We start from the raw sequence: 68,628 nt of genomic DNA on the forward strand, positions 1-68,628 counted from the left end.
TTAATTTGATGTTTTAGCATATTTTATTCATTGACTTAGGTTTTATAAGGTACTCGCTCACATCAAATACTCATGCTTACGTTGTAGCATGTGCCATGATTTCTCTATCCCAAGATAAATATATATGTATATATGATATGATGATGTGTGTATATATATCAAAAAAAAAAAAAAAAAGTCACGCCACATGGAGTACTGTAAGAAAGACATGAATAACATGACTTTCTTCCAGCAAATAAGAAATAACAGAGGGATAAGACAAATCAAATTTTTTTTTTCCCAAGTGCCAAATCACCTTATGTGAACTCGACATTATATCATGCAAGCACAAAATTAATTGTTTAATCACTTTTATCTCACTAGGTCAACTAATATCAGAAAGTTAAAGTGAGAGCAATACCAAATTGTATCCAGCACCCGGTCTAATCACTAAAGAATGCACGTTTGCTTGCTTTGCTGCACCTAGGGGCGCATAAGCCGAGGACATCTGACGCCTTTGACGGCCCATGAAAGGGAGCTCAAGCTAAAGACGTTCAACGTCATTAATCGTCGATGGACAAAGACCACGTACGCCTCAAGTATGCACCTATCCTGACTTGGCAGTTCTAAGACAACGATCGTCTGAGATCATTATCGAACCTGATCCCGACAAATCGAATAGCCTAGCATGCCATGTCAGAAGACCTGCAACCATTATCCAGCACTGAGCCGCCTGACCTTTGTGCCATCCCGTCCTGGACCAACCAAAATAAGCCACGTACCCTGACACTCGACACCACCTTCGCATAACCACCTGTGGCATGCCCCTTGTACCTCCAATGTCAGTTTTGGTCGACAAGTTACCCCACTATAAAAAGCCCTCTCCTCCTCGGGAGTAGGGACACGCGAACTTGGATAGACAGTACAACCATAGCTCTCACTTTCTTCAACCTTCAATTCTCTTGCATCCTACATCTCCCCCCATTCCATAATTTCTCATATTAGCATCCATATTTGATAATCCTTATATAGTTGCTTTGACCAACCTTTTTACGATAAACTGACTTGATCATCAGAGGTTCTTTGGCAGATACCTCACCGGTGCCCAAGTGATTCATTCTCAATCTCGTTTTATTCCACAAGATCCCACTGTAGAAGGCCCAAGATAAATTACGTTGATTATTCAATGATTATAGATTTTGACATCTACAGTCTCTGCACACACATGTATACCATTTCGGCCACTTAAGTAGTTAAATTGAGAATACGAATTAGATTTAAATCCAATCATTATAGATTACCAAAAATAGGTCCACACTTTGTAAGAGAGTCATATGATTGCAACATATCATGCGCATGCGCAACCCATGTGACTCCAAACCGTTAGAGTAAAGAGTAAAAGACCACCAAGGCACCAACTGTTCAGTCCGTTCTTCTCTTCTTGATCCACGCGCCCGCAACACCCTCGTCGGTGACTCCACTGCCACGCATCGACGGGCCATATCGTGGTCTGGCCATTGTTTGTTGTTGGGGGGCATAACTGTCATTATACAATGCGTCAAGGTGGAGACTGGTTCCCGAAGTGACTGCACCTTGTCCTCCCCAGACGCAGCCCTAGACACAATCAACTACACACGAGCTCATTATAAGCTCTAATAGATCACATTTAAAGTCGACCAAGAACTGAAATTATCCTAAAAGTTCACTTAATCAGACTGCACAGAATGCGAAGCTCCAGGGTCTAACGTGGACACGCATGTACCATAGAATACACTCCAATTTTATCCTGATTTTTCAATTTTACGTTTTCTTTTGTGCGTTTAGCAGTAGAGAGTAGAGACAGACTATTGAGTGCAGAAAGTGAGACAGAGAGAGAATAACGAGTAGGCAGTGAAGGAAAACTGATGCAGCTGTAGATCGCAATTTTCTTCAGTTGCAAGGTCGCTATAGGGTGCATTTTCTTTCTCTTTCCCTCTCTCATTTGTATAATGTTTTTGGTTTTTTTTTTCCCACTCCTTCACCTACCTGAGATTCCAATTTCTTTTTAATTTTAGTTTCATTGTTTCTGGTGCTGCTGTACTTATATGGCTTTTGATTGTAAACAGGAACTGTAGATTTGAGGTGTACAAGTTCCACATTTGGTAGGTAAGATTCAGATCTGGTGCAAATCCAACTCGTATGCTTTTGTTCTTAATGTTTTCTCTCTTCAGAGCTTTGAATCATTGGTCGGTATGCATTTTTAGTTTTCTAATTTCTTCAGATCTCAGCTTCTTGTGGTTTTTTTTTTTCCATCTCTGTTTGTAGGTTGAGTCCTTGATTTTTTTTTTTTTTTTGCTTTTAGTCTATTTCCTCTTTTGCTTTGAGGCTATGAGCTCTTTGGAATAGTGTTTTTTTGAGTGGGCTTTCTATGTGTTGTTATGCTGCATCTGTTGATCATTCAACTCTTAATTGGAAGGTCAAAATGTTTCTGCCAGTTGAACTAAATTGCTTCATTAAATAATTTTTTTTCCCTTTTTTTGGAATGTACAATGAGCCAAATCTAATGTAGATGATGAGAATTGCCTGGGTTGGGGTACGAGTTAGGTTGTATTTGCCTGACTTGATTCTTCACTGCTTAGTATAACAATTATTTGTTAGTGGTACCCGTAACTGTTGAGTAATGTTAGAAATCCTTTACTGAAAGAAGACGGGCACATATGAGTTGTATCCCGGTATAAAAAATGCTATATATAGCAACCAGCCGGCAGTTGTTCTTGTTTCTTTAGTACCTTTAGTGGTTTCTATACCTGTCGTGTTCCATGGATTATTTACAAGCGGTATTCAAGCTCTTATTTTTGCCCATAAAAAAAATACTGAGATCAACAAGGATGAATGCAAGTTCGTTTTACTGGTCCTTGTCTTTGGCCTGAGCTGAAATGAGATCCACAGCTTGATGTTAAATGGCCCATATTTAATTGTATTGAAATTTTGCATTAAAAGAAAGAGTAGCACCGAGAAAATATCTGATTCTGGCATTTCGCCACCAAAATGGAATTCCTTGTATCATGTTATATTTCCAGTTTGCATATTATGTGTTTTATAAACTTGTATCGCGTGGTTTGATACTGGAGTTGTGCTTTAGGTAGCTGTTGTTGGTACTGGCCTCTTCCTGCCATGGGGAAATCACCAGCAAAATGGATTAAGACTGTGCTCTTTGGAAAGAAGTCATCCAAAAGTAGTACTTCAAAAGGAAGGGAGGTAATCTGAAGCTAATTGTCGCACATCCCCTCTCATACATTGTTATAATTCTAAGGTCCTGAATGCCCCTCTAATCTACTTGTGTGGGGATTTTATTTAGTTCACATGTGGGATTTTGTTACGTGGAATATTAAGTACCTTTAAGCATTTCAAACCTAAGCTCCTTTTTTTACCCTGATTGTTAAATGGCAACTGCACTTTTCACTTACAGAGATCGCCCGTGATAATTTATGGAATTTTCCCTTTAAAACAAAATGCAATGCACAGATAAATTTGTGCAACTGTCATTTTGATTTGTAAAATCCATTTTTTCTTTGGGGGAATTTCTTCAATAGAGAGACAATTTGATTGTTGCCCCTTTCTCTTTTGTCTCTGTCACTCCACTTGTATCATAATATGTCTTCTTAGATACTGGTGGAGGTCTTAAAGTTATACCTGCTTCAATTTGCTCTTTGTGTGTAGAAAATTGGAAATGAGAAAGAAACATTGGTTGGTTCCAAGGCTTCGGAAGATAACATGCCTCTAAATCCCTCTGGCGCCTCGCCATTCGTCCATGATGCCAGTGGCAAAGAGGAAAATTTGATAAAAACAGAAAGTATGAATGCTGGCGATTCATCAAATGGAAGAACATCATTGCCAGTAAATCAAGCGGCAGATTTGCAAGCTTTCACACCCCGACATGCACCATCCGACCCTGAACAACTGAGGCTAGAGCAAGCTGCGACAATGACACAAGCTGCTTTTAGGGGTTACCTGGTAATAATTTATTGTTAGTTGTATTGTTGAGGTGTGGTAAAATGATTGATAATTATGGTTCCTTTTCCTGACTGCAATTTTGCTTGTGAGGCTCACCTTCTTTGGGACTCAACTAGGATAGTGGGCAGTGGGCTGCACTTTGAACGTTTGACATTCCTTTCTGGGACAAAGTCATGAATCCTGATACCTTAACTGGACACCTCCTTAAAAGTTGCTAGCATTTCTAATTTTCTATGTTTTTTAGTCATTGTGCATCTAAAATTTTTTCTTCTACTTTAGTTGCCTGATGTTATATTCCATTTTAGAGCTAATGAAACTGAATGGTGCTAGATCCCTTATTGTGAAGATCCGCTCTAACATTGCAGCCTTGTTATTAGCCTAATTGCTGAACTTCCTTCGTAGTGGGTCTCCCTAGCACACCCCAAGAATGTGATTTGTATTTGTAGTTTGGTTTTGTTTAATTTGCTTCATATTCAAACAAGTAATTTTGAAGGTTGTAGCTTTCCGAATGACTATTTTTATGTGAAGGCACGGCGTGCATTTCGGGCTCTGAAAGGCATAATAAGGCTACAAGCACTTATCCGTGGCCATTTGGTTAGGAGACAAGCAGTTGCTACTTTTTCCTGTATGCTAGGACTTGTCAAGATGCAGGCACATATTCGTGGGAGAAAGGTCAGGTGTTCAGATGCTGGATTAGAAGTGCGCGACAAGTGTATTCTAGAGAAGCCTCTGGTAATTATTTTGTTAACTGTGTTCTCTAAAAGTGGTCAAATATATAATCACAACTTGTCTTATTCTACAACTTGGCTGCTTTCTTGGAACTAATTAAGAGGCAAAGTATTTTGTATCATGTTCCGTGAGTTCCATTCAAAAAAGATTTTCATGGTCCATGAGTTGCTTGGCAAGGCTTGACTTTTCGGGGTTCGCATAGGGATACTGTCTATACTGAATTATTTGGCTATTAACAGATGATGTAATTGAGAAAGTTTCATAACACAAAGCATGCATAGTTCATTATGTGGTGGTTTTTGTTCATACTTCCTCATATATTGACGGTGTTTGTTAAAGCTCGAGTGTTTCTTCTCTTGATCACACTCTTTAAAGAAGCCTTCAACTTGCTCAATTCTTTTGGGTTTTCCTATCACAAACCCAGGAGAAAGGAGGGGTTTACAACAGGCAGATGACTATAATCTTTATATCAAATTCTTGTGTTTTCTTGCTGAAATTCACACAATTGCTGATCCGCAGATGTGCGCATGCATTCTGAATACAGACTACTTTGACTTTTCATGCCATTTACTAATTTTCAATTTTTTTTTTGACAGGAGGGAGAGATTAGAAATTCCGTTGGAATTTATATGCCTATGCTGACTGGGAAACTGTCAACAAATGCTTTTATACGAAAGGTACAGTTTTTGTCATGTCTTGCCTTCTAGAATGGTCATCGTATTTTTTTGTCCCTAATTAATAGGATATAGAGATCAGTCATTGATAGCATGAAATATATTCAAGGTGACCTAAATGTATTGACTGGCTTAATTCTTCTATTACGATCACAGATCTCAGGAGGAGACCCTTTTAAGAAAAAATGGATCCTGGCCCCAAGATATGTCTTGAATGTATTAGTGAATTTACACTGATGCTAAGCAAATAAAGATCGGATGAAATGTCATTCAAATCTTAATGTATTTGATATTGTTGGAGACCTGGTGATTCTTTGATAATTTGTTGAGATGATCTTAATATGAATTTCAGCTTGAGGTTTGTCTTTGTTATACATGGTATTTTGTCAGTGGAAGGATGTAAAAAGCTATCAAGAGGAGGTTACATAACACGAGTGAGGAACGTACTGTGGCTTATATGTGGTAGTTGAACCGTATGACACGTGGATGTGAAACTGGCACATTTGTGCAATATTTAGGCGTTTCATTCTGTTACTAGATGGTATGACGTCAAATTCATCTGCTAGGACTGCTTTCATATGTATTAGTCAATCATTGGCTGAAAATTTTGATGAACACATATTCTGATATGAGTTCTTCATATGCCACTCACATTAATGGTTCTGGCAGTTTAATTTTTTTTTTCAATTAGCCTGCACACAGATTAAGATTGTAATTTTTGCCTTCTCATTTATGCTAGTTTGTGTTTCAGCTCCTTGCATCATTGCCTACTCCGATACCCTTGCACCTCCATTATGATTCCAGTGAACCAAATTCCGTCTTAAACTGGTTGGATCGATGGTCAAAGTCTCAATTTTGGAAACCACTTCCGCAGCCGAAGATACATCCAAATGCAAACCTTCAGGTTAAGCAGGGAGAAAGTCAGACTGTAGGAGCTGAAATAGGAAGGCCAAAGCGCAGTGTTAGGAGGATCCCTGCTGCAAATAATGTTTACAACAGTTCAGTGCATGCAACCACTGAGATCGAAAAACCAAAGCGTAACGTCAGAAAAGTTTCAAGCCGTCCATCAGAACCAGCACAAGAAAATCCACAAATTGAGCTTGAAAAGGTGAAGCGTAACTTGAGAAAGGTTCATAACCCCATGGCTGAAAATTCTATTCAGGCTGAGTTTGGAAGTGAGAAGCCAAAGCTGATTCCGGTAAATGAAGCAAGCAAGTTAAGGGAAAATATTTGGGAACAGAATGGAAGTGCTTCAGGGGAGAAGAAGAAAGAGACGATTCCAGCGTCGAACAAACTTTCAGATGATATGAACGAGGAGACAACCTTGACATCTACCCGGATTGATGTGAGAAAGAAAGAGATAATAGGGACATCAGAACTGCCTGATGTGATGAAAATAGAGACAAACATCCCAGCATCCAAACGAGACGATGACGAAACAAATCAAGAGCCATTAGAAACGAATGAGGCATTAGATTTACCCCATGATGATCAAGTTGTGGTTGACTCAAATACTTACACGATGCACAATGGTCAGGATGAGAGTCTCCTAATAACAAATGGGGAATCAGGTCGTAAAGGTGATTCAACAAACAATGGGAATCAGAAATCAAGTAGGAAAGCACCCACTCCAGCTAAGCAAGATCACGCAGAGAATGTTCTACAGAGCAGTCCTACATTGCCAAGCTATATGGCAGCCACTGAATCTGCTAAGGCGAAATTGAGATTACAAGGCTCCCCCAAATTTGGCCAAGATGAGGTGGAGAAAAATGTCATCCGGCGTCATTCTTTGCCATCTACTAATAGCAAAATCAACTCTCAGTCACCCAGGACTCAGAGAATGGTTCATTCCATTGGTAAAGGAGGGAATAGAAGCGACAGATCTGTGTTATCTTCAAGAGATGGAAATGGTATGTGTCAATTGACTTCTTAGACTGTCATGAATTGCACGTTTTATAGTGATAGATAGGAAAGGAAGCCCCTTGCGTATACAATGGCACTCAGAATTCCTTCTGGTAGTTATTTGTGTAGGCGTGCTAGTAATCTGTTGAGTGATTTTCTTCGCCGGTTACAGGATATTGTTTTTGCCTTCTGTTTTTTTTACTGTTTCTGTACTCTTAGGGACCTCATTTTCTTCATGGCTAACCAACTTGGCTATTGTTCTAGCCTTTTGTTCATATCTACATGTTTAGAGAGGGTAGCTCTTCATTTGGAAGGTGACGAGACTTAGAAAGGAGTTTTTCATCTAAAGTAGAAAGAAGTTAGAAAGGGGTTATGGATATCCTTTTTTTCCCTTTCTCCTGATACAAGTATCTAACCTCAATTGTTCGTTGTTATTCTTTTCCTCAAATCTTTTTGATAAGCATTCTGGGTTGTGTTCGGTTTTGCAGCAAAGGTGACCCAGGCAGAGTGGCGAAGGTGAGAAACCCAACGTTTGTACTGGTGGAGTCTGTTTGGATTACTCGAGTTTGCATGAGTTACCGAGTTCGTCTGCCATCCTTGTTTGGTGCATTGTGGTGTAAAATTATGTTGGACTAAATGGTGTCTGTAGTTGGGAGGTTCATATTGACTCTGAGTGTATATCTTAGGTTTTGGTGCTATAATTGCTTCAATCATACATTAAAACTCTCTGTTTGGTCTTTGCGTGATTTGTTGCTGGTGGTAGCATAAATGGTACAGTACCACCAATATCATGTACATTTGATGTTCTGATGGTGCTTTATTCATCTTGTTTTGATGCTTGATGGTTGCTTTTTTACAACTGTGAAAACAATCATGAGTGTTGAACCAACGGTTGTGTTGTGGGATTAATGATGTACATTTGATGTTCTGATGGTGGTTACTCTTGATTTATTGGTTTTGATGCTTGATGAGGCTCTTGCCCTCTTATCCCAATCTTTCCCCAGAAAGCTAAGGCATTGAGAATCATGTTCTAGGCTGTACCAAATGTGCAAATTCATATTTTTCAGTAATGGTCTTTTGTTTGGTAGGTTGGGTCCTGATTTGATATCTATTTAACTTGTTATTAAAAAATAACCATAATTATTTTAGTACAGGTCATGATAAACTTTCAGCATTCGCCACGGAGAGTGGTCCGAGTGTTAAGAATTGACGCTCTTAATTAGCAGATGGTAGAAAGATTTGTGTTAGGAATTACCCTCTTAATTGGCAGATGGTAGAAATGTTAAAGAACAAAGACAACAAAAACACAAGAATTCCTTTACTTATGCCCTGTTGTAACTATTTCATTTTTACGGGATGATATTGTGGGGGTATCTCACCTATTTTTACGGAATGATATTGTAGGTCACCTATTTTTACGGAATGATATTGTAGGGGTATCTCACCTTAGATTTTGTCCAGTTTAATAATATTCTCTTTCTATTAAAAAAAACCACAAGAATTACAAATGGTCCACCCAATAAGAGTACGTCAACGATGCTATAATACCAGAACTGCTACTCTACAGGCTTAAGGAAACCCAAAATTTTGTCCCATTTAGTCCATGATCAGACTCCACAAAACACCCAAAACTTTGTCCCAATTAGTCCATGATCAGACTCCACAAAACCTATCGAATGTGCTGATTTTACGATTTGAGTGCCTAATCGCCTGTTAGAGAAATAAGCTTAGGAATGCAGGAACAGTTTCCCAAAACCCATGGAGGCACTTAACGGAAAGCTCAAAACATAGACCAATGATTTACACTAACGACATATCACATAGCAAAGGATAAAATTTATTCTCTTATTAAAAAATAACCATAATTATTTTTTCTTTTGCTTTAAATGTGGGCCATGTGGCTTAAAACAATATGATGGTGAAAGAACTTATAAAAGAAATATATCAAGAGGTATTACCAGTACTAATCTGACTTGGGTCTATCACTACTCCACGAACTGGTCCTGTCCGACCTAAGAAACTTCTGTGAGATGGTGCTGCTGAAGAAGCCATAGTTTGAACATTAGGAGGTACTGGTATTTCAGGAGAATGACCAGAAATGCAGAGGGCACCACTATCATCTTGCACCCAGTATACTTCAACCATGACGCCTCTAGGATTTTCTGTTGTTTCTGTTCCTGGAATCCCCACAAATCTTGACCCCACAGGTATCTGCAGTGCCAATGTAGAAATGCAACTATAAAAATATAGACTGGCTTCTATTATTATCATTTTTTTTTTGCCTGCGATAAAACTTGCCATACGAATGTAAATGTCAAACATACTATCGTACCTCGACAGAGGCTCCAGATGTCAAGTTCAAACAGACCAGTCTCCCCTCGGCTGTAGCACTTTCCAGCTCTGCCTTCTTTGCAATATTTAAGAATACTTCTTCCAGCGTTGTAAGACTGAGTTGAATGTCTGCTATACTGAATTCAACTTCTCTGTCTTGAAGCTCAGTGAAAAATTCCTGTTCAAAATTGCAAATTCCATAAGCAAGCAAAAGACACAGAAAGGACTCAGTAAACCATGACTTGATAGTACATCTAATGCATTTGTTGTATTGAGAGGAAAAAGAAACGACTATCTATTATCCTTTTTTTCGACAGGGTGCACTTGTATGGCATTGGGAAACAGTTGACGAAACATCATTCTCTAAGTTATAATTGTGATGTCAACAGTTCCGGGTCCAATTACAAGGGGCCAAGTAACTTGAGACTCCAAACATTTGGTTGATGTCATTTTTAGCTATATATGCATATTCAAATTGCAAGCATAGGACAATTCTATCCATTTTCAAAAGGAATTTATTGGGGCACCATTTTACAGATACAACATAGGAAGATTACAATCAAGCACTAGCTAAAATCTGATGGGGTAAAATCTCAAAAGTTGTGTTTCCCATTCAATAGGCCTCTTACGATGCATTTCCAAAGTTTCTAGCGTATGCTGCTCTATTTATAAATGCTTAGAACTAGTAAATCATTTCATTCTCTTAAATGAGTGTTTGAAAATAAGGCTGAAAATAATGAAAAATCACAAAAGATCTTACAGTTAAAAGTCTCTCCTTGTCATGTGGAATGACGAAAGTCAGGAAAGCTTTGTTCTCCTCTTTCGGAACAACATCTAGGCGCTGTCAAAATATTTCCACGAGTTTAGAAATCAGAGTATTGTCAGGCAATAAGAGTGAAAACTCAAAACCTATTTAAATATGTGACATACATGCTTAAAAAACTGCTTGACAGCCTCGTGATTGGTTGCGGCAACAGCATCGCCATTGGCAGGACTTCGTCCAACATCGCTCCCAATGAAGCTAACATTAGCAATAAAACCAGTACCAAACCGTGATTTTAACCTGATTGAAGTTCCAATGCAGCGGAGTCTACCCTTTGCCATAATTCCTATGCGGTCGCTCAAAATGTCAGCTTCTTCCATGGAGTGGGTTGTTAGGATAATGGCACGGCCCTTTTTAGCATCCTCTATTATGTCCCACACATGCCTTCTTGTTATTGGATCCATGCCAGTAGTCTACAAATAAAATAAATTCAAAATACTAATTTTTTGAAAACTGCACACGTTGATCGACTACACATGTATACGCAGTTCTCTAGTTTACATACCGGTTCATCAAGAATCACTAATTTCGGATCACCAATAAGGGCTATGGCAACACTGAGACGGCGTTTCATTCCTCCACTGTAACTCCCAGCTCTCATCTTTGCTGCTTCACTCAGCCTTACCTCGGCCAATGACTTCTCAGCAACCTGCATTCAGCAACCACTTATCTTAACAAAAAGAAAATAGAAATAGATAATAAAGGTAGAGATCATTTCCGCTGCAATAAGTTCAATAAGTGTAGAAATAGAAACCCTGGAATAGGTTAAAATCTTCAAAATTAACTGAATATTAAAACAAAATAATCAGGAAACCTTTCTACGTACCGATTTGATTGAGGCTCTGGGTAGGCCTTTAATACTAGCAAAGAGGTGGAGGTGGTCTTGACCAGACAACGCATCCCAAAGGATATCAAACTAAAAATAAAAGTTTATGTTTTTATTGTAATAATATATAACGGATTTATTCTAGTTTATAAGCTGGAAATAAGCATAGAGAGACTGAGAGAAAGACTGACCTGAGGACAAACTCCTATTATTCTTCGAATATTTGACATGCTAACAGAGCTTCGTACAGAATATCCATAAATCAGTGCTGTAGACAAGCCAATCAGATTGTTAAAAAAATGTCTTAAGAACTGATTTCAAACCCCAAAAAAAGTACAATTACAATTAGATTGTTAAAAAACATTTCTTAAGAACTGATGCCAAACCCCAAAAAAAAGTACAACTCATGGCTCAAGTAAATTAAATGAGAGCTGAATATTACCATCACCAGCAGTCACTGGTGTTATGCCAGTCAAGCAATTGATTGCTGTGGTTTTCCCAGCACCATTGGGTCCAAGAAGACAAAATAACTGATCTTTTGCAACATTTACCCACAGGCCCTGCAGATGATTTACAGATTAGCAGCAGCAATGAGTTAAATCCGTCCTCACTCCTAAAAATATTGGTCATTTTGCTTTACAAAGCCAAAATGACAGCTCAGAACAAAGGATGAAAATTGAACTAAAGAAAAGATCCAAGAAACAAATCCGGTGGCCAAAAAATACATCTTTGTGCATCAAATGTGTACCTGTCCAAATTAAGACTTAATACAAAACCCCAATGGACCAACTATCAATCAAGTGGGATGGTTTTCATTATCCAGATTTACGGCCAACCATGAACCACCACTTTGACATTTCTGTTTATAAAACTGAAAATAATTTTCAAAAAATCAAAGACTACACACTGGACCAACATCCTCTCATTTTTAATTAGGCAAGCTTACAAAAAATTTCATTGCAGCAACAAAATCTTTGGTCGGTACCGTTTCTAAAGACTACAATACTGGAAAACTGTAGTTTGAAAAGCTTCTTTACCTTAAGGGCATGGTAAGGTGAAGTCCTTTTGCATTTGCAGCAACCAATCTTCCTGGACCCAGGATAGGTCTTTGCAAGCCCACATACCTGAACAGCAACATTTGAATCAACCACACCTTCCCTTGTTTGCTGTCTAACAATATTTTCCTCTTCAAGGACATCTTCATCATCTGGAGTAACATGCTCAAGTGGCGGGACTGAACCTATACAACTACAAATGCCACCCTCTGTAAAGAAAAAGGATACAAAAATACGAGTCAGTCAAGCCTTTAGTAAAAAAGAAGAGTAAAAACATAGATTGAGTATAAAGCTCAGGTACCTCGGACATTGTCTCCCCCTTTCCCTGTCCAATATCCAGGCTTTAAAAAGTAAAGTGTCGATTGCCTTACACCAGATGCATTTGGAATTACATTATCAAAGTAGAGAGCCAAAACAAACCACACAAAGAACAGAGACACGAGCCATATGTAGATATCATTCTGTCAAGGAAAAGTAAGAGTAAAAAAACTGCAAAGACAGAGTTCAGGTTGACAGGAAAAAAGAGAAAATTAAGGAAGACACATGCATGCACGCCTCCCCCAAATCCCATGAAACGGTGAAAAGAAAATGGAGAGAAATGCTCCCCTTTTTGTTCCTAAGAATCATATTGGAAGCAAGAAGACGAGAATAATGGCCAAGGGGTGCCGTAAATAGCATCCAAAAAAGTACTTTATCTTAACATAAAGGGTTGAGCTAGAAGCTATTGCATACAATTGTTATCAAACATTCGGTATCATTTGGTGCACAGTATGCCCGCCTACTCCAGCTAATCCCAATATCTTCAGGGGTAGAGGTTGAATCAGAAAGCAGTTGTAAGGCTTGAGCAAGAAGATTTGGTGGAAACAATGACCAAACAATTCGATAAGTATTAGAGAAATTGTTACTGTATGGAAATCCAAATCCTGTAACAAGCTGCAATAATAGAAACAGAGAAAAAAAAAGAAGATCAATCATTACAATTTAACAGGGAATGTGATACACGAGATACTAGGCAGAATCTTACCTGAGTCAGAAAGCTAACAATAAATATGAAAAAGCCCACTGTTGTGGCTGACGATGACTTGCTGATGAAGGCTGAAATCATGAAGCCGAAACCAATCTAGGAAAATTGAAGCAGAAATTGACAAATGGGCTAGGTAAAAATCGGATAATGAAAACCATCATTCATAGGAGAACGACCACCAGAGGGTTAATGCAATATTACCATATTAAGTTCGAAAAGGAAGAACAGGAGGAATAGCACCACAAAACTGTTGTTCAAGAAGAAATCAAACTGGAACATCATTCCAAAGAGAACTATGAAAAGTGAGGAAAGAAGTGTAATGATTCCCTCCCATGCAAACCACGATGACCAGTAGGCAGATCCATAAAGACCCATCATAGTCATTGCCTGAGAGATTTTTAAACACAGTCATACATACAAACAAAATTGTTAGTGTTTTGCAAATGCCCAGAAATTTAAACCTGTATAACTTCAGACAGAAGAAAGTCAAAACCTGCCGAAGTTTAAGCTCCTTTTCTGTGACCAAAGAACTGATTTGGAACACAAAAGCGAACATGGCAATTGCAAGGAAAAAGGTGGGTCCAACTACTTTAATTGCAGAGAAATTACTATCTGCGGGGTGAGCATATTCCTTAAATCCGACAACCCAGCTAAAGTTTGGATCTGAGCATAAACAGATTCATAAAATAAGTACCATAGTGCATTAAACGGAAAGAAAAGGTGATGCATCCAAAGAGAGAAAAAAAGAGGAAAAAAGGTTGCCTCATGCAAGTATCACAGAAACCCAATGAACCATGTATAATACCTCCAAGTAAAGACCTCGCAATTTCACGCTCTGCAGCAATCTGAAGTGGAATTTGAAATTTAAAAGTTGGATCTTCAAAATGCCCTCGCACTGCAGTTGCAGTGGAATTGGTTTGTACACCGTAACTGATTACAGTAGCATTTCTTTCAGTAAAATGAAGAGCTCCTGGACAATGCATGGGATTGCTAAAAAGCCAAGCATCTACTTCGGCTGGTGTTCCAAATGATTTAACCTGTACAATCAAAGGCGCATAGAAAATGATGTCAGCATCTACTTCGGCTGGTGTTCCATTAGCTACATGAACGCTGCTTTTCAATCTCTACTAAACCTCCATGGCTCATTTAACTATGAATAATACAGGAGTAGTCCATAATTTCATTTCCTCCCTCTAATTTTACTTCAAACAGTAACCAAGATTATAAATCTTAAGAATGCTATTTTATTGAAACCAAGTAAACAAGAAAACATTCTCTTATTTTCTTTTCCTTTTCAAAGTTTCTTTCCAGCACCGATATATGGACAAAATGAAAAATCTGAAATATTCTCTACTAGCACGAGAAATTTAACTAATTCATCAATCAAATAAATAAGTATCTACAGATTTATAGTCCTTTCCCTGTCGCTTCATGACTTGTAAAGAAAATCCAGGGTTTATAGGAATACAAAAAGTTATACATTCTGTAAAATCACGATTCCCTTTTTTTTTCGCAGCAACTAAACAGAAATTAATTCAAAAACAAAAATCGAATTACAAACAAACCTTATCGGACGGAATCGGCCGGCCAGGGTTGTTATCCATGATGGCTCTGACGATACCTTGGACTTTGGCGTTGTCATTTCCGCTCCAGACGAAGTCAAAGCAAGGGAGCTTGACGTAGTACTTGTCCTCGCAGGGCGGAATTGGCGAAGCCACCAAAAGTCTCGGATCGGGGACGCTCTTGTAGGCGGTAGTGGTGGCGTATCTCGCTTTTATGGCCTCCTGGATGCAGAAGATGAGTAAGATGAAAAACAGCGACGAGAAGAGCTGGAGGAACGTCGCCGGCTTGTTCCGCCATGAGAGCAGGAAGTTCTTCTTGAACAAAGCAGTGAATTGCTGAATCAACAGAGGCAATCCAATCAACAGAGGCAATCCACTCTGTAAACTCGTCATCTCGAGATATGATCCTCTGTGTTGCGATGTATCATTAGTGCTTGTCACAACATCGGGCGGTCTTTCCAGTACTGAATGAACGCTCTCTCTGTTCTGGTTCGTTGGCTTCAAAAAGCGCGGCATCGTATTTCTTTTTCCGATATACAAATGGGCTTGATCTTTTATAATATAACGGAAATGCCATTCTTTCGTTTAATAGTATAATTTCTATGATTAACTAATTCAAAATTAGGGTTACCTTCTTCGGAGAAATTTGATGTGACCATAAGAGTTGTGGAGGATAATGCCTTATCTTAGAATTTTTTTTTTGCATTTCCTACTTCTTGAGTATCATACGTGCCAAATAAGAGATATCAAATTATATTGCCAGTTAAGCACCTATAAATTTTATGTACAAACGAAAAAAGAATTGAACTCATTACGTTTAAAGAAGGAAGACTCGCCTATTGATCTTGTTGAAATGAGTTGTTTTATTTAATAATGATATAAATGACAAATATTGAATTTATAATATCCTTTATTATTTTTATAACAAAATATTTCAGATGTTTTTGGTTCTAATGTAACCCTCCCATTATTTGGATATGATAATCTCACTTTCTGCAAATATGAGGGTATCAATATGGTGATTCAAATATACTTTTACACCATATGGACAATTCCTACTTATTTAGTTATTTATCATCATCTTTATTATATTCATTAGTTATCAATAATACAATAGTGCCCGTTTGGTAGGGCGTATGCCTAGCTTCTCTAGCTCCGCTAGCGAGAAACACTGGAGTCTAGACAACGCTCATCTGCCAAGCAACCACTAAACGACATATATGCCACCGTTTACGCCAAGAAAAATGCTCCTATCACGATAGTATTTCTCATACGCCATGCGTAGTCCTTCGCTATCCCTTTGCCATTCACGATGAATTTATCAACACCCAAAAAAGTAACCACAAAGAAATACCAAATTGGGATATAGAGCAAGCAAAAATCATTGACGGTTGCTTGTGCAAGAGAGATGGGTCTACCTCCAATATAGCCTCTCCAGTTTTCATGTTTCCTAACTTCACTTGTTAGGAATCCCACATATAAAAGATGTGAGGATCCCAGAGCAAACCCACCTCCTTACAATCATCTAGGCCTTTTCCTTTGGTCTCAAGTACCATTAAGTGAGAGAGCCCAAGGAGAGATAAATTCGTGTGTGGCCAATGTATTTATGGGTATCGATAAACCCAAAGCGAACAATATAGTTGATTGTATAAGAGGTGTGGAATTATGACATGGTATTGAAGCAATTCGGTCTAGTTAGACATAGTCTCTATTCCACTTATTGGGTTTGGCATAACCCAGTTTACAAGTGCGGAGAAATGTTAGGAATCCCAAATCTAAAAGATGTGAGGATCCCAGAGCAAACCCACCTCCTTACAATCATCTAGGCCTTTTCCTTTGGTCTCAAGTACCATTAAGTGAGAGAGCCCAAGGAGAGATAAATTCGTGTGTGGCCAATGTATTTATGGGTATCGATAAACCCAAAGCGAACAATATAGTTGGTTGTATAAGAGGTGTGGAATTATGACATGGTATTGAAGCAATTCGGTCTAGTTAGACATAGTCTCTATTCCACTTATTGGGTTTGGCATAACCCAGTTTACAAGTGCGGAGAAATGTTAGGAATCCCAAATCTAAAAGATGTGAGGATCCCATTGGATTTATAAGAGCAACTGAGCAAGCCCACCTCCTTACAATCATCTAGGCCTTTTCCTTTGGGCTCAAGTACCATTAAGTGAGATGGCCCAGGGAGAAACAAAGTCGTTCAGACTCGATATATCCACGGAAACCTAAAGTAGACAATATAGTTGTTGTATGAGGGGTGTGGAATTATGACAGCACTGCACTGAAGAGCCCCTCGTTCACTCCACAACTCATCTCCTAACCCAGTGTGATATGAACCCCATTCATACCTTAACCTAGCAAGGAGTATGACTATGATGGTGAAAGAATGTTTACAGAGAAGACAAAGAACAAACGTGAGATCACTTCATTTCATTATCAAAAACTAACTTTTTTTAAAAGAATAACATCAACCCTTATACTAATACCAACACCGACTTATCTAACGAGTAGTTAACAGACGTTTGCCAAGCTAACAACTTAACAGAATATGTAACAGAAGTAACGCTAGTACAAAGGTTCCTAACACAATGACCCATCTTCACAACTTCACCCCGCGGTTTTGTTAGAGGCACTCGGCCTCTATTTACCCAAATCTATGGTCTTGTTCAGTTTGTGGGTGAATAGATTTGGGTGCCCTGAGTTTTTGGGTTGTAGATTGCTTTTTGTTAAACAGACAGTGAACGAGTAAATTCAAAAGATGGGGATGAGGATACTATACGATGCATTGAGGGCAATAGCAAATGCGGAAAGAATGAGTAAATAAATTTTAGATGATAAAAAGATTGAGTGTTCTTCTAAAAAGATAATTAGAGGAACCATTTTCTGTATTTTTATTCACCTTGAGGAAAAAAAATTTATAGAGTTATAATTAAAATTTTTACTTTGTCTAATTGTTAATGCTTTAGTATCCTTATTGGTAGATTGTCAGTTTATATTCTATCTCTAAATTAGTTTCACCAAGCATTTGCATAGCATATTTCAATGACGTATATTCTAGCTTATATGAACGACGTATATTCCATCAGTCATATCTTCTACCAAACAGAGCCTTAATTAAAGTCTGACTTTTCTAATTCTCATAACTTCTTCAATGTAGATATCAGCTAGCTACTCATATTTTATTAGAGCATTCCCAACAGTCTCTTTATCCAACTCTCAATCCTAATATTTGAAGACATGTCAAAAAATAATGATGCAACAGTGTCTCCATCCTTATTTAACTCTCTATTTTATTTTCTATATCTGACTTCCTTCCTCGGGGTAAAGGAGTGAAAAAAGCGTTCCCTGTTGTGTCAAATTATATTTTATACCTTACTAAAATTGACACGTCAGCGCTTAGTAGGGGTAGAGAATGAGAACGAGTGAAATCATTTGAGAGATACGAGAATTCTTCTTCTCCAGAGCTTTCGTCTACTTTCCATGGGTGCCGAATCAAAGAAATCAACACTTGCAGCTCTCATCCACTAGTTTTTTACCTTCGTCTCATATCTAAGACTCTTGAAATCATCTGATTTGAAAGTATTTTGTCGGAACATAAAATCTTGAGTTCAAAGTTCTTGTTTTAGTTTTTTATTTTGGTTGAATTTTTTCAATCTTACAGAGAGACAATTTTTCGATTTTGACAAATGTTCAATCTTTGTCTTCTACACATTCTAGCTTTGCCTTTCGATTTATTAGTGGCAATTTGTGAGTACATTATTGGCTGAAACATAGGCCTTTACTGGTATGTTGTCTTCTTCTATTTAGGTAGTTTTTGGGTCCTAAAATTTTTGATCACTTGGACTTGCAAAACATTTTCTGAATTTAATATATATGCGTGTACATTTGGATTCACATGTTTATTGACAGAAAAGATCTTGATAAATTGTGGACCCATTTAGAATTTGTAGCAAACTCCATAGAGTTTTCTATTTAACATTTTCTATTTAGTTTTCTTTATGCATTTGTTCATCACTACCACTAATTGATTTGCGAATAGATGTGGCTTTATCTATATAAATATTCATTTTTTTGAGTTAATATCTCGACTTTAACAACACATATGTCTATTTTCAATAATTTTATAAACAATTACAACTCCTGACACCTTAGCTTCATCAATTACAGCTTCTGCAATTTGTGTGGGTTATTCCATGCGTGAAGAAAAGAACTTTCCCTTACGTACATAACACATATCTTTCACACCAGCCAAGGCTATTCTAATCATTTGAGTCAAAAAATGAGAAAAGGGCAAATAGGTAATTTGGAAATTATAGCAAATTATCATGTGTTTTTTTCATGAGAAATGCCTTAATTATTGTTAATGTTGTTGGTCAGCATGGTTTTGTTTCTCATCAATCAATTGTAGAGAATTTGATCGAGGAGGCTCGTAACAAATTGAATGGGCTCAGAAGCTAGATTATATTGAAAATAAATGCATCGAAATACATGGGCCGTTGCCTCGAGATTTTCAAGCATCATTCCCAAACATTTGCTTTCAAATTTATTGGTTCGTTAGATATCATTCATGATCTTTCATATCATTATTTCAATCTTTCGTGGTGTGGTTTGTAGTCTTCAATTTTACGTGCCAAAAAAAAGCACTACATATAAGTTATATGTATAGTTCAATGTCACTAAAAATTATCATAATTTTGTTTTGCACATAAAATCGTACATGATTTGATTAATTTTTTTATAGAACCCTTACTGAGATTTGGAAATTAATTTTTGTGACGAAAAACTACTATATTTTTGCAAATTTGACTTGACCATATATACACTATAATAGTATTTGGAAAACCAATCTCGAATTACTCAAAATTTAGAATAGTTGAATGATCTCCCACAGATTTTTTGAATATTGTTCAATGCACTTTTTTTATACGTAAACGGGTTAGGGGAAGGATAAATATTCACTCAAGACATATCGTGTCAAATTGACGTGAGTGAGGCTTAGGGATATAATATGCCATTTCTTTTTTAAAATTGATTGGTTTATAAGTAACGCAAAACCTCATATAAACCACACGAGCGAATATTGTTTTGGTACAATATGTTCTTGCATGAGATAAATTTAATTAATTAGACTTATTTATTTAAAAAATGTGAATGCATAAGCACCAAAAGCATAAAATAATTTTAAAAATGCAGTAAAATTCATTTTTCAACAAATACCATTTTCCATAATAGTGGAAGGACATAAGGGCAAATAAGTCATTTAGTCGCCTTCTCTGTCCAATGAAGACGCATAATAAAATGACGAAGCTGGGAGAGACAGGAGACGATTGCCAAACAAAAAAACATCTGAGATTTAATTCTTGGCGGTGAGAGTCTCAACGGTCGAATTTCTGGTTGCCTTTATATAGGAGTCGAATCATGTCGGATCCATCTCATGGTCACTCCAGCTTCTGGACTCGGGCCAACGCTCTCCTCAGGAAGAACTTAACCTTCCAGGTTTTATTTCCGATCATTGCTGGTTGAGTCGCAGGTTTTTTTGGTGTAAACAAAATGCAAGTTTTTATGAATATTTGAATATGATAAGAACGGGGATTCTGTGTGTACTAAGCTAGGGTTTGATTCTTGCTTGTTCTGCTAGAGTCTGCATTTTGGGAATGAATTATTTGGTAATTTTGATGGTGCATATTGTTAGGCGATTATTGAGGGTTTATTCAAAAATATTAGTTGAATTATATGGTCAGTAGCTCTTAATATGCTCTTTACTCCATCACTAGAGGATGATTACAACAACTGTTGATAGGTAAAAGTTCCAATTGACTCCGATTTAATACTTCTTTTGTTCTCCTTTATCATATTGCACAGAAAAAATTACTCTTCTTCTTTAGTATCTGAAAACAGAACCTGACATGGATAAAGACAAATTTCTGCATGCTTACCACTGGTCAGGAAAATATAGGTTTGAATTGAATAATTTGATTGTCTGTAGGAAGTTAATTTTGACATCTGAAATCAATGGTTGTTCTTATTTTTGGCTTAATTCTTAGTAATTTGATGGCTTTGAAGCTTGATTTCCTGTTTATTATGAGTTTTTCCTTTCCGTTGTCACCTTATTTGATTAAATCTTCATATGCACTCCCTCACTCATTATTTTTCTTTGTTTCTTTTTTATCAGAAACGCAATATCTCTGCAAATGTCCGGCTCATCAGCTTTCCATTTCTTCTCTCTTTACTTCTTGTTCTCATTCAAAGTTTAGTCAATAATGAACTTGACAAGCCTAGTAATAACTGTGGCTGTGCTTGTATCGATACGAATGGGGATGGTCAGTGTGAGAAAGTTTGTGGGTTACAATACTCGGACTTGGATCAGGCACTAACTTGCCCCATTCCTAATCCTCCAGAATGGCCTCCACTCTTACAAATGCCTGCTCCTGAATATCGTGCCGTGAGAACTGATTTTGTTTCATTCACAGACTTGCCAGATGACTCATGCAGGACTACAGGGTCCTGTCCTGCAACTCTACTATACACTGGCAATAATCAGTCTCTTGCAGAAAGTATCTCTTTATACTTCTCTTCCCTTATGTTTTTTCTTGCTTTTCTTTAAAATAAAAGAATACGCTTTTTTTAAAAAAAAATAAAATATTTTGCCTATCTTGATGGTACAATAGAAGGTAACATATCCTTTTGTTATAACCTTAAGTCTGCATTTTAATAGTTTTGGCTGGGAGCATGTTCACGTCTTCGTTCACTATAAATTCCTCTAATGTTGTGGATACTTTAGCTGAAAATGTTGTGGTAAGTCTTTCCAATCCTTTGCTAGTTTGCTTTCTTATACATCTATGAATTCATATCTACTGTTTCACCTTCATTATCAGTGATTATTTTGCATCGAGTATAACCTGTATTGCTAATATGTATCTTGATGGATGCGTAAGTCGCTAATGTGGTTTCTGTCCTAAATATTTCAGGGTTCGGAAACAAAGCCTCAAACACAAAATTTTCTTGAACCTGCTTTCGTTTCGGGAGATCCCATTTATCATGCACAACGTCAGTGCTTGGAAAACTCAACCTTCACTGTTCCTGTGAAGCTGTTATCCACTGAATTATCACAAGGTATAAATTAATTACTTTCTGAACAATATTCCTCTAGAAATATTCCTTAATTGCTTTTGGGGAAACATAAGGCTTGCACTGTTCTGCATGGACAACGTTTGACTTGTATTGATTTTCCAACTGACAAAGTTTTTAGATGAACATATTCAAGAACAAGAATGTTGTTATGTTTGTTTGAGCCTTGCCATAACAAACAAGTTTTTATTTTTAATGAATGCGCTAACAAGTTACAAGAACAAGGCCATCAATATAAGATACATAGATTATTTGCATTTAACTAATTCATTATCAAACAAGAAAGAATTTGCATCAACTGCAAGTGAAAAGATTTTGGAAAGAAAAAGAAAAATGATGAACTTGGAGCTTTGTGAAATTTGAATCTTGCCACCTGGCAAAGAATTCCTTTTGCATCATACACTCAGCATAAGGCCCAAAGGATCTCTCCATGTACCTACCCGTTTGCTAACTTATTTTTACAATGAACCCACAAGTTTGATTGTCAGATTTTAGAGGGGGAACTCTTCTTATGTACTTTGATTTTTTCATATGGTTGATAAGACTGGTGTTTTTTTCTGATCTTTTACTACATAAATTTCTTGCATTGAACATGCTAAATTTTATTGATTTACGATGGTGTTTTGCATATAGAGGTAACATGTGTTCGAGGTTTGCATCTGTGGCGCAATAGTTCTCTTGAGGTAAACGATCAGCTTTATAAAGGTTACCGAAAAGGAAACCCGGAGAGTAAGATTAACGAGATACTTGCAGGTCTGTCTATAACTATCTTCGAAATGATTTCTTCTTATATGATACTCTTAAGTCAGCTGGCCTTAAACTCTACGGTTTAACATTAGTGTTTTGATTTTTCCACAGTGTATGACTTCTTAAATTCCAATGGGAATAATTTTAATGTGAGCATCTGGTACAATGCCACCTATATAAAGGACATAGGCACTCTTCCTATGAGATTGGTGCGCGTTCCGCGCTCAGTGAATCTGGTGTGTTTAACCTACTATTAGGCTCAGTGAATATGACATTTGTACTGACACTTTTTAAAGATTTTTGTTAATCAACAAGCTCTTCGAAGATATTAAAGAATTAACTCTAAGGTGGTTTTTGGCATTTTTTTTGGGAAGTAGGAAATCAAATTTACATAAGCAAAAAATATAGAAAACTCTGCCATCTTGAGATGACAGGGTGATTAATATAGAACATAAAGTCATATTAAGAGATGACCGGGTGAAGAAACCATAAGAAATCTGATTATTCATTTTGGATGCTATATTTTTAGATATGCCTTGAGATATTCTGAATAAAACCATTTTTTCAGTTTATTTGGAGGAAATTCTTTATGGTGATCTGTCATAACTTCTTAACTCGTCTGTTAAGAAGTTATCTTTGTTGTCCTCACCAACCGATGTGTTTTATGGCACTCTGGTTTTGAGGTAGCATAAAGGGTTCTCAACTTCTCATTCTGAAGGCAAGTGCTGGTAAATCATTTATCTGAGACAGATGGTTTCACATAGCAATTGTAAAAAGTAGGAGCAATATCAAGTTAAAAAGTGGAATCTTGCATGGACTAATTATGGCTTCGCATATGCTCGTTTGACCAATAGACGAACTTTGAACTATTTGATTCGCTTGCTTTGGTGATCCAGCATGGTGTGGACCATGTGGTTAGAAGCAGAAAATCGAACACAAAGATGTAATGCAACTCTTTCACAAGCCTAGATCAACAACTAGGGTTATGAGAAAATAAAGGCTTTCGCTCAAAGCAGTGGCCATCTATTAATTTTAAAATCAATCAAAAAAATCCCGAAACCCTAAATAAGAAAACCAGATGTTTACGCAAGAAACCCTCAAAATAATAACTAAAAGACTAACCATGTCGCAAGTCCAATGTATGCTTTTGCCAAGGCTCTTGCCTCTTGGTGATGCTGCAGGTGCAACAAACTGTGTTGCACGTGCAAGAACTTCTTCTGCCAAGTCTCATAATATTTGCATTTCTTTCTTCTTGGATTTGCATCATTTGGCATCTTAAGTGCTACATACAGGATGACCTTTAAATTTTGGTCGCATATGCAAACTGCTACTGAAATAATTGTTAAATTTGAACAATATAAATAATAGAATAAGACCATTTAACATAATGGAATTAGATAATCTGCATTCTTACATGCTTTTAGTTTTGTTAAGATAAAAGTTATTTTCCAGCTTTCTTCTAACTTAGAATTATTGTTGACGCTTTTGCAGGCATCAAATGCCTACCTTCAGTTTCTGCAAGGGGCTGCTGGTACAAGAATGCTATTTGAGTTTATCAAAGAAATGCCCAAACCTCAAACCAAACTTAGGCTGGATTTGGCATCTCTTCTCGGACCCCTTTTCTCTACATGGGTTGTTTTACAGCTGTTCCCAGTAAGCATGTGGATTGTTTTTAATATGCCTTTGGATTTGATTGTAGAGTTCATAGCATTTGTTTGATTGAAGCGAGGTTTTCTTCTGCATTTTTTCTAGAATCTCGAATGCTGTCACATAATCGGATATATTACTCTTGGCACGAATTCAAAATTTCAATAAGCTAAAACCTGTCTTCCTAGTCAAAATTTCTTTAAGTGTATTGTATTATAATTCCTTCAGATAATTTTTCCTTTTATGTTTTGAGTGGCTACTGCATCATTCCATTCTGCTGTTATGGTGGTGGCTAAAGTGTAGAATACCTACATTTTATTTTTCTTTTACCTAAAAAAGAATCATTTAAATTTTAAATCAAAAAACATTCTTTGTTTACATCCCTGTGTCTCTCCTGCCAAATACAAAGGTTTACAGCCATCTTATCTCTAATCAATATGTTCAAGGATTTTTTAGTATCACAAACTCTTTTGATTCCTCAGCATTCATACTATTTATTGAAGGAATTAATGTGACAGTTCTTCTCCTTTCGTTGATCTAGTCAGTTCCCAAGTATTAAAACCATTTCAAATAGATTCGCCTTCCATATTTTCTTGCCCAACTTCAGGGAGGAGATAATGATGTAAAATCTTCATGTCTGTCTAGAAGGAAATATCTATTAACCAAGGTTTGTTTTCCTTTTCTGAATACTGTTGGCAGTTAGAATTTTTCTGCACCTTCCAGATGAGGGGAACTTTATTTGTTGGAGCAATCAGCCAAGTACATATCTTTAATTTCTACAGGCCATAGTCTTTATAAAACTAAATTTACGATAACATTTTACAAGTTCCATTCAAATTTTATTATTGAAGTATGGCCCAATTTGTTGCATCCTCTTCTAATTGTTATTCTAAGTCTGTTCGTTGACTGGCATTACTAGCTCATTTCACATGAAAATTTGAGAAGAGTGACTTATCTTGTGGAGATTGGTTCATATGCTATTTTCTTTCCAGAGGGCCTAGCAATTAGGGGACTACTCTAACATTAAGATGGGGTCAATACAAGTCTTTTTATTGAAACTCTATTTCCATACTATTGACACATTTTGCTATTTGATGTAGGTGGTATTGACGTCGCTAGTTTATGAGAAGCATCAGAAACTGAGAATCATGATGAAAATGCATGGGCTTGGAGATGGGCCATATTGGCTGATTTCTTATGCTTATTTTCTTTCTGTATCACTGTTGTACATGCTATGCTTTGTGATATTTGGCTCAGTCATCGGTAATAAGCTGGCTTTGTTGCTTTCTCTTTTTATCATTTAATTTAAATAGATTTGATGCCATTGGTTTCTTTTGCAGGTTTGAAATTCTTCACACTGAATGACTACAGCATCCAATTTGTGTTTTATTTTATTTATGTAAACCTACAAATTTCTCTGGCCTTTCTGATTGCTGCAATGTTTTCAAACGTTAAGACTGCTTCAGGTTTGATGTCCTCCTTTGTTTGTTTTTTCTCTTCATATATATACATATATGGTGGTGTCTATATTCCACTTTCGAGTTTTAGTTATTGGCTCATGACGTATTATTGCATTTACTGATTACAGTGATAGGCTACATTATCGTCTTTGGAACTGGACTCCTAGGCGGCTTCCTTTTCCAGTTTTTTGTAGAAGATGCATCATTCCCACGTAAGTTGAATGATACGTGAAACTAAAACTAATATTATGTTCTAATTGCCTTTCCGATTAATTCTTTTCATGTTCTTATTGAATTCTGAACATCTTTACTTTCAGCTTTGCTTTCATTCATAAGTTAATTGATGAGAGCCTAGCCCTATAAATTTCCTATCCTATATTGTCCATCGCAATGGCCGAAGAAGGAGTTTTTCATGATTAGTCTCATTGCACGTGATGCGAGTTGATCAATATCATCAGCTCATGACATCATGCATGCTGTTATGGCCACTCTTACTGTTAGATCTATCCAGACCCGATGCTTGGGAAAAGATTGTGAAAAGAAAACGAATATTGTCATTCCTGTTGACACAAAGTAACAACAAAACGAGTCTGCAGTTTCAATAAAATGTTAGGTGCTTATGGTTGCATTCTTGGTAATAGGGTTTGGTATATCAGTGGATCTTGGGTTTTCCACGTTATTGGACAATATTCATGGATATCATTATCTACTTAAATGGTTTGGAGCTTGATAGGAGTCGCAGATAGTAGCTTCAACATGTACACCTTCCAATCTTTTGAGCGGTTATTGCATCATTGCCCATCAGTTATTGCCTTATTGTCAGGAATTTTCTTTATTATACTTCTGAGCAGCTTTGCTTACCTTGGAATGTATTTTCTGTTGTCCCAGGCGTCTGGATCATTCTAATGGAGCTATATCCTGGCTTCTCTCTATATCGTGGACTATACGAATTTTCAGACTATGCTTTCACTGGCAATTTCTTGGGGACTGACGGAATGCAGTGGGGAAACTTGAGTGACGGCGAAAATGGGTTGAAAGAAGTCTTGATCATCATGGTTGTTGAGTGGTTTGTGGTGCTTTTGGTTGCATATTACACAGATCAGATATCTTCATCTGGAGGTGGGAAAAGTCCTCTGTTTTTTCTGCAAAGGTTTCAGAAGAAGCGCTCACCCTCATTTCGAAAGCATAGTTTGCGAAGACAAGGATCTAAAGTTTCTGTCCAGATGGAGAAACCTGATGTCTCTCAGGAGGTACGTTTTATTCTTCGAATAATTCAATGGACGTAAACGTAATCACAGGGTAGATCTACCAGACATTAAAGGTTTCTGCAAACCAATAAAAGATGGATGATAAATTGTATTTTAATCAAGTAATCATCTGATCATGTATCAGCTGAGTTATTTTGTTCATTTTACCAAATATAATTTACGAGTTTTATAGCACTTTTTATTTTTCTCGCACCCTTTTCCTCAATTGAATTGGCCGCAGTGTTAATTTTAATTGAACGACAATTTTCTCGGTATGTTTTGTAACATCACTGTAGTCTTGTGGAGTATTTGTGGATATTGATCTTATAAAGTCAGGAATCGTTGTAATTTTTATTTTACTTATATGTAGCTCAGACTTGTATAGATAATACTTTTTATGAACATCTATTTTTCTGCAGAGAGTGAGGGTTGAAAAATTACTACTTGAATCTAGCACTAGTCACGCAATCATATGCGACAACCTCAAAAAGGTGTATCCTGGAAAGGATGGAAACCCTGATAAATTTGCAGTAAGAGGCTTATCTCTTGCTTTGCCTCGAGGAGAGTGTCTTGGTATGCTGGGTCCCAATGGTGCCGGGAAGACATCTTTTATCAGTATGGTCAGTAAAATGCTCCCCTATTCCATTTTATGCATAATTATGGAGGTTTCTTGATTTTGTTACATGCATGATGATCAATGTCTAGTTACAATCCTGAAATCATGAGAAAGATAAAATTGAAAATGCGCAATGGGTAATAATAATATGTTCTATATACGCACCCTTCCTTTTTATATGGTAGGACAGTTAGGCAGTCGTAATTACTGTACAGTTTAGCTCAGTGAAACAAGTGACCTTTTATTTGTCCTTGCTGCTGTCCCAAATTCACCATTTGAAGGTAATGTGGATATTAGAATCAAAATACTCAAAATGTGCCTTTTTTTAAAAGCTTGCCTCTCTTATTCTTCCCTGAAAGTGATTAAATACTTCTAGCTTTGTCCTTTGGTTGCAGTCTTGCAGATGTTAAAAATAAAGTTGGTGACTTCCTATTTGTTATTCTCCCTTTTGTAGTTTATACTTTCTTTTGATTATAGCCAGGAAAATTGCATCGCCAACAAGGATTTTGCTCAATTGAGACAATATTTTGGTTTCTGAATTTCTGATGTTCATATTCCTTCTGGCTGGAATAGGTATCGCATGGCTTCCTTTCTTTGATTTCTTCCAAACTAAAGGATTCATATTATGCTGTGACAGATGACTGGGCTCACAAAACCCACTGCTGGGGCAGCTTATGTTGAGGGTCTGGACATACGGACAGACATGGATGGGATATACACCAGTATGGGGGTATGCCCACAGCATGAGTAAGCTAAACTTCTCATTAATTTTGAGCCTACCATACGTTTGTTTCTCTTGAAATGAAAGTGAGAATATCTTCTTATCTCTCTGTCTGTTTGTAAATTTAGCCTGCTCTGGGAAACCTTAACAGGAAGGGAGCACTTACTTTTCTATGGTAGGCTTAAGAACCTTAAAGGTTCCGAGCTGACACAAGTAAGTCATCATCGTCTTTACTTTAGAGGAGGGGAGAGAGTTGTAGAGCAGGACGGAATGAGTATTAAGTGCATGTTTTCTGCTCTTGTTCTGTTGCTGCAGGCCGTGGAAGAATCTCTTAAAAGTGTCAACCTGTTTCATGGAGGGGTTGCAGACAAACAAACTGGGAAATACAGTGGAGGTATGAAGAGGAGGCTTAGTGTTGCCATATCTCTTATTGGGGATCCCAAGGTGTGCTTGATATCTCTCCTCCTACGTGCCGTTTTGCAAAATAGACCTCAATAATTATATCTTCTTACAATTCTTTTGTGGTGATCCAATGAAATTATGCTAGGTTGTTTACATGGACGAGCCAAGTACTGGATTAGATCCCGCCTCAAGGAATAATTTATGGAATGTTGTGAAGCATGCAAAGCAAAATCGAGCAATCATTTTAACCAGTATTTTCTTTCTTCCTGTCTCCCTCCTCGCAGTTGAGGAGCCTACATACTGCCTTCTTGTTATACATGTATCCGTTCGTTTGGTTTTGTTCTGCCTTGTTTTATATTGGCATGGTAGGAGCTCATTTTAATAGTTTAACGTGTGTGTTCGCTTGTTTTCAGCACATTCCATGGAGGAGGCAGAGGTCCTGTGTGATAGATTAGGAATTTTTGTCGACGGCAACCTGCAGTGTATTGGAAATCCAAAAGAGGTAATTTTAGGTGAAACTTATGTGTAAAGCCATCATCTGAGTTTCTAAATTGTGGCCATTTTACTATGTTCATGAATTCATTGAGTCTTTCACCAAAACTTCGAGTACCTGAACTTGCTATCAACTGCAAAACCATTCATGCTTTGTATCAGTAATTACGATTCATGACAGCTTAAGGGTAGATATGGAGGATCTTACGTGTTTACTATGACAACATCGTCGGACCGCGAGGAAGATGTGCAGAATTTGGTGCGGAATCTCTCACCAAATTCAAACAAAATATACCAAATATCTGGAACACAGAAGTTTGAGATACCAAAACATGAAGTGAGGATTGCAGATGTGTTCCAAGCAGTTGAGAATGCAAAGAGCAGATTCACTGTGTTTGCTTGGGGCTTAGCTGACACAACTTTGGAGGATGTCTTCATCAAGGTTGCTCATGGAGCTCAGGCTTTCAATGTATTATCATAATTCATCACACTTGTTAAATTTATTATATATATATATATATATATATATGTTTATCATTTCTATAATCTTTCTACTGTATATATAATTTTTATAATACACATCATTGGAGAAATAAAAGTGTCAAAAAATTCTCTTTATAATTTCTTTAAGAAAGATGTGTTATTGCAGGGGCGGGGTCAAGATTTTAGACAAATGGGGCAAAAAATCTTGTGGGGTTTGGAGGTAGCGCCCACGAAATTTTTTAGGACTATTTACGAAAAGAATCGTTGTTGAAAATGTTCTTTTTGAAGGCACAATTGAGATATGGGATCGACGGGTGATGGGAGTTGGAGTGGTGAGAGAGTAAAGAGAAATTATTTAATATATTTACATAATTATTCAATTTAAAGGTTTTATTTTATAGGAGCACGACGACAAATTTAGTCTTCCTAATGTTGGCCCTAATAGATTCTATATGCCAAACGCTTAGATGATGAGATTTGAAGAGGGGCATAACTGAAATATGGGTATGTATAGGATATTTCTTAAAACTTAAGGGGGGCATAACTGAAATATGAGTATGTATAGGGTATTTCTTAAAAAAATGAAGGGGGACAAAAGTCAAAATATGAGTATATATAAAGTATTTTTTGAAAATATAAGGGGACAATTGCTCTCCCCGTAATTCCTTGGTACATCCGCGCCTGTGTTATTGTGGTATCGAATCAAAAAATATAGTAAATTTTTACAATATTGTATTAGTTCTAAGGAATAAGCTTTTAGTTTAACATATCAATGCTTCACTTTTCTCGCTTCCTACGTCCCCCAGGTTGGATCTATATTCAAACTCTCACAATAATTCAATAACAGGTTTCTTCTTATTAAGTGATATGCCTCTTCTCTACTATTTAAATTGAGATTTTAAGTCTCCCATTGAATTTTAGAGAACACACTTAATTGAGATAACAAATCATTAATCATATACTTCATTACATTAACAAATATATGTTATTGTAGATTGCGGAGTAAATAAAGGCAACATTATTCTCTGATTCGAACTCGAATTGCAAATAAAATTAAATTCGTGAATTCCCAAATTCGTACCTAGCCTTATCAAGCTCGAGTTTGAATAGCTCGAAAAAAGCTCGGTTGGCATACAAACCTTATGAGAACAGTATTGATACTCTAACCTAAAAAAAAAAAGAACGAAAATTCCTCCATTTTACCTCGAATCTTATACGACATGTGTGATCGTCATTAATTATAAAAGTACATGCGAAGCTCTCTTAACATCCAACGCTTCACAAAGATTGGAAATGAAATGAGGTTCTAAATTTGGCGTAGGTAGTATTGCTGAATTTATAAATACCATGACAAAGAAAGACCAAAGGTTCACAGTTGGCCACGGTTTATATGAAAGAACTTAATTAATTATTAATAGGATAATTAGTGATTGGATTAAGGTTCAAACACGTGCAGAAACGGCCGTTAGCGGTTTCGACTTTCGAGTCCAAGGTGGGGCCGGAATCCCCAAACGGCGAATTCAGCAAACACCTTCTCTTTTCTTTCTCTTGTCTGTAACGCCGTACGCCCCACCTCTCTCTTCCTCTTTTTATGTTAATATATATATATATATATATATATATGCCTTTATTTTATTATTTATATATTTATCCGTCACTCCCACACCGAAATAGCGAATATTACCAGAAAAAAAGAAAGAGAGAGAAAATGCGAGCTAGAGAGAGAGAGAGAGGGGAAGAGAGGGAGAGTGAGTGACAGAGCATGTTTTGATTTACAGAGAGATTCGAACGATTAGATTTTACACAAGAGCTTCGACGGACGGCGATTCGTGAGTTTCTCTTCAATGTCTCTTTTATCTTCGTTTCATTTTTGCTTTTGTTGTTGTTGTTGTTGTTGTTGGAGTTGAATGTTTTCATTATTTCTTCTCTATGAGTACCCGGCATATGGTTTCTATGGAGTGGATTGCATTACGGTGTTGATGTTAGTAGCTTGCAGATCTTTGTTTGGTTTGGTTTCTTTTTGTGAAGGAAAGTTGTGGTTGTGGAGGAGTTTGATTGTTCTAGGTAAAGTGTTGTGGATTTGATTAGACTGGTTTATTGGTAGCTGTCAATTGGATTTATTTATTTATTTATTTTTCTTTACCTTTAAATGGAACTGGTAAGGGGATAGAGATCCGTTGGCTTTGTTTGTCATTACTCAATTGTGTTTCTGTTTTCAATGTCTTATTATTTCTAAAACATCTGGTTCTTGAATTTTTGCTTATTTCCTTGTTCTGATTACATGATTAGTCTTTTCATGCAAGAAAATTTTTAGGATTATAGGATTATTTTCAAAAAGAAAAGAAAAGAAAAGCAATTACAAGTAAGATTATGCATCTATCCTGTATGTGCTTCTTTATTTTGTGCTGCGATTTTAATATTTTTGAGGCTTGGTAGCTTGTTCAATTTAAATTCTAGCCCTTACTAGTTAGGATAGATGCATGATGTGAATTGATATTCATGGATATATGAAAATTTCTGAAGATCCCTTGTTTAATTGGTGTGTTTAAATTATATTGACTGATTAAGGGATATGACGCCCCTTTTATTGATTAACCTTTTTTTTTTTCTTTTTTATCTTTCTTCATTTCAAATTTCTTTATCATAAGAAAGAAAGGAGAATTTCAGTGCTCGAATTTACAGCTCATTTAAATGTTGGAAGCTCCTTCGTTTCTGATCTGCCGGGAGTTTCCAAGCTCCTGTGAGCAAGAGACCATGTGGATTCATAATACTTTCTGTGTACTTGAGCTCTCGAAGAATAAGCGGCCATCTGAAGGAGAAGATCTCAGCTCTAGGAAGATGCTGAAGACATTAGAATTCCACGGGAGAGAGAAACCATCGGAAGATCAAGATTATCTCTCTGTTGTGCCAAATGAAAATGATAACCACCATTATGCAGGGGATCAATCAGAATCCAGTGTACTTTTTAACCAACTTGGTCGAGATGTCTCCATTAACTGCCTCCTCCACTGCTCCAGATCTGATTACGGGGCTATTGCGTCATTGAATCAAGGCTTCCGGTCCCTCATTCGGAGTGGTGAGCTGTACAGGTTGAGGCGGAAAATGGGAATTGTTGAGCACTGGGTTTACTTCTCTTGCAACCTCCTGGAATGGGAGGCTTTTGATCCAATTCGCCGCCGATGGATGCAGTTGCCCAAAATGACTTCTAATGAATGTTTCATGTGTTCAGACAAAGAGTCATTGGCAGTTGGTATGGAACTTCTTGTTTTTGGAAAGGAAATAATGGCCCCAGTTATCTACAAATATAGCATTTTGACGAACACGTGGTCCTCAGGTATAAATATGAATACTCCAAGATGCTTATTTGGTTCTGCCAGTCTAGGAGAAATTGCGATTCTTGCTGGCGGTTGTGATCCATGGGGCAATATTTTGAGCTCAGCAGAGCTTTACAATGCTGACACTGGCTTGTGGGTGAATCTTCCAAACATGAATAAACCAAGGAAAATGTGTTCTGGAGTGTTTATGGAAGGGAAATTTTACGTGATTGGTGGGATCGGGGAAGGCAATTCAAAGATGCTTACATGTGGTGAGGTTTATGATCTTAAGACAAGGATGTGGCACGTGATACCTAACATGTTCCCCGGACGAAATGGAGAGGCTGGGTCCACTGAATCCTCTACTGCTGCTGAGGCACCTCCTTTGGTTGCCGTAGTAAATAATGATCTCTATGGAGCTGATTATGCACAAAAGGAGGTCCGGAGATACATCAAAGAACAGAATGTCTGGGTCACATTAGGAAGATTGCCTGAGCGAGCGTTTTCAATGAATGGGTGGGGGCTTGCTTTTAAGGCATGTGGAGATCGGCTAATTGTTCTAGGTGGACCGAGAACCTTAGGCGGAGGGATGATCGAGGTTAACTCTTGGATTCCGAGTGACGGTGCTCCTCAGTGGAACCTACTTGCTAGCAAACCCTTAGGCAGCTTTGTGTATAACTGTGCTGTCATGGGATGCTGAGGTGTCTAGTTTTGCGGATGCCGTGGAATCCTTCCTGTTGGGATCATCAACAACGGGGTCTAAATGAATTGATGACCTGAATAGGGGGTAATCTCGACCTTCCTTTTGGGGAAAATTCAGCATTTAACGTCGATCCATAAATACAATTTAGAACAAATTCCAGGGTTTTTTTCTTCCCTTTGATTTTATTTGTCTCTGTGGTTTCTTCCCCCCACCTTCCAACAAGCTTCTTGACTTCTTGTCTGAGAGTCTTCCTTTTGTTTGGTATTTGAGAACTTTAAAGTCCCATTTGTAGAACAATTACTGGTGAATAATGAAAGCCCTGTACAAGTTTAGTTTGTTTTGAGTAGTTTCAAAATTTGATTGCATCGCGTTTATTCTGTAGATGGGCCTAGTTGGTGCAATAACTTATGCTCATATTTTAAGAGAAACGACCAGTAAATAAGCCACCCCCAACAAGGGCGAATTCCTCAATGTTCTTGTTTTTTCCCTTTTGTTTTCCTTTTTTCAAGGTGAGCATAGTTTGAGTTTCAACCATAGCTCCATTGATTGGATACATGGTTCCTATGTGAACTGAGATCGTACACTTTGCAGATTTGTTACATTTTGTGTGGTTTCCTAAGCTGTTTATGGTGATTTTGCTTACAGTTTTGCATACCATCTAATTGAATTGCTTTAATGTGTAACTAAATCTTAGATTTTTGTTTCCTCTTGTTTTTACTGTATTTTATGGAGCACATAGGACCTTATCATTGCGTGCTATTCAAATTTTAGTTCTTAAGGTGAAAATGTGTGGGAAAGGCATCTGATTAAGTGACTCTATTGTGGATTCAGCATATAAGCTTCGAAATACAAGACCCGATCCTGTACAGAAATAGTTTCTTATGCTTTGGGTTTAGGAGGTACAAGTACTGTGGAAAAATTTTGGAAGGTGAACAAATATACTTAATGACAGTCTTGGAAAATTTTAGAACATAAAAGAGAGATCCCCTTAAGAGAAAATGTTAAGCAACTGTTACAATTATGAAAGGTAATATGGTCAATACACTCCATTTAGATAATATGAAGAGTACAAGTTGGAAAAGTTATTTTGTTGAGTTCTAGGAAGAAGAAAAATGTTCAACAGTATTATCAAATACAATGGAATGATTTAAGACTACATTAACTTAAAATACTAGATAAATATATGATGTTAATCGCCTGAGGAGTGTATGTCATGACAGAGTTCTAGTGCAGCGGGAAAGTTGCCTTTGCGTTTGCATTTGCTGGATTTGTAGTCCATGTGAACATATATAATTGTAAATTGAAAGTACGCTTCTCCTTGAACAAACCCTTAGAAGCTGTTATGAATTTCCCAAGGTCTAGAGTATGGCATGACTGATGGGAGCAAACTAGGAACCTTAAATGCAATTTTGTCTTTTCCATGGAAAATTTGTTTCCCAAGTGAATTGATATTTGCTATAGCTACTAAATATTTGGATTTAAACAACTGGTTCTTTATTCTTTATGGCTGTAGAATTAGCATTCTGACACATTGAGACGTTTTCACAAAGTTTTTCTTCTTCCCTGTTCTGCTTGTGCTTCTGGTCACTTGCTTAAGTTTCTCTTCATATTTTGCTGACAAGTACCAGTGCTTTTTTTTGTGATAAAATTTTTTTTAATTGTTATTATTAGTGTGATGAACACGAACCTGAGGCCTTTCTCGAACTCTGAGGAGTAGCCTACCACTAGGATAGAAGTTCCTTGGTAAGTACCAGCTTGTCTTGTCTCCGACAAATCACTCAGCTCATATGGCCATCAATTGTTTGCCAATTATCATGCCTGGGAAGATTTCAGTTTTTTCCCCCTTCCTTCCTTCCTTCCCCCCCCCCCCCCCCCTCTCTCTGTCTTCAGTTGGTATTAGGCCTAATGCCGTAATGCATTATGATTTTGCAGCTGTAAGTGACCATGGAGTTCATTCAGAGAACTTCCTTTTATTTTCTACTTTTCCATTATTTTCTTGGAGCTGTTGTGCAACTGCCTTTTTGTTATCGTTGGGTGCAGATTGTTTTCCTCAATGCATAATAAAAAATCATTGAAATGCTCTGAAGGGCACCTAAAGATTCATGGTTATTTGTCAATTTTGTTTATGCTTTTGGATTTTAAAGCTAGTGAAGTTCCCTTGCTTTATATATTGTTGATACTGGTATTGTAACTGTTGCAGACTAATAATTCCCTATTTTCTCTTTCTGATTGCAATGGCTGAAGTTTCTTTTTCTTGGCAGCCATCTTAGAGTTTCAAAGTCACCTCGTTATTCCGAATCATCTAGCATTGATTATTTTGCAACTGATTTGGCGTGTTAGACATAATGTTTAGCTAGATAGGTGAAGAATGCATTCCTGTTTAGCTAGATAATGTGATTTCCTGTAGTGTCATCAATGCTATCTTGAAATAAATAACCCAGAAAGTCAATATCATTTTTATTTTCTTTTGAAATGGCGATAAGATTTCTCATTTTTCCAGGTTTTTTACAGTGAGTGGCAAATGATTACTTGGGCAGATTCTTTCATTTTGACTGTACAATAATGCTCCCAAAAATGAAACAAGATGCCTTTTATAAGGTTTTGGTCTCTGTACTTGCTGCTGCAGTAGGTTCTGTTTAACTAGAAATAAAAGATTTTGTTGGTCCCACTATGGAAGTAGTGTTAGATTCAACCCAACCAAAAACCAGAAGACAAAAAAAAAACCCTTAATAGTGGTTGAACATACCCCATTGTGTACAACAGTACAGCTTTACTGTTGCAGAGTTACAGTCAGTACTCACATGGGTGGTGCATAATGCATTACAGAACCTCTGTTGTTTTTTCTTTTGTATTTGTATACAGAACAAAATGTATTTGACTATTTGTATAGTTGTTATGGCATGGTCATTGAGGCTCTCTCTCTCTTAATTTAGGAACAATAAGAGAGAAAAATTAAGCACATTATGTATTGCTAGAAAATAACAAAATCATTACTATCAAAATTGATCATCTCCCATGAAATCTGGACAAGGGCTTTTTTTATTTTTAAAACAATTTTAAATGCAAGCGAGTAAATATTATTTTTGGTCACTGTTCTGTAGGTCTGTGTTACAACTAGTCACTTAACGTTTCAAACATTGTAAATTGGTCACTAACCTTATTAAGTAGTTCTACGATTAGATTTTGAATTATTTCGAACAGTCAAAGTGCTGACATGGTATATTGACAAAAACGGAAACCGTCTAAAAAATAACATGGCAAACATCTAGCTTATGTGTCTATGTTACCCGCAGTTGTTGTTGACGTGTATTAGGGCAAAAATTGAATGGCGCTCGAAGGAAGAGGGAAAAACCTGAAACATTAAATTGACAATTATATAAGTAGAAGTTGTAACCCTAAATTGAATTTATATTCTTGTGCCGTTGAAGAGGTTTGAAGACTGAACCCTAGGGATTTTATTCCTGATTCGCATAGCAGAGATCCCATAATTGCTTGCTCAGGTACTAAGATAAATAAAAATAATGGGCTCTAAATTAAAATAATTTATGAAGCCCAAATCAAATTAAATTAGTTAAATGGATAAAATCTAAGATAAATTCAAATCAAATCATATTCAAATAAAATAAAAATAAAATCAAAGAGATAATCTTTGATTAAGTGATTTCTCTACAATACCCTGAATGTCAAGGGTTAAGGTCAAGGGTACATCATGTAAATTTCACTTCTCCCTTTGCCTATAAATACCAAGCTCATTTGAAAGGAAAAGGGAAAAAAAAAAGAAGGGAAAAGGGAGAGAGATAAATTATCTAAAGACTCTCAAATTTCATTCAAGTTCGTCTCAAGTCCAGGTCAAGTCCCGAAAGTGAAAAGTTCAAGTTCTCTAAATCCGGAATTCTTAAAATTCCTTTAAGTCTCAAGTCTCAAGTCCAAGTCAAGTCTCGGAACTGAAAAGTCTAAGTTCTTCAAGTCCCAAATTCAAGTCTAGCAATTAAACCCAACTGGGGTATATTACAAATTCGTAGAATTTGTTGAAGTGTTCAACTAAAAATCAGAGGATTCCGTATTCGGGTGGAATACGTCAAGAGAAGAGATTAGACTCACTTTAATTTACATATTTGTAATTTGTACCAGGTTTTAAGTGTATTTAATTTACATTGAGAAATTTGTTGTGTACAAATTTCTGGCACGCTCGGTTCCGTGATTGGTCTTAGGGAATCCAATCGGTTTATGAATGCAGCAATTTGTTTGTCCTTCTCTTCTAAGGACTTTGTCAATTGATCAATGGTGACATTCATTTGTTTCACCTGATCTTCGGAACTTGTTGCCTCGATCATCATAACCGGTACAAGAATCTCTAATTCCGATGTTGGGATGTAATCATCCCACTTCCATGATGTGGATTCCTCATATGAGGGGTTGGAATATACATATTCTGTTCCTTTTGACTTGGGAGATTTGGATTCGGATTCGGATTCAGGCTTCGAAGGAGAGGTGTAATCACCCCACTCCCGTGATGCCAACTTCACGGAATGAGATTTGGACTCGGATTCATCACCCGAGGAACTGGAATATACATATTCCGCCTCTTTTGTTTCAGCTTTGATTTGAAGGAATTTGGACTTGGATTTAGATTTACTCACATGGGACTTCTTTTGACCCTTTTTTGAGAATTTCTTAAGAGGAGAAATCAATTGTGATTCTCTGGCTTTAACTCGCATACGAGTTGTGTGAGAGACATCATCAGTGACATCAATCTCCTTCGAAGGAATCATAGATTCCATAGTTTTGACTTAGACTGAATTTAATAAATTCAACTGAAAGAGGAGAGGAGAAGAGCGTCCCACCGAGCATGTCAGAAATTTGTACACAACAAATTTTTCAATGTAAATTAAATACACTTAAAACCTTGTACAAATTACAAATATGTAAATTAAAGTGGATTTGATCTCTTCTCTTGACGTATTCCACCCGAATATGGAATCCTCTGATTTTAGTTGAACACTTCAAACAAATTCTACGAATTTGTAATAAACCCCAGTTGGATTTAATTGCTGGACTTGAATTTGAGACTTAAAGAACTTAGACTTTTCAGTTTTGAGACTTGACTTGGACTTGAGACTTGAAGGAATTCTAAGAATTCCGGATTTAGAGAACTTGAACTTTTCACTTCTGGGACTTGACTTGGACTTGAGACGCGAAAGAATTATACGAATTCTAGATTTAGAGAACTTGAACTTGAAGGAAATTTGAGAGAGTCTTTAGATAGTTTATCTCTCTCACTTGTCCCTCTTTTTTCCCCCCCTTTTCCTTCCAAATGAGATTGGTATGTATAGGCAAAGGGAGAAGTGGAATTTACTTGATGTACCCTTGGCCTTAACCCTTGACATTAAGGGTATTGTAGATAATTCACTTAATCAAAGATTATCTCTTTGATTTTATTTTTATTTTATTTGAATTTGATTTGATTTGAATTTATCTTAGATTTTATCTGTTTAACTAATTTAATTTGATTTGGGTTTCATAAATTATTTTAATTTATAACCCATTTAAAGCCCAATATTTTTATTTAATTGGGCTGCAATTTTTATGTCTACAATTGGAAGTAAATATTATGCTAGTAAATAGGTAAGTTGAGTATCTTGGTCCATAATTAGGGGAGCTTTAATGTTGCCAACTCCAGAGTATCTTTGCTTGCTTCTCCTTCTGACATGCATGGCTGATTCACCAACGGAACCACCTTCGAGCACGTTAGCTTGCATGGCTACTGCGTGTTCGCGTTTCTCCTTCATCTTCAACTTACGTGCTCTATTGTATGCATTCTTTAATAATCTTCCCTGATCCTCATCAGAAATTCCTAACTTGTTCCCCATACATCAAAGAAATGAATGTCTGGGTCACACTTTGGAGATTGCCTAAGCGGGCATTTTCAATGAATGGTAGGGGGCTGGCTTGTAAGGCATGTGGAGAAAGGCTAATTGTTGGAGATGGACCATGTGTAGGCAAAGGGGTGGTTGAGGTTTATTCTTGGAGTTGGATACCGAGCGATAGTTTTTGAGTCCAGGGCTATGTTTTCCCTTTTAATTTATTTGTTTCTATGCTTCTTGTCTGAGTCTCTTCTTTATCTTTTGTCTTTGACAATTTTATGTGGAACAGTTTGCTGGAATAGCTCCCATTTTATATGTTAAAAAAGGTCGTTATTGTAGGAGCGGATAATAGATGTGACGTTAGCCACTATTGTCAGATGTGACATCAGGGTTACTGTTTGTAGTCACGTGATTGGGGTGTTCACGGATGGAACTCCGAGGGTTCTATATGGGCCTCAACATGGGCCTAGGTGCCAGCTAGGCCTGCGAAGTGGGAGTCGAATTCGGGCTTGTTACTAAGTGGCCTAATGGGGCCATACGATTTTTGATAACTACAATTATACAGCCAAATCAAACTTTAAAGGGCTCCTTTGCTTTTAAATTTTATATCCTAATTTCTTTTTTTGTGCACACAAATAGAACTCATTAGCGAGATGAAAAATTCCCTTTTCATTTGTTGAGTTCTTCTTTTTTTAAAAAAAATAATTATGCAAACAGACCTTGAAGGGTTTGGTTCCACTTTACCCTAATTCCAATCGACCGGGTATATTGTGTTCGAACGGGTGTTGGTGTTAATAAGAAATCAAGAGGCATTTTTAGATATATTACTCAATTGCGGGAAAACTAGTCAAAGCCTTATTCCCTAACTCTATTATGATAGATACCCGCGACTCGGAGCTAACTTCAAACTTCATTATGTTCACTAAAAATATCCAATAAGAACTTTTGGGAGTGGCCTTGTTAGTTACCCAAAAATTTACTCACATTAATGTTGTTAGTTAAATGCATGTTATCCATCTACATATTATCGCAAGTTTACTCAATACATATTCAAAAAGTAGTAGTTGGTTTCAACAAGTAGTCACTTTCATAATAATTTAGTTGGTGAATTTTTTTTTGGATCAAATCGTAAACATTTGGAGGTCAAAGCAACATTGAATTTTATTAGGGACAATAAAATATATTAAAAAATGCGTTTTGCAGATGGGATGGGGAATGAAAAAAATCCAGAAAAAAAAAATCAAAACAAAATCATAGGTTTCTACAAAAGTTGATCATCGTCCATTAAATCTGGGTTGTCTTTTTTAAAGATTATAAACCCAAGTCGACAAGTCCTGCCCACATCTACTTCGATCACCGTGTATCTTCATTCGGGTTGATCCGGATAAAGCACAAATCAAGCCCTCAAAATCCAAGTAGGCGCCCACTTTGCGACTCAAACGACCTTCTATGGCTTCGACATGGACCCTAATCCAAACTCTTCCCTTCACTCTCGAGGCTTTCTTCCTCTCTCCTCTCCTTTCTCGACCACAAGCTTCAGACCACCAGGATGTCGCTCAAGCTCCGACGGAACCTGGTTTCTCAATTGCAGACTAAGTGCGGCGACTTGGAGCAGACCACAATTAGTAAATAATAATTATGCCAGTCTACATTCTTGCTTCTTTCTCTGGTCGCATTGGTGTTCTTTTCGGCAATTTCAATGCCGGATTGAATGATCTAGGTTCATTAACTGGCGGCTGACGCTTCGGGTTCTCTGTCAGGTTTGATTCAACTTCCTGTATATATACATGCTTATGTGTTACTGTAGTCGTTCTCTCTTTGGAATGTGTAGTACAAGTAATATTGGGGATTTTGCGTCTCTTGTTGTTTAGGTTATAGGGTTTATTGATTCATTTATTTACTTGAGATAAATGGGAGGAAGGAGCGGCAGTTATTGGGGCAAATGCTTCCGACACCGGCTAAGGTGGTGGCGAGGGTGGAGATACTTGGAGCCTATACTGGTACGTTTTCGGTTACTGTAGAAAAATGAGTTGATGATAGCTACTATATTAAAATATCTATGCTATTGCTTTCTTTATCTAAAACTTTCTAGTAATAGATAGGATGAAAATTGTTCATTCATGTGTCAATTCCACAATATTCTTGGGAGATAGTTATTAAAAATGGTGACTGAAGTGTGTTTGTTAATAAGCCTGTTCAGTGGCATAAAGGCTGACCTTTACCTTGCCTTTTTCCCCTCTTATACTTATGTTTTAGATAGATGCATGTAAAATTAAGGAATGCTAGGAAAGGTGTAGTGCTCATTGTTTCCAAATCTATGATTGATAGGATCAAGAGTACCTAGCACATAATTATGTAGGAAGGCATTAATTTTGTTTTTTTAAATTTGTTCTTTTTAGGAGTTAAAGAATCCTTTGTTGAAGGATTCCCTTTTAGTTGGTGTTTTTTTAAGTCATTACGTTTGTCTAGGTTAGTCAGGTGTAAGAATCCGATGTTTCCTTAAACCAATTGTTGTAAACCGCTATCCAAAGGCTTGCTTGCCTTAGAAAAAAAGAAGAGAGTTTTTTTATGACACAAAGATGCAATAGGAGAAATTCTTTACATGTTCAGTGAGCTCGTTGAGAGGCTGAGAAGGGAAGGAGAGTTTATTCGTCCCTTCGTGAGAGATTTATGGTGATATTGTTCAATTCAAAAGTTCAAAAATTCTGTTCTAGTTTCAGACCTAGGAATTGAGGATTTTAGCCCTAGGGTTTCTTGATTGGGGCCAAATTGGGGGTTAGGGTTTCTAGTTTTGCCCAATTCTAGTTACATTCTACATATGTAGTTTAGAAATTACATCAATTGAGACGTAACTAAAAGAGAAACCTTCTCCACAACCGATTCCTTGACTCTTAAAAGAACAAATCAAAAAGAAAAACAAAATTAATGGCTTCCTACATCAGTTCGAGAAACCCTAGGGCTAAAATCCTAAGTTTGAAATTGGAACAAAATTCTTGAACTGAATTTCTCAGTAGGATCGGATAAATTCACCTTCCCCTCTCAGCCTCTCACTGAGCGTGTATCAGTCTTTTATTAAAGGTGTAAGTATTGCATTTTTTTTAAGGCAAGCAAGCCTCTAGATACAGATTTTCAACAATTGGTTTAAGGAAACATTAGGATTCCTAAACCTGACTAACCTAGACAAACATAATGACTTAAAAAGGAGATCTAACGAAATGGAAACCTTCTCCAAAAGGATTCTTCGACTCTTAAAAAGAACAAATTAAAAAAGAAAACAAAATTAATGGCTTCTGCATCATGTAATAATCTGAAAATGTAATTATAAAGGTCGTACTTTAAGGTGGTATTTTATTATATTGTACACCTGTACGGTATGGTTTTCAGATATAGAAATTAATCGAGCAAATGTAATTCATGAAGGATGCCTTATTCAATACTCTGAGTGCATGTAGATAGGGTGTCAATACACCTGTGTTCATGTAGGAAACTTTATTCTCCCTGTCATATCGCCCTTATTCTTGCTCTAGGCTAGTTTGTAATTTTCTTGGGGTGTCTCATCATTCGGAATAGGGGTGGGAGACTTTTTTTCAAAATGATAGCTGATGTGGATTAACACTTCATTAAGGAAGATATTTGTAGGCTACACATGGTATGTTTGCTTCTCCTTTTTGGGTTCTCTTTCTTTTTTATTATGAACTTATACACTGATATGCGAGTCTAAGAACATTTTAAGAGTGGAATATATTTTACATTACAATATTACTTGGAATGGACTAATCCCATGTTGAAACAAATTTTCTTTTCTATTACCTTCTATAATTATGTTATTGATTGCAAGAAAAAGAGATAATTGCTGTATAAAATATCTCAAGTTGACTACTCATTGTCGTTAAAATTGCTCCAAGAAAATAAGACCACCTTAGATGTTTTTGTAAAAATAATGTTGAATTTCTAAATAGATAAGATATATTAGTTTATTCTTATGTACTCTTTTTAAAAATTATATAACTAAATAACTGTATATTGAAACTGGTAAAAAAATCCATTAAAGATGTTTTCATAAGTTTTCTTTCTCATCATTGCTTGCCAGTTCATTACATTGCTATTGAGTGATTTATCTAAACAGCACCATTAAGTCCCGACTCTTTTGCACTTTAAGATTGTTATCTGAATTAATTTTTTCAAAATCAAATAGATGGATGAACTCTTTTTTCTTATTATTTTCCCCCCCGAATGATGAAGTCTCATCTTTTTTAATGCCATTAGAAGATCTAACTATATTTAATGATAATTTATATATATAAATCTAACAACTATACTTATTTTACATAGGGTTTAGTATGTAACTACGCTATATCAAACGCAGCATTAAAAGTATTCTCTCAACAAAAAAAAATCTGAGATGAAATGTACCAAACCTTTTCATCCAACTTTTGATTCTGTCAAAGCATGAGAATTAGTAGTACGTATATAGTTGCTTGTCTTTCCACTTTAATATTACAATTCAGGCTGAGTATCATAATTATCTATACGTCTAAAGGTATGCATCAAATAACTTGAATGTGTTTGATCATGATGTAACTAGCAGAAGTAGATGTCTCATGATTTCATTAATACCTGTGATACTTTCCAATTTTACTTTTTTTTAAAATTATTTGTGTTAGAACCACCAAAATTTGAAATATTTAATCAAATAGGTAGAAATGTGATGATGTACTTGTCTGTACTGGTAGCAATGGGATGAATAAATGGGGCTTGTAATGAATTCAATCAATGCCGCTTTTGAAGAAAATTGGATTCATCATGTAACAGATATGTGAATTAGATGGTTTTTGAAAATTCTCTCCTCTCCTAGGATCCGTTGCTTGAATAAATATTTTTTATGTCATTTCTATGCTCATATACAAAGTATATACTATAATACTTTCTGTGTTTTAGGATTCAACGTTTGACTATGTGAGATTTGACTGTAATTTCCATATTTGCAAATGGAGCAGGGTTTTTTGGGTTGGGTTGGTAATTTGAAGTTGATTTGTCTGATAACAGGTATGCATTGAGCTTGTGTGATGTACTACTCTTCAGGTAGACTCCATTGCTTTGAAAAATTTGGCGTTCCTAATTGTCTTTTTGACATATTCGATAAACCATGAAAATACTAAATGAATACGCAAATGATTTCTCAAAACAAAAAACTGAGGTACAACAACAAAGATTTGTTATTTCTTAGTTAAAGCAAGCTTCTTCCAAATGACAATGAAATTTCCTTTTAAAAATGTTCCCAATTCAATCTCGTTAATTTATTTTCCTTTTCAATGAAATAAAAAAGAAATTAAATTCATTAATCAAAAGAGGAAAGAGAAGAAAAGGAAAGAGGATTAAATAAGAAAGAGAAAATAGAAGGCAGTTGCTTGAATTAGATGGCTAAAGCCAGAAGAAGTTAAATTTTGAGTTGGATTAAGATTAAAACACATGAAAAACCTGCTGTTAGGGGTTTTCATTTCAACCTGAGGCTGGAATCCCAAATGTGGACTTCAGCCAACCCCCGTGTTCCATCACTGTTGTCTTTACCATAGTAGGTTCCACCTTGCTGCCTTTTTGTTATAAAATATATTCTTGTCTAAGAATGTTTTGATTCGGCGAGAATCAAAGGAGTAGATTTTGCAAGAGCTTGTGCTGATTTGTGAGTTCTCTTTAATGCCTCTCTTTGTTGCACTCTCCTTTTCTTATTGTTGTTGCTGTATCTTCTCACTTTTTCCCCTTTTGGGATTACTCATCACGTCATTTATTATATGTTTGGTGTGGATTGCTGAATTTGATTCTCGCGATAGCTTGCAGATCTTTGTTTTGATGCTTTCTTTGTAACAAAAACTTTTGTAACAATTTAGATTCTTCTGGCTAATTGTTGTGCCTTTTTTAGACTGGTTTTGGCTAGCAGTCAGTGGAATTGCATTTTTGTTTTCCTCTCTTTTCCATCAATCTGTTACTAAGAGTACAGAGATCTGATTGTGTGTGTTCTCATTACTCATTGTGTTGCAATTTTCGCTGTCTTGTTCATTTTTAAGGCACCCGATTCTTGATTTTTATTTCATTGTTTTGATTACATGATCATTATTTTAATGCATGGACATTTGCTCGTAGATAACATCTTTGATCTGTTATTAAACAATTGATCTGATTATTTGTTGTTCCGTTTGTATGTGCTTGTTGCCCTTATCCTGCAAATCTAATTTAACTGAAATGTTCAAAGATTTTTATCGTCTTTCCTACCTGCTTCAATCTAAATGATATATCTGCTTAATTAGGTTATATGCATGATGTCTTGCCCTTCTTGGATATATGAAATTTTGAAAGATCACTTGTTTAGTTGAATTCCTATGGTTTTTTTTTTTTTTTTTGTCTTGAGTGATATGATTCGCCTTTAATGATAGGATTCTTTTTTTCTTATTCACATTACATTATGAATCTAGGATAGAGGAAGAAAGGAAAATCTCGCTGCTTCAATGTACAGCAATGCAATTATATCTGTGCTGAATTAGGATAATGCATGATGTGAAATTGCTATTCATGGATTTATAAAAAATTTCCAAGAGAGACTTGTTTGAGTGACGATATGATGCTTCTTTAGTGATTGAATTCTTTCTTTATTTTTTTTTCACATTTCATTATGATGAGGAAGCAACACAAATTTTTGTGCTTAAATATACAGCCATTTCATAATTGGCGGGTCCATCTTACTTTATCTCCTGGGAACTACCAAGCTTCTGTAATCGCTAGAGCATGTGGAATCATAATACTTTATGTGGGGTTGAGCTCTCCAGGAACAAGGAGCCATCTGAAGGAGAAGACCTCACTTCATGGAAGGTGTCGAAACCATTGGAACTCCATGAGAGTGACGAACCAGTGAAAGTTCTGCATAATCATTCCATGTTGAACAGTGAAAATACAGATAATCATCATCATGTTGGCAGTCAGTCAAACTTGAGCGTGCTCTTTTATCAACTCGGTCGAGATAGCTCCATTGAATGCCTCCTCCACTGCTCGAGATTTGATTATGGGGTTATTGCCTCATTAAATCAGGGTTTCCGGTCCCTCATTCGAAGTGGTGAGCTATACAGGGTGAGGAGGAAAATGGGAATTGTTGAGCACTGTATTTACTTCTCTTGCATCCTTCTAAAATGGGAGGCATTTGATCCAATTCGTTGCCGATGGATGAATTTACCCACAATTACTTCCGCTGACGTATGTTTCATGTGTACCAGCAAACAGTTGTTGGCAGTTGGTACGGAACTTCTTGTTTTTGGAAAGGAAATAAATTCCCCCGTTATTTTCAAATATAGCATTTTGACGAACACGTGGTCCTCTGGGATGAATATGAGGACTCCAAGATTCTCGTTTGCTTCGGCCAGTCTTGGTGAAATTGCTATTCTTGCTGGCGGTTGTGATCTATGTGGCAATATTTTGAGCTCTGTGGAACTTTATAATTCTGAAAGTGGCTCGTGGTTGAATCTTCCCAGCATGAATAAATCGAGGAAGTTTTGTACTGGAGTATTTATGGATGGCAACTTCTATGTGATTGGTGGGATCGGGGAAGGAAATTCCAAAAGGCTTACATGTGGTGAGGTTTATGATCCAAAGACGAGGACGTGGCATGTGATACCCGATATGTTCCCTAGACGAAGGGCTTGGTCCAATGAAACCCAAGCTGGAGCTGATGCGCCTCCTTTGATTGCTGTTGTGAAGAACGAGCTCTTTGCAGCTGATCATACTCGAATGGAGGTCCAGAAGTATGTCAAAGAAAAGAATGTATGGGTCACGCTTGGAAGATTGCCCGAACAAGCACTTTCAGTGAATGGTTGGGGGCTTGCTTTTAAGGGATGTGGAGATCGTCTGATTCTTATAGCTGGAACTAGTTCTTTAAATGGAGGGATCGTTGAAATTAACTCTTGGATTCCAGGTGACGGTCCTCCTCGGTGGAACCTACTTGGTAGCAAACCCTTTGGCAGTTTTGTGTATAACTGTGCCGTCATGGAATGCTGACGTGTCCAGTACTCCAGTTTCGGGAACAATGCAGGAGCCACAAGTTGTCTGTAGTATATGATAATCTGGGTATTAGTTGGTAACCTCTGCCTTCTTTTTGGGTTAAATTCAGTTACTAACTTAAATCTTTAGACAGTTTTAGAACCAAGTCCAGGGCTTTATTTTCCATTTAATATATTTTCGTTTCTATGCTTCCCCAAGCCCCATCCTTCCCATTGCCCTAAGAAGAATTTTTTGTTGTGTAAGATGCTCTGATATGTTTGGTCTATGAGATCTTTAAAAGCTTCCATCATTAGTGCGATTACCTATCTGCCATCTTAAGAGGTAAAACCACTAAACAACTGCTTTTCCAAAGGCTGCAAACTTCAGATGTTTCCTTTCCAGTTGCACACAGTTTGCGTATGAGCCATGTCCCTGCGGACTGCATACACAGTTCATCTTTAAACTAGAATTTTAAACTTTCTGAGTTACATTCTATGTGGTTTCCTTTGCTGTTTACTGTAAGTGTTACAATTTGTTACTGAATTTTAGCTTCCTTTACTATAGGTTTTACCGAATTTTATTGAGTATGTAGGACCTTAAGATTCTTGGCTGTTCAGGTTTAGTGCTCAGGGTTTTGGATGAGGCATATAGCACTTTTGAGGTTTAGGGCACCGTAAGCCTCAAAATATAAAACCTAACCCTGTATGGACATAATATGGTTAGTATGCCATGTTTAGATGATACAAAATGTGTACCAAGGCACCAACCATGCCTAATATGGTGCGTAATACATTTTGATTTTGATTTTGATATGGAGGGCACCTAAAGATTAATTGGTGGCTGAAATTTCTAGCCATTTGAATTTTGAATCTGGTTTGCTGGGGTGTCTTTGAAAACATAGTTACACTAAATCATCCTGCATTGATATGTTGCTATTGATTTGGCATGTCAGATGTCATGTGTAGTTTAGTTAGGATAGCATTCCCACTTTAGCTAAATAGAGTGATTAGGTCCTCCCCACTCTTCATTTGCTTTTATGACAATGTCAGGTTGGTTTGTTTTGCGAAATCTAACTTTTCAGGAATAAATGTTTTCCTTTTTTTAATGATTCCTATGTTTGGTTGGTGGAATCTTTGGAATCTAGAATTCGAAGGAAAATTACTCCCAAATGAGGAATTCTTCTTTCCTCCCAAAACGAGAGGAATCTTTGGAATCCTCACTTATTTTTATGGCTCGTTTGACATCTTTCCATTTCCATCTCCAAATCCGCAAACTAAACGAGCCCCTTAAGCAGCAGGTCATTTCTACTTGTTCTTGATCAATCGGCAAGTGCCATTAAGTTATTTCCTTGTTTTTGTTCCTTCTATACCATAGACTCCCACACATCTTCCTGTTGTGGCAATAGGGGTATCTGGTTCCTTAAAAATTATGCTTCGAATTAGTGGACTAATATTCTTTCCCCCCCCCCCCCCTTTTGGGGTACGAATAACCGGAAAGTGGGGATAATTTTTAATTTTTTGATAGGGAAAGTAGAGGAAACAATGCAGCTGGCCGAGATGGTTGGCATAAGCACCGCCAGTCAGTAAATTAACACAGCTGCACACATTAAATTGTCAAGCGACAAAACCAGCTTCTCTCACTGCAAGAGTTTATGCAGTGTAAGATAGATTGTTGCCTCCACATTTCTACTTAAAATTTTACTGATTTTGATTTTTAGGATCCATAGATTAGTACAATACATTTTGGTCCATATGAGGCTAGACCTTATAGATCTCTCCTTCCCATTTTCGTTCCCATCAGGTGCTCATCTCGTACCCATTTTCGTTCCCATCAGATGCTCATTTCGCACGCAAGTTGTTTCTCTCAGCGCAGAAGCAGTGCTCATCTCTTCTTCCACACTGGAATCTCATTTTCGTACCCATTCCAAGCAGACCAGGCTTTCGAGGTTTACTTATAACAGCAATGGCTTTATGCCATTTTGTGATATATGTTGCATATCTTCCAGTGAGATATCTACTTTTGTTGAAATCTCCCCAACTTGAATTTGCATTTTGGTAGCAGAAAGGCGTTATAATTTATATATGCAGCAACTCTCAGAAGCATTTTACTGCGTAAATATGATATTAGTTTCCTATGTAAATATCACTACATAGTTTCCCCTTATATAGTTTCTATTTCTCAGTGTTGCTTCCCTTCTCTAATTATGTTCCTATCATAATTAGGTAGAGAGCGTTACGTATACATAATGAATTATTCATAAAGATCAATAATCTATATAGCATGTTTACTAAGCAAGATGATATCACAACTTTTTACTTTTTTTTTCTTAAACAAAACTTCAAAATGTTTTGTCTCTTAAAATAAATGTTAGATTTCAAAAAAAAATTATATATTCAGATTCAATTAAGTTTTATAGGTTTAACATGGGAGTTCTTTTTTTTATATAGAAATCTAGACGTTCTTAATTACATTGTTTTGAAACAGTGTATAAAAATCTATAATACTTATATCAATATAATTACGTACATAAAAATATAATAACAGATGTTATGAAAACTATAATTACAAACAAGCATAAATGCTAGTTTTCATGCAAATGAGCCGTTGGTTGAGTGGTAATGACTTTGCATATCCCTGACTGAGGTCATGGGTTCTAATCTCACCATATTTATAAGGAGGTGTGTGAGCTTAGTCTGCCTCTGCGTGGGCTTGATAGTTTGCCCTTTAACACATGTACTTTCATAGGCTTGATCTGGTGGTGTGTTGTATATTGTATTTGTACTTGCATTCAAAAAAAAAATGCTAGTTTTCATATAATAACAAAAGAAACAGTGCTAGTTTTCATATAATAACAAAAGAAACAGTGTATAAAAATCGGTAATACTTATAACAATATAATTACGTACATAAAAATGTAATAACAGATGTTATGAACACCATAATTACGAACAAGCATAAATGCTAGTTTTCATATAATATAACAAAACTCAAAAGTCAATGCAATTGAAGATCAAACTTTTGAAGGAGTGTTTGGATGTTGGCCACGATAGCCAGGCTGTTGCTTAGCAACTCCGTTGACTTTTGCATCTTAGCTTTGACCTGATCAAGAACCGTCGATCCCATCTCCTCCAACCCATCGACGCACGTCTCTTGATCCGTTATTCCGGCGCTGATCCACGTCTGTATATCCTTAATCTTCTCCTCCGTCAACCCCTTCTCCCCCGGGTTCACCTGCATCGCCGACATGGAGTCGTTGAGTCGACTCAGCGCGTCATCGATCTGACTCGCACAGTCACGCAGAGCGCCTCCGGAGTGCAGATCGTTGAGGGATTTCAAGACGGATGAGAGTTTCCCGAGCTCGTTCGAGGAAACTTGGAGAGAAAGCTTGAGTATGGATTCCGGGTCGGGTTTGGCGTGCCCGTTTAGAGAGCTTATGCTGGAGAAGCAGGAGTTGGGGTGTTGAGTCACGCCGCAGACTATTTGGATCGACTCGGTTGAGTTGTGGATTGACTCGGATTCACCAGTTTCGGAATTGGACTCCCGTATCAGGGCCGCAAGCATGAAAGCGAGGACCAAGGTGAAGAGTAGAACGGCGGAGACGGCAATTGCGGTGACGATGGGTCTTCTTCGGATGGGTTTCGGGCGGGTGGGTTGTTCTTCAAGGTCTGTGACTCTGCCATAGCCTCCTTTGAACAGATTGATTGATTCCATGGTGGTTTTGGTTTGAAAATGGTGGGTTGTGCGTTCTTATGAGGAATTCGATGAGACCAATTACCCATATATTTCTTTCATATTAATCTATTCCAATTTTTCTCATTTTAATAATGAACGTGGTTTTAATTTAAACCAGGATATAAACTTATAAAGTAATATTTAAAAATATATATATTCCTCCGGAAATGAAATGGTGATTTTGCCACCAGAATTTTATTGTCCAAGTATTCAAAATGATCCATGAAGTGAAAAAAGTTAAAAAAAGATTGATGAGATCCGACATTGATTAAGAGAGTAAGGAGTGCCTTGGTAGATAAGAAGTTTTCACAACCTAACATAATATGATTGATTTTTTGGGCATAAACAAGAAGTTAGGCGTTGAGGAATAAATCCATGAGGATTTCGGCCTAGAACGGACAATATCATATTGTTGTTGGCTTGTGGATTTCGTTGAATCTTTCCAGAATTCAACCCAACTTGTCAGAAGGTATAAATATCTTCATCAGAGTGGCAATACATTGTATTTTCACAGTTTATAAGCTATCGTATTTTTGAACACTCTTAAACTAACGTATTTTTTGCAGCTTATAAACTAGTCTTTGACTTAAAAAAAAGTTCTACAAAACAAGGCCTATGGTTAGGTTTAATGATTGTATTGGCCACCCTCGGTATATTGATATAGGGGAGCATGATGAAATGAATGTTCTACTCATACCTGTTTATTTGACTCGCGAATACCAAATCAAGGCTTCAACACCTTGTTGTTCAATGAATACCAATAGTTGAAAAAATATGGATGGTTCGTCTCTTTAATATTATTTCAAATAAAAAATTATTTTCCCTCATTGAGAATTATAACATTAAATAATAAACTTTAAACCAAATCCTAAATCACTCTTAGTTTGGAAAAAATCTTGAAAAGAAAATAAATTAAATTACTCCTAATAGAAAAAGATATTTGAGTAATAAAAAAGAGATACTTTACTCCTGAAAAATACTAATTATTTAACAAACAATAGACTTTTTAAAATACCAAAAATAAAATAATTAAGAGAAAATATTCACTCCGTATCATTCTTCCATTGTTGGAAAAAAATCAACTTAAAATTTTGAAGAATTGTATAAGAAAACTTCTTAACTTCTTGATCACCACACGTGCATCCAAAATACGCGACCACCTTGAACTCTTGAATAAATTTAGAAACGACATCAACTAAAAGTCCTCTCTATGTGGTTCGTTAAGTGTTTCTAGAATGACAAACTCAATGTATTGTATTTGCATTTTAGCAACACATTCTGTAGATTTCTCTACACCAATAACTTTGTTGTTATAAATAAATATAGTAAATTGGGTGTATATTCCAAGAAGAAGAGGGAAGAAAAATAAACAAAAATAAATAAAGAAACGGCCTTGGCTTGTATATCACATCTCTAATATAAAATTACCAAAAATAAATAAAAAAATGGAATATAGAAAATAAAAGTTGGAAAAAAAATAATTCCGTACAGTGAGGGCCGGTGCCAGCCACCCAATCCAAGAGGTTTCCTTTTGTTTCTTTTTTCAGGTATCGCTCTCACCCCTTCATTTCTTATTTCCGTTTCTGGTTTAATATATTTTTTTGAAAAAAAATCCCTATTATTGCGCTCTTTAAATTCCCACTTTCAAATTCATATTCATCCCCTTTTACATTGAGAATCTTCAAGAATTAGGAGTGTTCGATTGAAAAGCGAGAGATGGCGACCAATATAGGAATGATGGACAGTGCCTACTTCGTTGGTAGGAATGAGATTTTGACTTGGATCAACAATAGGCTCCAGCTTAATCTCTCCCGTGTTGAAGAGGTGCTCTTCTTGTTCTTGATTGGATTTTTTTTCTCACTTTAAAATTGTGGGTTTTTGATTTTTTTTTTGGCTGAATGTTGATGGGTATAGATTGCTGTCTTACTTTTGTTGTAGGTCGTCTTACGTTTGTGTGGAATTGAGGGACGAGGGGAATGATATAAATTGCTTTAAATTTTGTTGTTTCCCCTAAAAATCGTTTCTTTTTGGACGCTATTTTATTTTCTTTATTTTTTTGGCCTAAACTGTTTGTTGAGGGTAATGTTTTGCTTCTGCAATTGGTTTTTCTTTTCATCTGAAGCGGTTTCGCACATTTTCTCGATTCACTTGAATAATAGTAATAGTATTTCCTCTTGGTGGGTGTTCTTGTTTGTTAATTTTGTTAGTTGCATATTCACCGTTGTAATTGGTCGCCACTTGTTGGCCTAAACTGTTTGTTGAGGGTAATGCTTTGCTTCTGCAATTGGTTTTTCTTTTCATCTGAAGCGGTTTCACACATTTTCTCGATTCACCCGAATAGTAATAGTATTTCCTCTTTGTGATCTTGTTTGTTAATTTTCTTAGTTGCATATTCACCGTTGTAATTGGTCGCCACTTGTTGGTTGATTGTATAATTTAGTTAATTATATTGCCTATACCATAAAATAAACATGAAACAGATGTATTTGTCAAGTAAAATTGAATTGTTGGAGGGTATCGTATTCGTCAAGTAAAATTGAATTATTGGAGGGTATCTCTTTGACCGTAGACATTTTTATGGTAAAGTGAAGCTGTAATTTTGTTGATTGATTGAATAATTTATTGCTGATATTGCAAACTGCATTTCTAATTCATGGATCTGCAAATAATTTATATAGCAATCGTTTTTTGCGTGGATAGGAATGAATTTTAGCATTTAGGAGAAAGTTCTGAAGTTGAAACCTTTTCTTACCTTGCTAATGCCTGGAAATATGAATTGCATGATGAACATATTCATGAGAGATATCAAATATGTTGATATTTTCCTAGTTATCTGTTATCATATCCACGGATTTCAGATATGCATGTTGACTTTTGGCTGCAGTGCTTGAATTTGTAGGTCATAACTTATGTTTATTTCTTGTTGGCCCAACTACAGATATTATCTAGTCTGTAAATTATTATAGTTAACTGGCTTGACCTTTTTCTTTTTGAATTTGATAGAGTCACTGCTCTATTGTCCTTTCTTTTTTGCTGTTGGAATATCAAAATGTTTCAAACTACTTGTTTCAGGCCGCCTCTGGTGCTGTGCAGTGTCAAATGATGGACATGACTTATCCAGGAGTTGTTCCAATGCAGAAGGTAAGGATGGTTTTCATAAATTTACTATTTAGCTTCGCTCTTTTTTTTTTCTCTCTTCTTTTCTTTATGAATTTTGTTGGTCTGCTTGCTGTAAGCTTTATGGACTTTGGTTTTCTACATTACAGGTGAATTTTGATGCAAAAACAGAATATGATATGATTCAAAATTACAAGGTTCTGCAGGATGTATTCAACAAATTGAAAATTGAAAAGGTAATTCCATTTTCATCTTACTCTTAAAGGCTAAGCATTGCATACTATTTTTGCTCTTTTCTTTTCCTTTTCTTTTCTTAAAAAAAAAGTTGAATGGAAACAATGTTCTTTTTATCTCTTAAATGAGAATAAGATTTCCTGTGAAATATTTCATGTTTTGGGACTCTATTCATCTCTTAAATTGAAGGCAAATGTTTCATTTTCCACCAAATAAAACGACCAGAACTCCATCCGTTTTTTGGTGTAAGGAAGTTTCTTTGATGATTTTTTTTTATTAGTGCCATCAGATATGAGAATACTCCTTAAGTTGCAGTTGCTTACGGATAGTCAACAAACCTGAAAGATAGAAAACTCTACTTAAGGGGAAAATTCATTGTGCCAGGGTATCAGGGAAATTCTTTTGTTCGTATATCTTGTGAGTAATACTATGGAGTCATAAAAGTGAATATAAGCAGTATCTTTTAATAGTTCAGTGCCAATGAATTCAGTATCTATCTGCTAATTGGCTGAAATTTTATACCGGTTAATACTTAGGAAAGGAAGCTAAATCACTTGGATGCTTTGGCTTAGCAATGCAGTGGTATGTTAATGACTGCTTGTTTCAGCATTCTGTTGTAGACTTGTAGGATATGATCAAAAGCAGCCTTGAGATGAACTATGGTGCTAAATGTTTATGCCTTAGAAGCTAACTATGTATTAGGACAGTGAGGGTGAGCTTACTTTATAATGCGAAAAATGGATTATGTTTTCATGGACTTCACCCTTAACTTTTTCTGGATTATGGCAGCATATTGAAGTCAACAAGCTTGTGAAAGGCCGCCCCTTGGACAACTTAGAGTTCTTACAATGGCTGAAACGCTACTGTGATTCTGTAAATGGTGGCATAATGAATGAGTATGGAATTGTCTTTCAAATGATCCCTCTTCTGTTTTAGTAATTTCATTATGGTTAAGGTAGTATTTTTTCTTGTGATTGGATACATGTTTTCTGTTTCTTGTAGAAATTACAATCCTGTTGAAAGAAGAATTAAGGGTGGAAAGGATCGAAGTTCTAAGGGTTCCCAAAAGATCACAAAATCGCTGCAATCAAACAATATGCATAATTCTGGATCTGGAGAGATTGTTGGCCTTAGTAAAACTTATGGTAAGCTTGCACACTCTGGTTCTGTGTTCTTTTTCTACAATGTTTGATGTTGAGTGCTACAGGGCCCAAACAAGCAAGGACTGGTGGAGGTGGCGTGGGTAATTCTTCTGGGGAGATTCAGGTTTTGTCCAAGGAGGTATTTGACAGTGCTTCTCCTTTCATGATTTGAATTTAATGCCTTTTGCTCTTTCAAGAGGCCTTAGTGTTATGATATATAACCTATATATATCATGACAGTGTATTGTGTAGATATACTGCATAGCCCATCTACAAAACTGAGGAAAGAGAAACAGTTTTCTGTCCTAAATTGAATTGTTTCAATAATGAGAAAATATATTGCTCAGTTTGTTGCATGTAGTGTTTTTAAAATATTTTGAATCATTAAAACTTTTTTATGTGCACTGGTGGTACAGGTTACAGATCTCAAGCTCTCTGTGGATCTTTTAGAAAAAGAAAGAGATTTCTATTTCGCAAAATTACGGGATATAGAAATACTTTGTCAGACTCCTGAATTGGAGGATCTCCCGGTAAGAGTTACATGATTTTTTTCTTTAAAAACATCACTATTTGGCAACATTTTGGTCGTGAAATTTCTGCTTTCTGTTTAAGACTGTAGATATAGTTTTGTTACATATAGGAAATTGATCGATGCCACTGAAACTAGGACTTTGGAGATAAGTAATTAATAGTTTTCCCCCCCTCTTTCTGGGATAAATTTAATGTCTTATTATCTGTAGAACTTAGCATCTTTGCTGATTCTCCTCCATCAGCCAATTGAGATGCTAAGTTCTTGTCAAGTCTTCATTTTGAATGTAGTTACAATTTCCGCATCAAAAACTTGGCCTATATTGGCCGTCAAAAGAAATTTGGTGTGAAGAAATTAAACTATGCCAGTTAAATGGCCCAGTAGCATAATGATTTGCATTCTGAAAGTAAATAATATAGCTCCAGGACAAAGTTGCCGCCCTATTTTCTATGCTTCAGTTCAGAATTGGTCGCACTGCCATCTTATTTGCCTTTTTAGCGAAACTAAGTCTGTTTTGGCTCTCTCTGTGTAAATTTGGTTCATGTCCTGACAACAGTAACTGCTCACTTATATCATCTTACAATCTATTGTCCGTTATGCTTCTGATAATCCAACTTTATTGAACTGTGCACTTTCTTTAAATTATGTTGTTTCCATTTCCGGCATGAAGGTTCAAAGTATAAAGTTAGAAATATGTTTTCTTTACGTCCGAGCCCCCTCAAACATGGAAAAAAATGAATAACAACATAAACATGATGTTAGTTTAGGTGTTTTTATAAAGATTTGCATTTGTTTACGTTCTGCGCAGGTGGCTGTGGCAATAAAGAAGATATTATATGCTGCTGATGCAAAGGAATCTGCACTTTTAGAAGCTCAGGAATATTTGTCTCAAAATCTGAATGCTGATGTGGTTGAAGCAGAAGATGGACGCTAAGTTCTCATGCATGCAGGAAACCTGCCTATAAGGTGCACGTTATAGGACACTCAAGAGTGCCTTTGATCTCCCTTGAGCATGAGATGCTAGAGAAATTTCACGATGCTCGAGACACTGAATGACAACTGGTGGAAAAATTGGCACTTTCTTTTCTTTTTTAACCATGCAGTCGATATAATCTTGTGAAGCAGAACTATTGAATTACTCAATAATGATAAAGAATTGTTCCTTCTAGGAGATTAGTTGGTTTCTTCTCATGTTGTTGCATATGAAGTCTAATCCATATTTTACTATATCTAACCACCATGATCTTCTGTAATTTCTTCTCTTTTGTAAGTTTGTATTGTTCATCGTCTTGTCCTCCAGCATGGACTACGAATCATACTGCGGTGTATGGCAAGCAGACGAAATCGAGGAAGAAGATGAGTGCAATACTTTTGATATGTTTCACATTTGCATCAACATTGAAATCTTACTAAGATGAAATTGAAACTGAGCAATTCAGCTGTTCATGGTATGTGTAGCGCGAGGCATTGTTGTCTGATAAAACGTCGCGGTCCAGAGTCCTGGAACATCTAATTGAGTTTGGTGTTCCCGCTGAACTGGGCATTGTAGATGAGATTTTGAGCTGTGCGTGTAGCATGAGTGGTGATGAACTTTGTTGTGGTCATCAAGTTCCGCGAATGAGCGTGGTTTTATCTTTGGCAGTTGTTGATGATGATGATTTGAGGTTTGTACCGGCCTCTTAAGTTGTCTATTGAGAGGTTGGAGGTTGTGGAAGCTGATTCGATGAAGCAATGCGTGATTTGTTTGGATGATATGTTGGTTGGTTGGAAGGCTAGTCGCTTGCCATGGAGATTGCATTGTTAAGTAATCGACTCTCCCACATACATATAAATGCACAACAGACTAAGGAAGCCCACAAAATTAACCTTTTTATACATTCTTGTTTGTTTCCTAGGGTTTTTTTTTTTATTTTTTTATCGTCCATGGTTTTCTGTAACATGGACTTGTGTTTATGAGTTATGTTTGTTACACTTATAAATTGCACCTCCTTTGAAAAAATCCGAGCCTGAGAGAATCTACAAAATCCACGAAAATCTACTACGTATATTCGTTTCTACCATTCATTTCATCTAGAATCATAGTTTCATCAATTCTTATTGAACCTACATCATTCCTTACAACTTCATGACTTCTTTCAAGTCTTCCATTTCACTTCCTACTAGAGAATCTCTATACAAATTCTCTGCCACAACGCTATCTTCGTCACACACATTCAACGAAACATTCACATTTACAGTACATGTATTTTTTTTGGACATATTCTCCTAATAGCCCAACACTTAACACCACGGGTCACACAACATCATAGGTCGTATACGTATACCATAAGATAATTACAGATTATAAAATTTAAATAGTTTTGTATTGCTTCATCTTCACAACAAAAACAAATAATTCCACTTCCAGAATAACCTCAACACTACTAGTTAACACTAACAACAACAAACAAACTCTTTCCATATCCAGAGCTGGCGTAGTCGAACATCGTCTAGATTAGTTCAATATCTGGAATTTTTATCAGCCTGCAGAACAATAAACAAATGTTACTCCTGTCCTAAAAGCACGAGTCACATTTATAAATATGATACGACGAGTAATATACAATCAACATTTATATTATGGGCACAACTGGGCCAAGAGCACAAAATCAGATAGATGCATCAGCATTTTTCCCAAAAATTCAACCTAATCTGGCGACTTACCCTGTTAATGAGTTTTTCAAAAGCTTCTGGGCCATTCTCTTCAATGTATTTTTCAGCAGCAGTTAAGATGTCATCTGGTTTGCTGAATACATCCTTCTTCCTTGGAACATACCATATGTTTACAGTCTGGCGGTTGATGAAAAGGGGTCTTACATAATGCTCATAAACATATGCAGCACCGCTGAAGTACGGGATCACCAACCAGCAAGTCAATATCAGTTTTGCATATGGCCAAATTGGAATCCTGCCAAGAAGGTTTGAAATTTTTTAAAAAGCTCAGCAATTAATGGACTTACCATAAGCAACTCAAAAGCAGAATAGAATATAAGACATTTGTTAATCAGAGCAGCAACCAAACATTTTTTATGAACAAGTTGCATTAACAACTTGCTAACTCCGCAGCTGTATTAACATGTAACTCACTAACTCCTGATCAAATTATCGAAATGCCAAGTAAAGGAGCAAATTAAAGGCATATAATATCTCATAGAAAATTGCAACATGAGAGAAGTGAAGTGAGGGCATCCATGTCCTGGTGAAATAAGAGATGATCATCAGCAATTGACATTTGTACAAATCCATTCGTTCATTTCACAATTACATCTTGTGGATAGGCACTTACATCATCCAAAACACTAACAGCTGGATTGAGAAAGCGCCTTTTATAGGAAGCAAAAGCAGTATGATGAACTTCACCAATTAATCAAAACCATAAAATTTTGACTCATTATTTAAGAATAATTACACTTGAGAGTACCCGTAATTACGGTAATGAAAGGCTAGACGGCAAGAATTTCAACAATTAAGCGAAAAGACAGTGAATATTTATTCTAATGTACAGTGAATATTTATTCTAATGTTTCTTAACAGCAATTCAAGCATGTCACGATGCATATTTCAAAAGAGGATGTCATAAATCAAGTGAAAATTAAGAAAAAATAAATGGCAAGAAAAGAAGGAAGTAGTATAAAGGAACAACAATCTTACCATTCAATAAGTTTAGCAAAGGTGAGTTCAAAGAGTGTAATCATTGAATAGAGAACCCAATAAGTAAGCCACTGCTGATCATCCACAGGAGATTTGGACTCAATTGCCCTGATTGATGCATACCTGCCAAAAGATCAGAACCACAAAAACAAACCATTACATAAAAATCATTGACACACCAACCAATCGATAAATGCCCAAAAGAGAACCCGAACAGTTAAACAAAAGAAAGAAATTAAATTATCATAACCCACTTACAGAGGAAAAAGAAGACTGACCACAGGCCTGCAAGTCACACAGAGACCAATATTAATTTCTTTCTAATCGCTCAAACTAAACCGAGTAAATTACTTTCGAGCCTTGAGTTCCACAAATCTCTATAATCCATTGTTTAAGAAACCACAAAAGTTAGATTCCAGTCCACTTGGGTTAAAATTGGCGAAATTTGAAAAAATTGAAGCAGAGCAGAACTCCATTTTGACTTAAAAAAAAATCTAATCTTTCGCCGAGTGATTCCACTAGTTTTGCAGGGAAGGCAGAGAAACTTACATGGCAAGAACATCGAAGTTTTTCAAGAGAACCTTGAGGAAGCTTCCACTACCAGATCCCATCGCTGATCCGAATCGGTCTCTACACAATGTGCTTTCTCAGTCTCCTACCACTTGCAGTTCCCAAACTGGGTCGATCTTGAACACAAATTAGGGTTTTGATTTTGTATGGTTTTTCTGCGTGATCTACGAGTAGACGAGTGTACTTCTGAAGCAGAAAACATAAAAAAGCCAAAGGAAACAAAAGTTGGAATGGTAATTCTTATTCAGTGCTCCGCGGATCCACGTGGTCTCTCACCCACATGCTAATTTTAATGATGGACTAGTTGCATCCCAGAATTAATTATGTACACCCCAAAAATTTAAAACAAATCAATTTAATAATATCCCCAACTGATCCTACCATTATGCCCCAAATTCTTTCTCTTCTCCTTCTCTCCTTCATCTTCTTCCTTCTCCTTCTTCCCTTACATGAAGACAATGATCCCATCCACTCATCCTTCAAGAATCCCAGTTCAATCGATGATCCTACCATATCTTCTCTTCTTTTTCCTTCTCCCCTTCCACATTGAAAGGGATGAATAGGGAGTTTCTGTGCAGCAGGAGGTACTCACCTGGATTCCATGTTCAAGGCAGTAAAGCTCCTAACAAGCGTTGTCGACTTGGATTTCAGCCTGACCGATGTGGATTGAAATGCACTCTCTCATTTTGATCTGTTTTCGGGTAGTGGTGGTGGTGTAGAGATTGAATGGGTGCTTTTTGATTGAGCTTAGATTCGAAGGGAAATTTGGAGAAGAAGTATGCAGGAGTATAAGGGAGAAGAAGTATGCAGGTGTAGGAAAGGGATTGGGAATTAGGGTTTAAGGGGTGCAGATGGTATTTTTGTGAAAAAACACAAATTGGGGTGTACTCATAAATGTTATGTTTTTTGCTGGGGTTTATTTAGAATGGGGTGTGTTTAGTTAAGTAAGGAGTGTAAATAGTCCTCATCAATTTTACTTTCAAAGCAAGCGGTCCCACCATTTAAGGAGAGATGAATATTGTAAACCCAAAGCCTAGGACCCGATCTTATATCACCTAGCCGCTGGTGAGCAGCTCTAAAAGGACTCAGCTGGAGCTCGATTAGTATATAAATGAGCCGAGTTAGAGTCGAGCTTCAAACTCGTTTAATATATGGATGTTCGGGAGCAATGTCCTAGCAAAAATGCTAAATGTCCCAACTTTTTTAATCGAAGTTTTCCTAAATATAGGAGACATTGCTACATAGTCATGATGACATGTAATAGATGTTGACATGACTAATTTTTTGAAATCAAATTTCTCTATTCTCTTTTTCACTTTTTTTTGTTTAAAATTTGAAAATTAAACAGTCTCTCTTTTATCTCTCACTTTTCTTTTCTCCTCAACTTTCATGATTGCATCATCTCTCCTTAATCACAAATAGACAAGTAAATCATTCATATTTGCGAATTACGTGAAAAGGAATGGTATTACATTTTTTTGTTGAAAAAGAATGCAATTACATTTTTTTTTTACAAAGAGACATGCATTCCATTATTTTTTGCCAAACATACATGCAATTACATTGTTTTCAAAACAATGTAATTTTCAAAATAGACAAACATAAGTTGTAGGAAAAAAAATCCAAAAACTAGTCAAGAACAACAAGGTAGATACATTGTTTCATAAGCACATCCATTCAAATGGTTTCAATACAATGTAACTTCCAAATATGCAAAAAAAGGAGCAAAAAATTACATTGTTGCTAAAGGTGGTTGAATGCCTGGATCGACAAATTACATTATTTTAAAAACAACGTAATTTGCTCCAGTCGTCGGAATTCGGTAGCTATCTTGCTAAAAAATGGATGGGTAAGGTGCATCTCAACGATTGGAGTCCAAATATGGAGGTGGCTGGATTAACGCAATTTGTGTCGTGATGACATCCTCATTTGGGTGCTTTTTTTCGACGAAACGAGCAGCAATGGGTGATGTGGTGGGTCGGAAAATGACGGTGGTGGTCGAGCACTTCCGTTCGATGGGTCGACGCTCTGATTGGTGGACAGTCGATGATGCTATAGTGGTGGTGGTGGTTTTCTCATGAGTGGGAGGGAAAAAAGGAGAGAGAAAGAGGGAAAGAGAAGAAAAGGAGAGAGTGGGTGTTTATATAGAGACAAATTGCAGAGGTGGAATCCTATGTGGAATGCCACCTAGGATTGGGATGGGTTGAGACAAAAAATCTTAGGACATTTAGCGCTACCGATGTCCTAGAACAGCCTGGGTCATTGGATAACCGAGTAGGGTTAGGACTTTAATTTTGACAAAATATAACATTTAGTACCTCAACTATATATCTAGTTTCAATTTCATCCTTAAATTTTTTCTCTCCAATTTCGTCCCTCAACTATTGAAAGATATCTATTTCATCCTTCAAGTGAGAGAGTGGTCGGAAAAATCCTATATGACATATAGAAAAATTCCTATGTGACAAACTTCTACAAATATCAACATTATGTCCCCAAACTATAATAAGTGTGACACTTTTTCGTCCCTACTCAGAACCAGGTTAGGTTAGCTATTTCCTCTTGAAACAAAAGACACTAATTACAAACAAAGAAAGCTACCAATATAGAAAGCAGACTACAAAACACCATTGATGCCTTATACAGAGACCACCTCTGTCAATCGACATAGTTACAAGTAAAAGAGGGTTGGAGAGAACTCTAGTTCTCGTCCACTGCCCTCAAAACACCATTGGTGTCTTATCTCATCGAAGCAACACACTCGCTTCAACCATTCACAATCATGCAATAAAATTGCTTCATTGGATATCGAGAAGGATGCTCAAACAGCCAGCTAGGGGTTAGTCTTCAACCATAGGGACTACGTCCCTGATCAGAAACTCTAGTTCACAAAAAAGTGCTTCATCATTGCAATTGATTAGGTCAGTGGAGAGATGGAGAAAGGAGATGTGTGAGAGAAACGGGAGAAATTAGGGATTTTGTGGAATTAGGGTAAGTGGGATGCCAACCTATAAGATTTACGTCAGGTGGGATGTCATATATGACTTTTCTGATAGTCGGAATCATTTGATGGATGAAATATGTATCTTTCAATATTTGAGAGATGAAATTGAGAGAAAAAAAAATTTAAGGACGAAAGTGAAACTAAGAGTATAGACAGCTGTTATTATGTTGAAATTTTTTTCCATTTGAGACGGGCGTAGAGGCAGTGAAGGATGGGAGTTCAAGACAAAAGGGAACGACAAGGACAGCAGGAGCCTGTGGCAACCCAGGTTTAATGGCAGAGATTTGTTTCTTGGCCTACTTCTCTTATTGAAGTCTTCATCTTTCAAAAAGCTTTCGTGGACATGATAAATAAACCCAGGTTTACGTGTTTTTTTATTTGAAACGGAATGACGGGATTCAAACCCTGGTCACCAAGGTGATATAAATCATCCTTGCCACTTCAAGTAGTGGCTTGAATGTGGCCATTTTGTGTGCTAAATCATATATATATATATAATATTATAAGGTCAATATTTAGACTTCGGACTGGGCCATTGTTCGAACTTGAGCCTAATTTAGTCTATGGGGTCGAGATTCGTGCTTGGCCGGACTACAGGCCCGCCCATAAATATTTTTTTGAACCCGGCCGAGCCTCGGCCCACGGGCCATATAATCTAGTAAACTTCCTACGTCACTCTAACACATGACTAGATGAAAAAAAAAATCACAAAATTGTCTCCTTGTGTGGTAGGCCAAAGAGGTACAAGGCCCGGCAAAGTTTTGGGTGATAAAACTCTCTTACCCTAATTGCTCTTATTAGTTGCATGCTAACCACCAACCTGCGGGTTGAAGGCCAGTAGGCCAACCATTAGCCATCGTCAATTAAAAGCCGATCGATAAGGACTTCAAATGGGCCCAAAAATTGATATGTGAAAGTGGCACACCAAAGATAATGTCTTGGCCAATTGCAACATATATGCCCATTTCTTAGCATGTAGTGACACTATTTTTCCCAAGTTTGATTGCAAAATGAAGCTAAACAGGTCCATGAGAATGAAGATGGGTGTTAGCTACAAGGTCTAATCATGCTATTTTGTATCATATTCCTCCTATAGATCGATCAAGATCCATGTGCATTTGTGTAAGAAAGTGTACGAACCAGAAAACACAGGCTCATTGTGCTATCATGGTATGACACCATTTTCCCACACAAAGCAATAAATGCCAAACACATGTGCTACTATACATACAGCTTGTAGGTTTGGATTTGGTGATTTTAGTTCCCTTCTTTGATTCCAATCAGAAGAATTAATTCATCTCCAACTTACTCAATTCTCTATAAGTAGTATTGAAATCACTAATGGGGACATGTTTTACTTAATTTTTAGATTACTTTACTAAATTTTTTGGAATGATTTACCATTTCGCAAAGTAAATGTAAAAATGTGATCAACAGAATCCATAAACTTTAATTTTGGCTACAACGATACAATAATAACGCGTGTTATAAATATAGATACACACAAGAATTCTCTAGTAAAAAGGTTCTTATTGTGGTTTATATAAGTATATCTACTTTTAAGCTCCTATATCTCATCAAATGATTGAGATAAAAATTGATTTAAGAATTAGTACGTAGGGTTAAGCGGTTTAGGGTTTAAGATTCAGAGTTTAGGTTTTAATATTTTGGATTTAGAATTTGAGGTTTAGGTTTAAGGGTTTTAGATCGAGTTTATGATTGTTTAATCAACTTTTTTTTTTAAAATACCGTTGACAAATATGTTTCTTATTGGAATCGAACATGGGACACATATATGCCTAATTCAATCGATTGCCAGCCGAGCCACCTCTCGTTGTTATTGTTTAATCAACTTTAATCTCAAATGTTTTATGGCTTAGTGGACAAAAAAGTAGATGTAATTATATAAACCCTAATAAAAACTTGATAATATCTGTATAGCTATCACTATCTGTAAAGGAAATCATTCGTTGCCAACCAGAAAGTCTTGAAACTTATATAATGTTAGATAGGGAGAGAGAGTGACGTTCACAACTTGTGGCATGAAACTCCAGATTCCACCATTTTTCACTGAATTTTCCACCACCGATCTCTATCGATGGTGCCAGCAAAGCAAATAAGCAATACAACAATACTGTTCACTCTCTCTCTCTACATTTACATATGTAAAAACAGGAGGAGAGGAATGATCCACCTGTTTGTCAGTGACATTGTACATTGGTTAGGGCAATGACCAGCAGCTGGACCTACCCACCTGTCCCCAGCACCTGGAACTGATAAGGTGGTAGACCCCATTCTTTTATATCACTGTTACCCTACCTCAGCTTTCTGAAAAATATCTTTAATGATTGATGCAGTAAAACAACCCTTATAAGGGATTCATGCCAGATATTTTGAATCACGATCACCAAAAACAAAAATGTCAAAAGAAAATAACAGTAACACAAACTGTTATATCCCTTTCACTCCAGTCTTACACAAACTTTGTAGCTTTTTTCACTGTTTTTTTCTTATATTGTGGACAGGGGTGGACACATGATTTCATCTCAAGATGGGCAAAGAGATATGCGGGGATCTGGGGGCAACGTCTCTCGGGAGTTTTTTCTTTTTTAATGTCATTTATTAATTATGTCTTCAAAAATATAGAAAACAATGTTAAAAACAAAAAGTTTAGAATAGTGATAAATAATAATTAAAAGTTGATTTAGAAATGCGCTCCACGATTTTTCGTATTTTGAAATCGTTTCATGATAACCTCATTTATAACAGTATCAAAAATATCTTCCTCAATATACACAATTAAACTAAAATTTAACCATCGATCGCCCATTCGATTTCAAATCCGAATCTTGACATCTTCAAGGTAGAAAATATTCTCTCTATAATAGCAATATTTGTGACTGGTAGAATCAATATCAAATTAAGAAGTCTATAAAATAATGTGTATACTTTATTGTATTCGAGTATCAATAATTTTTAGAGCAAAATCAATGCTTCCTTCTAATTTCAAGAAATCAATACTAGACTGGACATCAATAACTTAACTATCAAGTTGATTAGAAAGTATCAAAAACTCTATATTAAAGAAGTTTGGAAAACATGTTTTTGAAAACTTTCTTTCTTCCAATTTGTAAATCCATCAACAACAAAAGAATCGTCACCCTTTGATCTCCAATTTCTTGTTTGAAAAGATAACAATATAGACAAAATGCAACATCTATCTTTAGACTGTACTCCAACCAAAATATTACACATTCAGGGTGGGCCAAAAATACCATTGATATTAAAAAAAATTAAAACAAATATTAACTATAATTTTTTTTAAAAAAAAAATCAGGGTGGGCAATTCCCCACCCTTGTCCCTCCATACATCCGTCCCTGATTGTGGGAAACTCTATAAAGCATGACTCTTACATGGGACAAGGATAAATTCCTAGCATTTTAATAGGAGGTGTGACCCCAAAGTGTTGATGAGAAATTTCAAACCTAAAACCCACAAATTTACATAAAATATCAAGAACCAACTTGGTCAAACCCTTGGCTTAGCTTTTTTTTACTGCTTGAGAGTAAGAGAACGTTAAACTTACACATGCATGTGTTATAAGTCATTTTCTTTAACATTAGTAAGAAAATTAAAATTGTACAAACCAATGATGATATGCCAAAGATGCTGTCTTGTAAAAAAAAAAAAGAAACTCAAATTAGACTTTTTGCCAGTAACAACACTCATCATGTCTGTGTTCTTTGTTCTAAAAAAAAACCCTAAATCAACAACCTCATCATACGCACATACACTCACAAGAAGAATCTTCTTAAATCCTGGAAGATTAATCAATTAAATATCAAAAGAAAAGCAAACCTTACGTGTGTGTGGTAATTAACAAAGAAAACCCACACAAATTCAATGACAAATGAATTGAATGATGATTTTATTCGTGATGACTCGTGGTGTCACGCTGATCATCTCCATATCCACCGCCGCCATGATGGGAGTCGCCCCCGCCGCCACTACTCGAACCCAGTTGTTGTTGTTGTCCGGGCAATAACGCCATCGGAGCTGGGAAATTCATGAAATGCAAGCCACCTGCAGGCATATTAGTAGCACTCCTGTACAAACCAGTAGTACTAGTATTATTGTCAATTGAAGGGAATGGCCAAATGGGTTCTCCACTCATGACTTGATTACTCGAATTGGCAAGAATCCAGAAATTTCCAGGAATTTGCCCATGGTTAGCAGGAATCGAACCGGTGCTACTCGATTGGAGCATGTAATTAGTCCCCATTTGATGCCCTAAATCTTGCTGATCAGATGTCCTCCTCTTAATCCTCCCAGTAATCTCTTGATCTTGATCCGTCTCCAGCGAATTAGTAGTGGTTTCTTGTTTGGTACCGAACATGGCATTCATATTATTTCCGGATGCGAAGTTTAGAAATGTTGGCGTGTTCTTCAGAGAGAATAAGCTTCTGCTGTGTTGTAATTGATCCATGGCGAAATTGGAACTGAAGGATGCGGATCTTAGTTGAGAAGGAACAGACATGGTGGAGCCAGAGCTACGGAGAGAGATGTTTAGGGATGTGAAATTAGCAGGGATTGTACCGGTTCCCGTGGCCGCGATCACTGATGGCTCCGCCTGTTGGAGCAGCCACTCGATTGTTTCGCCTTCAGATTTGTGGCCTAATTCACGTGTGAGCTGGAAAACTCTGGCGGCGCAGAGCGCAGGCATGCGAATTCTGCGTCCGCGCCCGTCCACTTTCGTGTGGCGGTCTTTTGTTGATGTCCGCTTCGGTGGTGGTTTCTTGGAGGATTCAGATGTGTCGTTGTTGTTGGTGGTGGTGATGTTTGGTTCCACGGAGATAATTGGGAGA

At 36.7% G+C, this 68,628-nt stretch overlaps 9 protein-coding genes across 17 annotated transcripts in view; 5 read left to right on the forward strand and 4 right to left on the reverse strand.

Annotated features, from left to right (window-relative positions):
* Positions 1–1,785: 1,785 nt before the first annotated feature.
* On the forward strand, positions 1,786–8,205 carry LOC119987212 (protein IQ-DOMAIN 31-like). 3 transcript variants are annotated; one of them, XM_038832045.1, is made up of 8 exons: positions 1,786–1,930; positions 2,085–2,124; positions 3,101–3,216; positions 3,679–3,972; positions 4,501–4,704; positions 5,298–5,378; positions 6,115–7,285; positions 7,766–8,205. In XM_038832045.1, the coding sequence occupies exons 3-8, from the start codon at positions 3,133–3,135 to the stop codon at positions 7,795–7,797; spliced, it is 1,866 nt and encodes a 621-aa protein (XP_038687973.1). In that variant the 5' UTR covers positions 1,786–1,930; positions 2,085–2,124; positions 3,101–3,132; the 3' UTR covers positions 7,798–8,205. The 3 variants fall into 3 exon arrangements, with proteins under 3 accessions (XP_038687973.1, XP_038687975.1, XP_038687974.1); XM_038832047.1 differs by having other exon boundaries at positions 1,789–1,930; positions 6,127–7,285; XM_038832046.1 differs by having other exon boundaries at positions 1,810–1,919.
* An 893-nt stretch (positions 8,206–9,098) lies between these two features.
* LOC119986499 (ABC transporter A family member 2-like) lies at positions 9,099–15,403 on the reverse strand. The gene is made up of 16 exons (XM_038831072.1): positions 14,902–15,403; positions 14,142–14,373; positions 13,830–13,999; positions 13,538–13,723; positions 13,337–13,432; positions 13,045–13,245; positions 12,614–12,773; positions 12,295–12,521; positions 11,700–11,817; positions 11,449–11,525; positions 11,258–11,347; positions 10,937–11,080; positions 10,539–10,844; positions 10,369–10,449; positions 9,610–9,786; positions 9,099–9,488 (listed from the first exon to the last, which is right to left on the reverse strand). Exons 1-16 carry the CDS (start codon positions 15,289–15,291, stop codon positions 9,222–9,224), a joined length of 2,922 nt encoding a protein of 973 aa, XP_038687000.1. The 5' UTR covers positions 15,292–15,403; the 3' UTR covers positions 9,099–9,221.
* A 4,808-nt stretch (positions 15,404–20,211) lies between these two features.
* On the forward strand, positions 20,212–29,973 carry LOC119986590 (ABC transporter A family member 7-like). Of its 2 annotated transcripts, none has more exons than XM_038831214.1 (18): positions 20,212–20,397; positions 21,074–21,455; positions 21,617–21,696; positions 21,870–22,014; positions 22,663–22,782; positions 22,888–23,012; positions 24,268–24,429; positions 25,524–25,686; positions 25,764–25,889; positions 26,012–26,095; positions 26,772–27,133; positions 27,550–27,750; positions 28,384–28,493; positions 28,596–28,680; positions 28,783–28,911; positions 29,015–29,120; positions 29,283–29,371; positions 29,543–29,973. In XM_038831214.1, exons 1-18 carry the CDS (start codon positions 20,320–20,322, stop codon positions 29,840–29,842), a joined length of 2,847 nt encoding a protein of 948 aa, XP_038687142.1. In that variant the 5' UTR covers positions 20,212–20,319; the 3' UTR covers positions 29,843–29,973. The 2 variants fall into 2 exon arrangements, with proteins under 2 accessions (XP_038687142.1, XP_038687143.1); XM_038831215.1 differs by having other exon boundaries at positions 29,524–29,687.
* Positions 29,974–31,513: 1,540 nt separating this feature from the next.
* LOC119987453 (F-box/kelch-repeat protein At1g74510-like) lies at positions 31,514–34,207 on the forward strand. Of its 2 annotated transcripts, none has more exons than XM_038832372.1 (2): positions 31,514–31,673; positions 32,493–34,207. In XM_038832372.1, exon 2 carries the CDS (start codon positions 32,536–32,538, stop codon positions 33,856–33,858), a length of 1,323 nt encoding a protein of 440 aa, XP_038688300.1. In that variant the 5' UTR covers positions 31,514–31,673; positions 32,493–32,535; the 3' UTR covers positions 33,859–34,207. The 2 variants fall into 2 exon arrangements, with proteins under 2 accessions (XP_038688300.1, XP_038688301.1); XM_038832373.1 differs by having other exon boundaries at positions 32,497–34,207.
* A 6,741-nt stretch (positions 34,208–40,948) lies between these two features.
* Positions 40,949–48,054, forward strand: LOC119986581 (F-box/kelch-repeat protein SKIP11-like). 3 transcript variants are annotated; one of them, XM_038831203.1, is made up of 4 exons: positions 40,949–41,485; positions 41,597–41,725; positions 44,723–44,771; positions 46,432–48,054. In XM_038831203.1, exon 4 carries the CDS (start codon positions 46,503–46,505, stop codon positions 47,760–47,762), a length of 1,260 nt encoding a protein of 419 aa, XP_038687131.1. In that variant the 5' UTR covers positions 40,949–41,485; positions 41,597–41,725; positions 44,723–44,771; positions 46,432–46,502; the 3' UTR covers positions 47,763–48,054. The 3 variants fall into 3 exon arrangements, with proteins under 3 accessions (XP_038687131.1, XP_038687130.1, XP_038687132.1); XM_038831202.1 differs by lacking the exon at positions 44,723–44,771 and adding an exon at positions 44,772–44,807; XM_038831204.1 differs by lacking the exons at positions 40,949–41,485; positions 41,597–41,725; positions 44,723–44,771 and adding exons at positions 42,996–43,374; positions 44,772–44,807.
* Positions 48,055–50,590: 2,536 nt separating this feature from the next.
* LOC119987226 (pectinesterase 3) lies at positions 50,591–51,524 on the reverse strand. Its single transcript, XM_038832081.1, has one exon. The coding sequence runs from the start codon at positions 51,453–51,455 to the stop codon at positions 50,739–50,741; it is 717 nt and encodes a 238-aa protein (XP_038688009.1). The 5' UTR covers positions 51,456–51,524; the 3' UTR covers positions 50,591–50,738.
* Positions 51,525–52,911: 1,387 nt separating this feature from the next.
* Positions 52,912–57,681, forward strand: LOC119986631 (microtubule-associated protein RP/EB family member 1A-like). 3 transcript variants are annotated; one of them, XM_038831272.1, is made up of 9 exons: positions 52,912–53,023; positions 53,163–53,300; positions 54,549–54,617; positions 54,743–54,829; positions 55,617–55,723; positions 55,830–55,972; positions 56,035–56,108; positions 56,386–56,499; positions 57,307–57,681. In XM_038831272.1, exons 2-9 carry the CDS (start codon positions 53,193–53,195, stop codon positions 57,430–57,432), a joined length of 828 nt encoding a protein of 275 aa, XP_038687200.1. In that variant the 5' UTR covers positions 52,912–53,023; positions 53,163–53,192; the 3' UTR covers positions 57,433–57,681. The 3 variants fall into 3 exon arrangements, with proteins under 3 accessions (XP_038687200.1, XP_038687199.1, XP_038687201.1); XM_038831271.1 differs by lacking the exon at positions 52,912–53,023 and having other exon boundaries at positions 53,039–53,300; XM_038831273.1 differs by lacking the exon at positions 52,912–53,023 and having other exon boundaries at positions 53,193–53,300; positions 56,047–56,108.
* Positions 57,682–58,722: 1,041 nt separating this feature from the next.
* Positions 58,723–60,927, reverse strand: LOC119987264 (HVA22-like protein a). The gene is made up of 5 exons (XM_038832131.1): positions 60,738–60,927; positions 60,447–60,473; positions 60,189–60,311; positions 59,202–59,445; positions 58,723–59,021 (listed from the first exon to the last, which is right to left on the reverse strand). Exons 1-5 carry the CDS (start codon positions 60,797–60,799, stop codon positions 58,998–59,000), a joined length of 480 nt encoding a protein of 159 aa, XP_038688059.1. The 5' UTR covers positions 60,800–60,927; the 3' UTR covers positions 58,723–58,997.
* Positions 60,928–67,494: 6,567 nt separating this feature from the next.
* The window catches only part of LOC119987353 (transcription factor TCP14-like), a 1,382-nt gene continuing 248 nt past the window's right edge, over positions 67,495–68,628 (reverse strand). The window contains exon 1 of the mRNA XM_038832239.1: positions 67,495–68,628. This exon is cut by the window's right edge and continues 248 nt beyond it. Within this exon, the coding sequence (XP_038688167.1) occupies positions 67,692–68,628 (937 nt within the window). The 3' untranslated portion in view covers positions 67,495–67,691.

The sequence above is a fragment of the Tripterygium wilfordii genome, chromosome 20, assembly GCF_013401445.1.
Source record: "Tripterygium wilfordii isolate XIE 37 chromosome 20, ASM1340144v1, whole genome shotgun sequence".
NCBI lineage: Eukaryota > Viridiplantae > Streptophyta > Magnoliopsida > Celastrales > Celastraceae > Tripterygium > Tripterygium wilfordii.

What these genes read in the sequence shown, in the direction of transcription:
- LOC119987212 (XM_038832045.1), top strand. Translation starts at nt 3,133, where the DNA reads ATGGGGAAATCACCAGCAAAATGGATTAAGACTGTGCTCTTTGGAAAG. An exon ending in CTGCTTTTAGGGGTTACCTG is followed by an intron (nt 3,973 to 4,500) that starts GTAATAATTTAT and finishes TTTTATGTGAAG; the next exon opens with GCACGGCGTGCATTTCGGGC. An exon ending in ATCTTCAAGAGATGGAAATG is followed by an intron (nt 7,286 to 7,765) that starts GTATGTGTCAAT and finishes TCGGTTTTGCAG; the next exon opens with CAAAGGTGACCCAGGCAGAG.
- LOC119986499 (XM_038831072.1), bottom strand. Translation starts at nt 15,291, where the DNA reads ATGACGAGTTTACAGAGTGGATTGCCTCTGTTGATTGGATTGCCTCTG. An exon ending in ACCAGTGACTGCTGGTGATG is followed by an intron (nt 11,526 to 11,699) that starts GTAATATTCAGC and finishes GCTTGTCTACAG; the next exon opens with CACTGATTTATGGATATTCT. An exon ending in TAGTGATTCTTGATGAACCG is followed by an intron (nt 10,845 to 10,936) that starts GTATGTAAACTA and finishes TTTTATTTGTAG; the next exon opens with ACTACTGGCATGGATCCAAT.
- LOC119986590 (XM_038831214.1), top strand. Translation starts at nt 20,320, where the DNA reads ATGTCGGATCCATCTCATGGTCACTCCAGCTTCTGGACTCGGGCCAAC. An exon ending in GGAAGAACTTAACCTTCCAG is followed by an intron (nt 20,398 to 21,073) that starts GTTTTATTTCCG and finishes CTTTTTTATCAG; the next exon opens with AAACGCAATATCTCTGCAAA. An exon ending in TTCCGCGCTCAGTGAATCTG is followed by an intron (nt 23,013 to 24,267) that starts GTGTGTTTAACC and finishes ACGCTTTTGCAG; the next exon opens with GCATCAAATGCCTACCTTCA.
- LOC119987453 (XM_038832372.1), top strand. Translation starts at nt 32,536, where the DNA reads ATGTTGGAAGCTCCTTCGTTTCTGATCTGCCGGGAGTTTCCAAGCTCC.
- LOC119986581 (XM_038831203.1), top strand. Translation starts at nt 46,503, where the DNA reads ATGTGGAATCATAATACTTTATGTGGGGTTGAGCTCTCCAGGAACAAG.
- LOC119987226 (XM_038832081.1), bottom strand. Translation starts at nt 51,455, where the DNA reads ATGGAATCAATCAATCTGTTCAAAGGAGGCTATGGCAGAGTCACAGAC.
- LOC119986631 (XM_038831272.1), top strand. Translation starts at nt 53,193, where the DNA reads ATGGCGACCAATATAGGAATGATGGACAGTGCCTACTTCGTTGGTAGG. An exon ending in ACAAATTGAAAATTGAAAAG is followed by an intron (nt 54,830 to 55,616) that starts GTAATTCCATTT and finishes GGATTATGGCAG; the next exon opens with CATATTGAAGTCAACAAGCT. An exon ending in TTCAGGTTTTGTCCAAGGAG is followed by an intron (nt 56,109 to 56,385) that starts GTATTTGACAGT and finishes CTGGTGGTACAG; the next exon opens with GTTACAGATCTCAAGCTCTC.
- LOC119987264 (XM_038832131.1), bottom strand. Translation starts at nt 60,799, where the DNA reads ATGGGATCTGGTAGTGGAAGCTTCCTCAAGGTTCTCTTGAAAAACTTC. An exon ending in GTCAGTCTTCTTTTTCCTCT is followed by an intron (nt 60,312 to 60,446) that starts GTAAGTGGGTTA and finishes ATCTTTTGGCAG; the next exon opens with GTATGCATCAATCAGGGCAA. An exon ending in TTGAAAAACTCATTAACAGG is followed by an intron (nt 59,022 to 59,201) that starts GTAAGTCGCCAG and finishes ATTGTTCTGCAG; the next exon opens with GCTGATAAAAATTCCAGATA.